Below are 72,089 nucleotides of genomic sequence, written 5' to 3'. Positions count from 1 at the left end.
GCAATAAACGTTATGTTGAGCCAGTGCATAAACGCACAGAAAAGAAAAAGGGTTTCAGCTTAGAATGTTTTATATTAGTTCAATTCATTTTTTTTAATTGAAAACGCACCCCACAGGCTCACAAAACTACAAGACTGCTATTATGTGTTAATTTGTTCGGAGGAACAGTAGTTGAAAATCTATTTATTTAAGAGGCTTGCTGCCACACTGATGAAATTGATACGGTTTTGATGCCTTCCTATTGTATAATCAGTTGGTGTTACAAAGGCTTAGCTTTTTAATTAGATTCAGATTTCTGTCATTTAATCTGCTTAGGGTGAGCATTAAAGAGATTAAGCAGAAAATGTGCCTTTGGTCTTTAAATCTTAAAAGTATAATATTTATAAGGCAATGCATTAAAACATTCAAGAGTGTATTGATGGACTGGAGTTTTATCAGTATTCCATAATGTGGAGTTAATGCATAGTGCTTATGGAAATCCTTAGATTAACAATGATTAATGTAATGCTGCAGAATGACGCCCTTTTTTTAGATTACACTTTTTTGCATACATGTAAATGTGGAAAAAAAAAATCTGAATCATTTTAAGCACAGGATTTTTTTAAAGTATTAAATTGTAGCTTCTAAGTGTGTCAGGAATATATTGAAAAGCAGGGAAATTGCAGTCAGAAATTGTTAACTCTTCCTCAAAAAGAGGCATTGACTTTCTCTCATTTTTAAACACAAGTTCTTTATTTACATGCAGGCAGGCTGAAGGACAAATTATTATACACCTCTTTATTTTCTTTGGAAACAACATCTCTTGGGATTTAAATCTTGGTAACTGTGTTATTATATAAAATAAAGCAAGTATTATTTTATGTGTAAACTACATTAGACAAGGAATTAAAATGTAATGGTCATTTGCCTACTCAGATATTTGTCCATACGCTGTAAGAATGATTTTCCTAGTGGGCACCATCTCAGCCTAATTTCTTATGTAATGTAAAGTGCATTTAACCACCCACAGTTTCTTATTTTGACTTGTTTATTGCTTATGCCACACATAATAATAAACATGTACATCTATTATTCTTTTATAAGCAAATTGCAGAAATTCTTTTTGGTATTAGATATTCATTGTAATATATCCTTGAAGGTAAGGAGTTCAGATCGCACTATTGACACACATTGTGCAGTCACTTCAACTGCCAGTGTTCCAGCTGGTGAGATATTTATTTAGTTGTCGTGTGGTGATGTTCAACTTAAATAAATTATAGAAATTTGAGGGGTTATTGTTAGGTCAGGTCAGGTCTGGTTGGGGAGCAAGCATTGGTGTAGCACATTGCTACACCCACCACATGATGAAGCAGCTCGGGATCATGGAGCTTGTTTGCCACCAGTGCCACTCGGGACTTGGAAGTGGACATTGAAAGGTACACCTCTTCTGTCCTAGATTACATCCATACAAACATTAATGAAATTACAACGCACACACAGACTAAGACCTTCCCAAACCAGAAGCCTTGGATGAATTGAGAGGTTAGACTCCAGCTGAAAACTCACAATGCCGCTTTCAGATCTGGTAACACTGAGAGCTACAGCACATCCAGGGCCAGCCTGAAAAGAGCATGAGGAGAGGCAAATAGAAATACAAGCAATGAATTGAGGGTCATTTCAAGAACCCCAGACATATATATCATATGAAAAAGTTTGGGAACCCTTCTCAGCCTGCATAATAATTTACTCTACTTTCAACAAAAAAGATAACAGTGGTATGTCTTTCATTTCCTAGGAACATCTGAGCACTGGGGTGTTTTCCGAACAAAGATTTTTAGTGAAGCAGTATTTAGTTGTATGATAATTAAATCTAATGTGAAAAACTGGCTGTGCAAAAATTTGGATACCCTGGTAATTTTGCTGATTTGAATGCATGTAACTGCTCAATACTGATTACTTGCAACACCAAATTGGTTGGATTAGCTCATTAAGCCTTGCACTTCACAGACAGGTGTGTCCAATCATGAGAAAAGGTATTTAAGGTGGTCAACTGCAAGATGTGCTTCCCTTTGACTCTCCTCTGAAGAGTGACAGCATGGGATCCTCAAAGCAACTCTTAAAAGATCTGAAAACAAAGATTGTTCAGTCTCATGGTTTAGGGGAAGGATACAAAAAGATATCTCAGAGGTTTAAACTGTCAGTTTCAACTGTAAGGAATGTAATCAGGAAATGGAAGGCCACAGGCACAGTTGCTGTCAAGACCAGGTCTGGCAGGCCAAGAAAAATACAGGAGCGGCATATGGGCAGGATTGTGAGAATGGTTACACAATTCAGTTACAATTCAGTGCAATTTGCACAAAGAACATCTGTATGGCAGGGTGATGAGAAAGAAGCCCTTTCTGCACTCCGCCACAAACAGAGTCGCTTGTTGTATGCAAATGTTCATTTAGACAAGTCAGATTCAATTTGGAACAAAGTGCTTTGGGCTGATGAGACAAAAATTGAGTTATTTGATCATAACAAAAAGCACTTTGCATGGCGGGAGAAGAACACTACATTCCAAGAAAAACACCTGCTACCTACTGTCAAATTTGGTAGAGGTTCCATCATGCTGTGGGGCTGTGTGGCTAGTTCAGGGACTGGGGCCCTTGTTAAAGTCGAGGGTCGGATGAATTCAACCCAATATCAACAAATTCTTCAAGCATCAGTCACAAAGTTGATGTTACGCAGGGGTTGGATATTCCAACAAGACAATGACCCAAAACACAGTTCGAAATCTACAAAGGCATTCATGCAGAGGAGAAGTACAATGTTCTGGAATGGCTGTCACAGTCCCCTGACTTGAATATCATTGAAAATCTATGGGATGATTTAAAGCAGGCTGTCCATGCTCGGCAGCAGAATGGTCAACAATACCTCCATCCAGAATCCAGACACTCATCAAAGGTTATAGATAGATAGATAGATAGATAGATAGATAGATAGATAGATAGATAGATAGATAGATAGATAGATAGATAGATAGATAGATAGATAGATAGATACTTTATTAATCCCAATGGGAAATTCACAATAGGAGGTGTCTAGAGATTGTTATATTTACAAAAGGAGGCTCAACTAAGTATTGATGTAATATCTCTGTTGGGGTGCCCAAATTTATGCACCTGTCTAATTTTGTTATGATGCATATTGCATATTTTCTGTTAATCCAATAAACTTAATGTCACTCTTGAAATACTACAGTTTCCATAAGGCATGTCATATATTAAAAGGAAGTTGCTACTTTGAAAGCTCAGCCAATGATAAACAAAACTCCAAAGAATTAAGATGGGTTCCCAAACTTTTTCATAAGACTGTATGGCAAGGCACCCAGACCATAACACAATACACAAAGCTAAATACAACTCCAACATCAAGTAATGTCTCCCTTCCTGATGAGCTAAACAACTTTTTTGCTTGTTTTGATTGGGACAATAAAACACATGTAACTAAAACTGTCCCTCTCATGGGTGACCTGCCCCTCAGTCTTAATACCTCTGCTGTGCAATCTGAACTGAGCAAAGGAAAGAGTTTAAATGAACCCTGTTCAATACTTTAATTGCAGAAGCGGCTGCTAAAAGCTGTGGTCTTAAGGCAGTTTAGGCATCTCATAGTGGCAACTCTAGGACTCAATGATGGACACCAGTGGTGAATAAGCTGATAGACTGAAGAAGGTGGCCTTCAGAGAAATGCTGTCTGTGGGATCTACTGACTAGACTGAGAGGTACTGATAAGCTAAGAGAGCTACTGCAAAAGTGGTTGTGGAAACAACAACTCGAGCATGGGAGGAATTTGGAAAAGCCATGGAGGAAGACTATTGGATGGCCTCAAGGCTTTTCTGGCAAACTGTTCAACACCTTAGATGGGGAAGGCATGACCTTGCCTAGACTGTATTAAGCAGGGATGGAGAGGTGCTGACCTCTCCTGGGGAAGTTGTCGAATGGTGGAAAGAACACTTTGAACAACTCTTCAACCCAGTGAACATACCCTCCTATCCATCCATCCATTCATTCATTATCCAACCCGCTATATCCTAACTACAGGGTCACGGGGGTCTGCTGGAGCCAATCCCAGCCAACACAGGGCACAAAGCAGGAAGCAAACCCCAGGCAGGGTGCCAGCCCATTGCAGTACCCTCCTATCAGATGGGGCAATATCCCAGTTGCTGAAGTCACTGTGGTGGTCTGAGGACGCCATGGTAGTCAAGCTGCTGGGGTGAATGAGATTGAAACGGAGATATTGAAAGCACTGGACATTATTTGGATAGTGTTGTTAAAGTGTCTATTCAGTGTCACATGGAAGGCGAGTAAAGTACCCTTAGACTAACACACTGGCACAGTGGTCTGGATATTTAAGAAAGGTTACCAGAGGGTGTGTTCCAGCTACAGAGGAATGACACTCCTCAGCCATCCAGTTAAGGCCTATGCCAGAGTGCTAGAGAAGAGATTCCATCCAATAGCTGAGCCTAAAATACAAAAGGAAAAATGTGGATTATCTCCTGGTCATGGAACAGTACAGTAGATCAGCTAGTCTCCATGCTGTAGCTGCTGGAGGGTGTGTGGGAATATGATAACCTATTCTACATGTCTTTTGTAGACTTGGAAAAAGCATATGACACAGGAATGCAAATGTAGTGGTACAATGACATTCAATCAGGCATGGGTTGTGCTCCTTGCATGAAAGTTATAAAGAAGCATAAGTACAGCATAATAATTACTCATCAGTACACTAAGAAACATTGCCGGTGTACTCTAGGTTTGAAATTGAAGGAGCACTGCTCAGAAATTTAACACAGGGAGAACATGCAGCAGACATCCCCCAGGTTTGGTAATTGAACCCATGACACTTGATGTGTAAAACTGCATACAGTAACGTTTCAAAGACATACTATGCTATACCAAGCCATTCTTATGAATCACATATTCAATTATCCAGCAAGCTAAACATCTTCATGCAATTACTCTCTGAACCACGATGTGATGTTGAGATCGTTTAATCACATGAAATGGCTGAAATTGTAAATACAAATGCATACAAACACTAATAAGTACTTATATAAACATTAGGTAAGTAAAGTAGCATTTTAAGCACAACATGCTTCTATGACTAAGCGATCAACAAACTTACACATTATAAATGTAAAATTAGCTTTAACATTTCCCTTACTAAAGGTTACTCAAACAAGAAAATATAATAACTTACCTTGCCTTCACAGGGGCTAACTAAGAACGATGGTGAAGGATAGTTTGAGGGAACAAACACACCACGCTGTCTGCTGCTGCACTCACCTCCTACTCTCCCTACTTCCTCTTACATGCAGCAGCAGCAGCATTCACTCTTTGTGTACAAGCACAAGAGCCCAACAAACAACTAGAATATACAGTAACTGATGGTTCCAAAATATGTAGTCTCGAGTTATTCAGCAAACATGATGAAGAATTTTCAAAGAAGACACCTTTGTTTAATTTAAAATACCATTATTGCTTTTTAGTGACTTATAGGTTTATGGCAATGTGCACAAACAGCTTTGAAACATGATGGTGTCCCACCAACAGGACATCTCATGCATAAGAGGTTAATACGGCGATGATCAGCAGCCTGTACAATAGTTAAAGAAGCCTGCTGCCAATTCATTTTCACATTTATTACAATGTACTGAAAAATACATTTTTTCCATTGGCCAATGGATGGGGATAAAAGCTTTTTAGCATCAGTAATACATATTATGCATACTTTATGTTAAAGTGTTAAAACTATTATAGATGATAAGCTTGTGACAAGAATTACAAGACTCTAAGTGCTTTATCTTTTTAGTTTTTTTTTTTTACTTCACCTTTTGATCTCTGTAATAGCAGCTTGCTTAAAACACACAAAATAGTAAATGTTAGAAGACAGGCTGGCAAAGAAGAGATCATTTGCTGTTTAAGGACAGATTAGCATATATTAGGTATATTTTAAGAATGGTCAGCTTTTAAGCTTGGTAAAAATGGTAACTTTTTAGACTTTCCACTTGCGTGAAAAGCTAGGCTCTTAACATCATTGGATACCTTTACATGTAAGGATATGGTCTGCCAAAGTGACATTGGACAGCAAAGAGTTTGGGGACTTTCACTTCAGCTTTAAAAAGTTAGCAGCTTTAAGTGAAAGAAGGAAGTTGGAAGAACGAGGAGCAGAAGATCCATGCCATGAACCAAATACAGCAGAAACTCAAAGAAAGAGCCACACTGAAGGCTGTCACACATTGCTAAAACATCCATCCATCCATCCATTTCCCAACCCGCTGAATCCGAACACAAGGTCACGGGGGTCTGCTGGAGCCAATCCCAGCCAACACAGGGCACAAGGCAGGAAACAATCCCGGGCAGGGTGCCAACCCACCGCAGGACACACACAAACACACCCACACACCAAACACACACTAGGGCCAATTTAGAATCGCCAATCCACCTAACCTGCATGTCTTTGGACTGTGGGAGGAAACCGGAGCGCCCGGAGGAAACCCACGCAGACACGGGGAGAACATACAAACTCCACGCAGGGAGGACCCGGGAATCGAACCCAGGTCCCCAGATCTCCCAACTGCGAGGCAGCAGCGCTACCCACTGCGCCACCGTGCCGCCCTAAAACATCCATGTTGTACAAAAAAAAAAAGACAAACAAGAGCAGACCATTCAATCCCGTAAGCTTGTTTGTTTAGCTAATAGCTATGCCATCCCAATGTCTCAGCCAGATACTTTGTAAACAGTGTCAAGGTTTCTGCTTCAACCACATGACTCAGTAGTTTGTTCCAGATTTCCACAACTCTTTGTGTAAAGAAGAGCTTTCATGGATTCAGTCCTAAATGCACTTCCCCATAATTTCCATCGGTGTCCTCGAGTATGTGATTCACTATTTTCACAATCAACCCACAGAAGTAGATGCCCTGCTAGTACTAGGGACCGACTGGGACTGAGGGTGTTGAAGAGAGGCAATAAAGAAAGAATTCTGCTGGATCTGCTTATCATTGCATTTGAGGATTTTGAAGACCTGAATTTTACAAGTTTACTAAATATACCAAAATTTGTGTAACTAATATAATATACTAATACTATAGTATACTAATATAAATTAGAAAAAGGAACAGTCTATGGACAGACCCTCGAGAGACTCCTCTGATGACCTCACCCTTCATGGAGCATTCTCATTGTATCTGTACTCTTTGTCTCCTGTCAATTCTCCAACTTGAGATCCAGTTTCGTAGGTTACCTCTTAAGCTAACAGCTTCTAGTTTTAGAATTAATCTTTGGGGTGGGACTGTATCAAAGGCTTTTTGAAAGTCTAAGTAAATTATGTCATATGCTTTGCTTTGGTCACCTATTCCATAATCTTTCTCAAAAATAAATCTAAGGGACTGGTTTGGCAGTATCTTTCTCTCATAAATCCATGCTGGGTTTTATTTAGCATGTTATTTGCAAACAAGTGCTTTTCTAGTTAATTTGTTTTTATGGTTTGAATAATTTTGCATGTTATAGAAGTTGGTCTGTAATTACCAGGGCACGTTTTATCTCCTTTCTTTTAGATTGGAGTCACGTTTCCAATTTTCCAGTTCTTGGTACTTCTCTCTGAAGTAATTATTTTAATATGTCTAATAAGGATCTATAAATGACACCTTTCATTTATTTCAGTACAACAAATAAAATCCCAACAGGCAGAGGAGTTTCATTAGTGTTCAACTTATTGAGGGCTTGAAGCACAGCACATCTGACTCTTTTAATTTAAAATCTATGAACTCAGAGGTTCTTTTTACTCCTAAATGGAGAATTCCATTTGTTTTGTCTTTTACAAATAATTGAGTAAAATAATTATTTAATTCATTTACTATTTCCTTCTTATTTTCAATGATTTCTCCTTGTGTATCTCTGAGATTTCCTAAATTCACATATACTGTCTTTTTAAGTGAGTGGTACTCAAAAAATTGCTTTCCAGTTGTTTTTGCATCACTAGCAGTCTCTCTTTAGTGCTTTTAAATGCTTTTTTTTATCCCTTATCCAGTATTCTTCTAAGTCATAATTAGGTGGAATTATGTTGTATGGTATGATTTATCATATTCATTAACTTTTACTTCTGCTTTTGGCCTATTAAAAATGTTAAATCTGTAATAAGGGAATACAAATTGAAATGTTCCTCTTCTGCCTGCCGCATTTGTTCTCTCTTGTCTCCTGGGGTATAGAGAATAAGAGGAGATGTTCTACAATAAGAAGAAGTGAAGGACAGTAGCAGTTAACTCTGGTTAAGTTGGATCACAGTCCCAAGTGTAAGTGGATTGAGTCTGCATGGGAGTGCAAGGATAAGAAGACAAGCGTTGGGGTCGAGGTCATGCTATATGTGTGGGTCTAGATAAGAAAGAATCTGGGCATGGAAATAAATGAATTGATGTTTTTCATTCCAAAACTCTTCCACGATAAAACCCCATTATATTATACTGTAAGTTTTAATGTGGGTGTAAAATGCCCTACATTAGCAAGTCTCCACTATAACACACGACTGCCTGTAATTAAGTTATCTGTTGTTTACTCTACACATATAAGGATTATTTTAAAGAATACACCACCCCAGCATGAGTAGCACTAAATGTTTAGTATTTTATGACTAAACATTTGTTATGGAAACAATATTTACTTTTGCCAATGTTTCAAAGATAATGTCAATCAATGACATTTGACTGGTTTCTTTGTAAAAAAGCAAAAGCATTTTTTGTTGGCTGCCGTACTCTGTATAGTGGCTTTCCATTTTCTTAAAAGAGAGAAAGTCATTGATGCAGACTTTTGTTTGCCTCCTTCAAATGATGCATGGATAAATGACAGCTTGAATCTCAATCCACTAAAGTGCTGACAAATCAGAAAGTAATTATTCACTCAGTGCAGACTAGTTAACACCTACATGAATTGTAATGAGTAAGTAAGGGATTTGATCTGCATGAGTGCTTTACCCATCTGTAACCGTTATTGATCCGATATTTTTTCCCTGTGCCTGTAATTTAGAAGGAAGTTGTGTCATTCCAATAAGGTTCACCTGGCAAAATCAATGCCTAACTGAATACAAAATCACTAAAGAATAATGATCAAATTAATGTCTAAAACATTGGTATGCTGATTATAATTTCTTCATTTTTGACTAGCTGTGTAATACCATTCTTGCTGTGTATACCATTGTATAACTTCTTTAAGAGTTAAGGTGCCTCTTATGTTGTGAACGTTTAGTAATGAATGTTGGTAAGCTATCATATTCCACCATACACTCATCCAGGGCCGAGTTACCATATTAGACTCAGGATCTCATTCAGACAATCATTGGATTAATGAATATTCAGATTTCATTGTTTCTGACAACGTAGGGAAGTTATGCTACTTTGGTGACATGCTGGATGGTGTATGTAAATAAATCTGAAGGAAAAAAATGCAAAAATAATGATGATTCCAGAGTTTGACTGAAGAGAAAATTGACAATCGAAAAGAAAGTTTGATGTAGATTGCGGAATTGCGTTATGATGGATTAACATGTGAAGAACAGCTGAGTAAACAGATAGATGCACTGTGATGGAAACAAGGGGAGAGAATGAATATTAGGATTTGCCCTCAGAATCCCCGATATCTTCCTCAATTATCCACGCCCATCATCTGCTGTTTTTTCTAACCACTAATCCCATCTGACAAGTACAAATACCTTGAGGTCACCAGAAGCTATTCAGCTCATTTATACTGACAAATTTAAAACGGCTCATCACCTAACCTTACTGATCAATCATTAAGACCCCCTAGGCCCTAATGATAATCTAAAACGTCAATCCCCAGACACCACTGACACATTTAACTACCGCACCTAGTGAATCATTCAAGGGACCAAGTGCAATGATGATTCTCGCTGAGGTACACAAGCTCCCTAAGGGCCAACAGCTGAATGTATGCATAGGGCAACTGAGTCTGGTCTCTTCCCACACTTCATCCTCTAATACATCTACACACACACACCCACGTCTAAATCTAACCTCACTGCACCTCAGGTAGAAGACCCCCAGGCCCTAATGTTAATCAAAACCTTACTCCTAAACTTAAAAAACCTACTTCCCTCAGCAACACCCCCTAACAATAACCTTACTGATCAATCATGAAGTGTGTTTTGACCTTACTTCAGTGTGTTCCTTTTGTTTTTGAATCCTTATCTGTGATCAATAGCTTTGCTTTTTGAATTTTGAGCTGTATGTCTCAATCACTTTAAGTCCTGTAACCCATTTTCACTGTGCCTTCTTATGCACTTACTGCCACTGTTATCAATAAGGCACCATTATACAGCATTGCCTCCAGCAGCTCTAATCCACCCACTTCAAACTTAGTCCTCTATTCTCCTGTAGTAAGAGTAGTTAATCCAAGAGTACAGAAGCCTGATTATGCAGTTATGTTGTATTTAAATACATAAATGGAGAGAAATGCATGGGGTTCAACTCCAGTGATGTCCAAAGACATAGCAAGTGTCAAGAAATATGTTCTGAGGCAAACATCAAATCAGGGTAGGCCCATATAACGGCAGTTAAACAGGTTTGTTATTAATTGGTGTTCCAAACAGACCCTAACTTGACTAATAACTTGCCCTAAAAGTAAATAACCCATTTTAAAAATGGTCTGATAATAAGTAGGTAGTACTTGTCATTTTTTATTTGCTATGTCCATTACATTTACAAAGAATTTGCTTTGATGTATGCATTGGAACTAAAAGTATACAGATAAGCACACATAAAAGAAAAAAATGGTATTACTTTATATTCATAATGGTAGCACCATTGTTTTTTTATCATTTTAAGAGTTTTAAATTATGCGGCATTTATTTTTGTTTTGTTTAACTATATATGCATTTTGGACATATCATAATTGTTTATTTTTTGCTTTTGTTGTGCCACTGTTTTGATTATCATGGGCATCTTGTTTTGACCATATAAATAGAATTCAGACATGTAGATTATGAAGCACGGGTTACATGAGAAAAAAGACTATTTTCCATGGACTTTTTCATTTGCTGTTGTCTAGAACTGGTCACTGCCGGGCGCCATTGAGTTTAAATATTCAAGATATACTTTCTCTACAAAAACATAAGGTTTAAACGAGTCAACGGTAAGGTATATCAAGAAAAAAAAGAGCAGGAAATCCATAAAGCTGGTGTGAAGACCGTATTATGTTACTGTTACAGTACAATACAGTCTTTGGTACAATAATTACATATTGTTTTACTATTTTTTGGTATTATATATGAAACTGTATTGCATTGTCTATAATTTGTTAAATAATTGACTTTATGTTACTGGTAAGGCTTGTGGTGAATTGTACGGTATTAGGAAGTGAGGTGGGATTCCCAAAACTTATTTGTGGATTTTCACATTCACAGGGGACCTGCATCTCTAACCCCTGTGAATAACAAGGGATAACTGTAATTTGTTCTGTTTCTGCTGTACCTAAGGGAACAAGGCATCGTGATGCTGTGGGGTCTGTTCTGCTGTTAGTGGAAAGAGGCAGATTTGAAATAAATAAAGGACCACGTGATGAATTGTGGTTGAAAGGAATTAACAAAATTTGTAATCAGGAGTTCTAATAGTCAACTGTCTACACCAAAACACTAAACACAATAGTAGTCAAGAACTGTCAGTAAAAATCTAAGGCCAGAACAAAATTTTTGTTTTGAATCCATAATCTTGGACAACCATGAAGCTGCTGATCCTTTATAGTTGCATCAACGCCATTACATGTTGTACACTTCTGGGTGTCATGCATGGCAGCAAGTTAGAAACAGTAAACAAACTGTGGTCAAAATGGTGGCACCCATGCCATTGAATATTTTCAAAAGCAAGAAAATAAACAATAAATGAAAGAAATGAATTCTCTATAATAAACAAGCCAAAGAGCGATATAAATTATGTTTCCAAAAACAAAGTGTTTTGTAAAAAACATTTTAAATACAAGCATGTCATATGATACATTATACATATATAATTTACAATATATTATAAACCTGCAGCAGTCTTAGTGCTAGCGTTGAGACATTGAGTGTCACTCTAGTTTGCTCATCTCTAGGTCTTCTGTATTTTTAAAGTTTAATTTATGTAAGCACTCTCTTTTGCTTTTCTGTTTTGGTCTTCAAATATTAAGAGAACCTTGCGTTTGTCATTTGGGCAGGCATATTTATGGTTCCCTTCCCTTCTTGGCTTCTTAGTTCAAGAATTCAGTAACAATAGACACAATGAAAAGACTGAATAAGAACAGAGGGTAACAAATACAAACCCGGTGTAGCACAACAAAATATGACACAGTTCATTTTAAAGAACTACTTCCTAAAGAACAATTTTGAAAGAATTTAATAATAAAGAGGGTCTTTAGTCTTGAGTTAACTGTTGCATAACATGAAATCTCGTTGACCGCCACAGTGAAAAGAGGTCAATTTGTTCCTGAAGCCAATGTAAAACCAATTTGCAAATTTAATATACTAATTAAATGCATTTAGTCATTGAACAAAACTTATAATTAAAATTTATTTTCTCTAAATAATTCTGTTTGAAAATTGTTTGTGTACATTAGCTGTACAATAACTCATCTGAGTCTAACAAGTTAGATCTTACACAATTCATTGCAATTAAATGTTGCAGTTTCCATTTGAACTTTGTAGTGTTGAGACGCCAATCGTTCTTAGATATTCAGATGGTTGTGGTTCCACATATGAAAATTATTTTGGTGAAAAATAAATGTTTTCCAAAATATGTCTAATAAGATAAAAACTAACTGAAAGTGAAGTATTTTGTTCTGTGACACCCTTCTGATTTTTAATTCTTATTTCAGATGCCCACCACCCTCTTTTTACATGGGTTATCCACAAATATGCTCATATATGATGCTATAGCTCTGAAAAAGGCTTCTGAGATAATTCATAAGTGACATCCATCCATCCAGATCACCTATTACATGTTAACTTGTATTTATCAGTCAACATGTTCAGTTATATATGGTTTAAACACATCTTTATATAATCAGATGTATTTGCATATGCATGTAAATGATTAAAAGATACAGTACATAATTATAGTCCTTTGTAACTCAATTAAAGCTTTATTACAGTTATTTTGTCTAGTTTAAAGATCTTGTTAAATTATTTACAGATATCTCTGATAATTTGGGTTACTGTGCTTCATTTTCATAATAAAGCAAAATGAATGGACTGTAAAGTAAATGGAACTAGCAATAAATTCAAACACAACAGGATAAAGAATAAATGTAATTTTAGGTATAAACAGTATCCATTTTGTAGAATTCAGAGCTTATAAATAATTTCAACAGCTTTCCCTTTTTTATATGGCATAAAGTACTGTAAATAAGCAAACAGGTTTACAGTTACATCTACTTCTCCTTTCCACTTGTTTCTTTCGTTATACTGTATATCAATAAATTTTGGCTGTGTGATACAATAATATTCTCTTACATCATATTGCATCAGATAGAAGTCAGGACTTTACCATTTTTCTGAAGCCTTTTTAATATGTATTTAGTGCAAAAAGCAGAAATGTGGTTGTTGTACATTTTTCGGATTATATTTTAATTGGAGTATAAGAAAAAAATGTCAAAAAAAACCCTAAGCCCCCTACATCCACCCATCCTCAAAAACAGTTTGCCCTAAGAATATTTACAGTACAACACAGACTCCACATGCCTTAATGGACCATTGTCCCCACAACTGAAGAGCATGGATGGGTTACGAGAGTGAAGTATGGCCAGGATCCCCCACCATTCAGCCCCTTAAGAGCTCAACATAATAATAGCACTTTTGAATGTAGGATCCAGATGACCCTTTGAACATCACCACAGAGAGTTCAAAAAAGAGAAGACTGAAAAAAGGACATTTCCAGACAGGAGAGGAAAGTGGGCCATCAGAACTCCAGCTTTCTTTGTAGCAATTGTTCCCAATGTGAGGGGCCTCTCTGGGGGATGCTATGCTTCAGCCAGGGTTTATTCTTTTTATTGATGTGTTTGATGTTTTTGAGTTATCATTTTTCATGTCTTTATGTAGTTTTTTATTAGGTTTGCTTATTATTTGTTATTTGTGTACTAAGTCTATAAATGTTCTGCTGTTCTTTGTTATTTGACCCACTGTTACTGGGTCCTCCCTCTACCTTTATATTGCAGTTAGTAAGAGAGTGCCAGCAGTGGGTCACTAAGAGTTCTTCATAGTTTATAGTATTTTTTCCTTTTGATTTTCTATTGTTTTGTTTGTGGAATACTGAGTTTCAGAACTCGTACTGAAACTTGTTCACATTGTAATGACTATTCAGGCAAGTTATTTTTTGTGCGTATTTCTGCTTTTTTTCCTATTTTTTGTTCCATTTTGTTGAATACGAAATACATTATTTTAATTTATAAAAATTAATTGTTTGAATCTGTCTCATCTGGCCAGCAGCTTTATGGTTCCTCTCCAGAGAGAGGCATTTTGTACAGTTTGGGACATTTAAGATATTTGGTGAACCAATGAAGCCAGTTGCTCATTTTGGGCCCATGTAGGCTGAAGCTTGCAGGTAGTAGGTAGGGACTGGCAGCCTGTAAAAAGGTCATGTCTGGGCAGGCTAGAGAATGTCCTGACCTGCTTTGTAGGAGGTATCACACCCCTGTTGCCATGTTTGTGACACCTTATCACAACAGAGGGATGAAAGAGAGAATAGTGGTCCAAGAGAAGAAAGATTTGAGAGGAAAAGGAATTCTAACAGATAAAATGGAGGACAAAAAGGCAGCTATAGAGAGCCACAAGGTATATACTAGTGGACAATCCCAGAACATATATAGAAAGGCACCTGGGGTCTTGAACAGACAGAGATGACAATTAGAATCATTAGCAAAGCCCATGGCAAAGTGTTTTTTGGGGGTAATATACAAATGATGTGCACACTTGAAAGGTTGACGTGTACCTGATAAAACATTAATATTGTTTCAGAACACTTTCACACTTGGTTGGTTTGCTTAAATCTGAGTTCCAGTTCATTTCCCCTTTAATAATGTTAAATATACTGGGTATTTTCTCTGTTTCTTTCCACAAGATTTCAAGATACAGGTGCACAGAAGAAACAGGAGTAAAGAGTACATCATGTTAGCTGATTTGTATTTCCTATTAAATAAAATTAAACAAGAATATACATTGTTAGACATGCAAGTAAGAATTTCACTATGCCCTGAGCACCTGACAATATGACTACTACAACTACTTCAACTACTACTAATGATTGTCCATCAAAATATTTGTAAGCAATAGAACTGTCAACCAAAATATACATAATTAGCAGCAGGTATACCCAGGTATGAAGAACAGCTTTCTTAACATTCGAACAAACTGAACTTTAACGTCAATTGATCCAGGCGTGGACCAGAACCCGAGTGTGAGTTCAGCTTCAGTTGCAGATGTACTGAGAATTAGAAAAACTGGGGTGTTGACTCAGAGCTCAAAAGATAACAGTTTTCTCTGAACTTCTTAAATATTTATTTCAACCTTACTAAAGAACTTCTGAGCACATGAGAGTGACTAAAGACTTGTCACCATAGCTAGAGCTGTCATAGTAGTTGGCTTACACACACAGCAGCACCACACTGCTGGCAGTCTTGAAGTCTGCGGGTACACCTTATACGTGTGCAGCACACAATGTGAAGGAGTTTTGGGTCAAAAAGGTCAAGTGTCAGTCTACAACCCTTTCAGAACAGGGAGGTTATACTTACAGTTATAAGAACATTTGAATTTAGTCTGAAATCTCAAAACATGGCAGCTTTAGTACAGTTAGATGTAACTTAGTTTAATGGGATGCAAGTATCAGACTTTACGGCACAGCAGAAGTGTTCTGCTGAGCCGGTGGTGAACTATGGCAGACCAGCGTGTGTTTAAGTGAAAACCAAAATCGCATAACTAATGAGAAGCCATAGATAAGCCTCAACAGGACTGAAATCAACTCTGGATGAGATGTCAGTGTATCTGCAGCTCATTGATGCCAGACAAATTTAAAGTAGATAATTAACATAATAGGAGTAGAACAGTAGCACAGTAGTAGCACTGCTGCCTCGCAGCAAGGAGAATGGGTCCTCCCTGCGTGGAGTTTGCATGTTCTCCTCATATCTGCATGGGTTTCCTCCAGGTGCTGGGTTTCTTCCCATAGTCCAAAGTTATGCAGGTTTGGTGGATTGGCGACACTGTATTGGCCCTTGTGTACAGTTGGTGAGTGTGTGTAGGTGTGTGTGTTTGCACTGTGATGGACGGGCATCCTGTCCAGGGTTTGTTCCTACCCTTTGCCCTGTGCTGGGTGGGTTAGGCTCCAGCACCCACAGTGCCCCTGTTTAGAGCAAAGTGTCTTAGAAAATGATCAAGTGATTGAATTAACATAGCAGACATTTCTCTAGATTATGGAGTAACCATACAGTTCAAATGAGCTTAAAAACCTGACTGTTTTCTAACCGTTTTTTACTGGTGCTGATGCTACTCCAGAAATTTTAATTCATTTAATCTTTCTTTCATTTCCTGAAATCGTTTATTCCAAAACAGGAAAGCAGAGGGCTATTTTTACAGTTAAATCAATGTACAAACATACTACACTTAGTGAGTTTGCAAGATAATGTGCCTGGTTTTATAAAACAGCTTTGGTGAAATATGCACAAGTGATTAATAACTCTTTAAAACAGTAGTAGCATAAAATGCAAATCTCCTTGTAGATGTCTGCACTTCAGCAAATATTAAATCTCTTGTGACATTTTCCCATTCCACCGACCTATGTCTGTTTTATCACTGATGCATGCTGATAAAATTAATGCATAAATCATATGTATTATTAACTAGATAATAGATCTATTGTAAACATCACCCTAATAGAATAGCCACTGATACAAAGTACCAGACTGAAATACAGTTAATATGCATCTAAAAGCTTCTTTAGTATTTAAGAGATTATGGCCAAAGAATTCAATTTATTTAAACAGGAAATCAAATGACTTTACAGCAATGCTTATGCATCCCATTTCTAAACGAGAACAATTTACATCTTATTAAAAAGGACTATGTGGCATCTGTAAGCAGCTCTTACAAATTCCACTCATTTGTTTACACTAATTAAATCTAGTCATGCATTTCTCCTTAGTTGCTTGTGGTCTAAATAATGATGACTGCATAAACAAATCAAAAGCTCGAAATGAGTAGATATAAACAAAACCTCAAAACAAGAAATAATGATCCTGGGAAGAATTTCATAAAAAAGTAATTTTCTATCTTAGGTACTTTTCAATAGTTTGAACAATTAGGGAAAGCTACATTTTAGCTGGGTGATGGCTTTTTTAGTGATCCTGTCTCCTGGGTCCAGCTTTCTGGGTTTGAATCCTGTGCTTGATTGTTATCTGCATTGAATTTTTATTTTCTCCCTTTGTCTAAGTGACTTTTCCTCTTACTAGTTTGGATTTCCTTTCATGTCCCTGGTTAATCTAACAGGCCATTCCAAAGTGGCCTCGTGTGAATGTGTGCATGAGTGGGGGTCCAGAGAACTGATACCCTGTCTAGAACTGGCTAATTCTTCACGAGTGCTGCTGCCAGAATGAGCTCTGGTCCCTCTCTACCCTGAACTGGATTAAGGCAAGGACGAAGCCAACTGAGGACCAGTAAGGCATCTGTTTCTCAAAACACAGACTCATATTGTCCTTATCCTGGACCTTCCTTGGCTGGCTTTAATGGACTGACCATTTGTCCAACTCCTAAAAATCATGATGCACTCATCTTCTCGTCTCCTGTGGGTCTGGCTCTGTCTTTCTGTCTGTCTATCTTTCTCTGTATAGAGCCTAGTTTCTGCCATCCGACTTCTACTGCAGGATCCCTGGTTAGATGTCACTTTTAACAATTAATGCCAGATCAGATCTAGGTCAAGCATTGGAATGACTTGTGAATTCAGGGTGACCCTTTCTGGCTACAGGACCTCTCCGCATGACCTCCTTCCAGTGGCTGCTGATGTCCATGCAACCCTGGCCCTGAATTGCTCTTCAGGTGATGATCAGGCACCCTCAGGCATAAACTGTGCTCCCTGTTTTCTGCCGTCAGCTTTCTTAAGTCAGTCTATGCCCTGCCTATCTTGGGGAATCCTTTCAGTTCCTTAGGATTGTGCAGAGACGTCTTTCTCACCCTGGGCAATTCTCAGGTTTTATTTTCAAGATGCCATTCACACCCCATAACCAGCATCCTAGACTCTCCACACCACCATGCTCACTGGTGAACCGTGTATATCGCATTAACTCCCTGGGAGGTTCATGTTGGAAGTGTCTACTGTGCTATTCCACCTTTGTGTCATGATTGCTCTGGCAACTTCTTATAGCGTCTAATTGGATCTGAATGAAATACTTTTTCTGTTCTGTTCAATATTTCTTTTACCATAACAGATTTTTAATTGACTAAATATCACCTCCAGATGTAAACTGTCAATTTAATTTACTATCGTAGTATCTGTCAGTGGACTGTTTCATCCACAATTTCCCTTTACATGCATCAAATGCCACAGATGGTGCCGCATCATATTCAAAGCACTACAAATTGATAGCTTTTTTCATCAATCTGGCGGTCACCAACAGATCACTTAAAATAATATATCATACATCTAGACAATGAGGATGACAATGTCTTTTCAGATTAAATTTTTGGTGTGCCAGGTGGTGGAGGTAATGAGTGATTTTCCATTGAATGATTCTTCCTGCTTGTTTTCAAAGAGGAGCAAAATGTAAAATGAGAAGAAACAGAAATGCCATTTTGCTTTAAACATAATGTGAATCATATGAGATAATTTTAATGGGCGGAAGAAATAACCATTCATTATCTTAATTATTTTGCCTGATGGAACTTAAGTTGAGCTTATTAATAGTGTCCATTTTTTGCAAACTTTTTTGGCCTAGAGTCTATGCCAGTAGGATTGGGTGCATGGGATGAACAAACCCAAGATGGGATGCAAAATGATCAAGGGGCAGATTTATGCACAAACTTGCAATTGGACAACTTATAATACTGTATATGGAGTGGCATGTATGAGGAAAACTTTGAGTATCTTGAGAAAATCCCCCAAAGAAATGGAGAGAACAGACAGTCTTCATAGAGTCAAAAACCTAAAATTAGAATCCATGTCACCCCAGGTGTGAATAGCACTGTACCAAAACCATTAAAATGATTTAAATACAGTCATGTGAAAATGTCAGAACACACGTTTCTTTTAAACATAAGTGAACATATCAAAATTTATCTTCATTTAAATAAATATAGATATTACCTCTTATATATAAACGACTGTGCATGGAAGTGTGTGTGTCTATCTGTCCAGCCTGGAAGTGCGAAGCTACAGCATGAAGCTCAAAGAGCCGGCAAGGAAGTCCAAAGTTAACGAGTCGGAAGAAGAAAGAAGTGCGAGGCTATGGCATGAAGCTGAAACTCTTGAGAGTCTGTCGCTAAAGTGAAACTGTCGAGGAAAGACAAACTCATTTAGCCACTAATACACAAGTGAGGCGAGCACATTGGCAAAACGAAACCTCTGAGGACAGAGAAACTTGCTTAGCCACGGATAGACAAGGGGGGGCGAGCATGTCCACAAAATGTACCCGCCGACTCTGCATTTCGGCTTTTTACTGATTATTTCAATAGTTTCTAGGAGCACACAGCTTACACAGCTAGTGTAATATAATGTACGTCATGCCACATTTACATTTTCCATGTATATACATACACTAGTATAGTATAGTATATGTAGTCCATTGTATAATTTAAATAAACATAAATGCAAATTTGGCATATGGAAAAAATAAGTGCACCCCTACATTTATCCATCCATCCATCCATTTTCCAACCCACTGAATCCAAACACAGGGTCACGGGGGTCTGCTGGAGCTAATCCCAGCCAACACAGGGCACAAGGCAGGAACCAATCCTGGGCAGGGTGCCAACCCACCGCAGGACACACACCCACACACCAAGCACACCCACACTAGGGCCAATTTTAGAATCGCCAATCCACCTAACCTGCATGTCTTTGGACTGTGGGAGGAAACCCACGTAGACACAGGGAGAACATGCAAACTCCACGCAGGGAGGACCCGGGAAGTGAACCCAGGTCCCCAGGTCTCCCAACTGTGAGGCAGCAGCGCTACCCACTGCGCCACTGTGCCGCCCCCTATTTTTATCACTACTTCAAATACCTAAAATTATAATCAAGTGCAAATGATTAGAACATCATTGGAGAGGATCTTGTCCGAGCCTGTCGTATTTAAACCTCAGACATTTACTTTGCTTTGCTTTTTGTTGCTAAAGTGTCTGTTATCACTATACCTAAATCAAAAAGCTTTCAGAAAGAAGGTTATACCTGCTCATGGGTCTGGGAAGGGATTTTGGATGGGGGTTTGTGGTATAGCTCATGTCAAAAGGGCCAGTTTTAAATAAATAATTGCCACACTCGTGGCTTAGAGAGCGGGTGTGGTAAGTGTGGCGAATCGGGGTGATTCGTTGATGCGGGCGATTCCCACTTAAGTGCACAGGTGAGGAGTCATCCACATCCGTAATTGTTCCTGGGAGCTGTTGATTGCCACAGCTGATCCACGTCCCCGAAATATATAGTAGCGCGAGGCGGCTAGCGGGGGAGAATGACAAAAAGTAAAAGAAAAGGAGGTTGCAGGAGGTGAGAAAGCAGGAAGCAGTGGGGAGAGAAAGCCGGTGTGTGTGAGAGAGCGAGCGAGAGAGAGAGAGAGCGAGCACAGGCTTGCAGGCAGCTGGACAGTTGAGCCCTAGGATGATGTTTGGCCAACACCGAGGGCAGTTGGTAGTGGTCGCCCCCGCTGAGCATTGTGAATAGTGGGAGTGACCAGCGAGAAGGATGCGTGCAAGACAGCAGGAGTCGTGAGGCTTGGGTGATGGATTCCCCAACGTGAGCGTCCTGGTCGTTGGGGAAAAACCTAAGTCTCGGTCTGGAGAGTGCTAAACCAAAGCCAGAGATTGGGAAGCCTCCAAACCAGAGGAGCGGAGAGAAGGTCAGCTGCAGGAAGGGCGACTTCCCAGTTGAGAAGCCTGATGGGAGAAGCAGGGGAGCTGCCAGGTAAAAGAAGACACTAGGCTTTGTGTTTTTAAAGGACTGCTTCCAGAATTGGTTTAACCTCATTTTAAAGGATTTATTTATTGTTTTAACCTCCACTTCACAAATGTTTTATTGGACTATTTATTTATTGAAGAGTTAAGAATTTGATAGACACTGCACTTATTTATTTGGCCACTTTGTTTTGTTGTTGTTTTTAATAAAAGCACTTGGCACTTTTTTTTTACACCATCCCCTTGCTCCATTTGTTGTGCCTGTCTGCCAAGCTCATCGGTGACATTACTGACGGTGTCAGGTTCAAGGGCTACCAAAAACAAGATGGGAGCATGGAGTAGAACCCACATTGTCACAGGATTGAATTTAGTTTAGTTAAGCTTGACTTGATTGTATGGAATGTTACTTACTTTTAATAAAATCATTAACAAAATCTCCATACCACTGGATCCACAGTTCGGACGATCTTCTATAAGTGGAGAAGATTTCAAAACTTGTCTAGGCCAAACCTCCCCAGCATGTTCAGCCCTGAGAACAGAATGCAAGATACTGAAGGAAGTCTCTAAGAACCCCATAATGTTTTCACAGGACCTACACTTAGCTCTTGTCGTTGTCAAAGTGCTTGAGTCTACAATTAGAATGAGGCTACATAAATTAGACCTACATTGGAAATGTGCCAGGAGGAACCTTTTAGTGTCCAGAAAGAACATCAGAACAAAACTAATGTTTTCCATGAACACCTAGGCAAAGACTAGTGCTCTGTACAGATGAGACAAAAATGGAGTTATTTGGCCACCATACCAGAAGACATGTTTGGTGAAAACCAAAGACAGCATTTGACCCGAGGAACCTGATATCAAGTGTAAAGTATGGTCGTGGAAATGTCTGGGGCTGCTTCACTGAAAATCAGGGCCTGTGTAGCTCACCATCATAGAATCTACTGGGAATTTTTCATTGTACCACAGGATGCTTGAGGATAATGTGAGACCATCTGTCACAAGATTAAAGCAGAACAGAAAGTGGACCTTGCAACTTAACGATGACCCTAAACATAAACCAACCAAGGAATCACAAGAAAGTAAGAAAGAAAGAAATGAAGTGATCTGGAAAGGTCAAGTCAAAGCCCAGATCTGAATCCCATCAAGATGCCTTGGGGTTGAAACAGACTGCGCACACAAGACACCCCTTAAACACCTTACAGCTCAAAGAATTCTACATGGAGGAATGGGAAAAGCGTTCTCCTAGTTGATGACAGTTACAGGAAATGCCTTCTTGAGTGGGCAATGCCAGCTATTAGAGCCAAGGGTGGACTTAATTTTTCCACAGGCAGAAATCTTGACATGTCTACTGTCACACACGTGCGAGTAGGAGGCAGCTAAAGGGCCGGAGTAATTGTAATAAAACTTCCGACCAGGTGGTGGCGGAATGCGCTGTCTTTCTCAGTTCCCTACAGACCTTTCCCGGGAAATCCTTCAAGGTTCCGGCGCCTCAGAAGACATCACTTCCGGTGCCGACCCCTTTGTTGAAGTCACTTCTGGTCCAGACGAAATCACTTCCGATTCGGGTCCCTTTGATGATGTCACTTTTTATACGGACCTTTAAAGCCTCCATCTTTGTCTCTTGTAATCAGTTCTGTTTTGGACTCAGTCTTGTGAACAACTCTGTGAAAATTTACTACATTTTCGGCCAGGATATATTATATGGATGGCTGCCCCAAACCTTTATGATGTCTGGTGTGATTTTTTGTGACACTACATATGTTAAAAAAGATAAAACATTTTATGGGTTGTACTTACTCTTTTCTATATACAGTATTTGCCTTTATTTAAAGAATATTTTCAGTCTTACATCTTTATCTGGTTATGTTGCTTTGATCGATTCTGAAACATTTAATATCATTAAGATCATTGGAGATATAAACTTACTCTTGATCGGTTCATTGACTGTTCATGTTTTGTTAGTTACTGATTGCTTTGAAATACATCAGGACTCCCCGTAAAAAACAGTACACAAAATAAAGATCCTTTGATTGACGTTAATGTAAGGAGCGACTTGCAATTATATGTTTATCGCAAGGAGGCTTGTCATTTGATGGAATTAAGCCAGGAACAGCTCTGGGATCAGCATACACTGTGAGGCAATCATTTCACTCGAGTGTTTTTCAGTCTGTCCCAACCCCCCAGGGTACAAAAAACTAATCAGTACTTTCATTAAATAATCAAAATGTAATAACTAAAGCATGAAGCAAGTCGATGGGGGTGGAATGGGCATGGTGATTAGTATTTATGCCACATGTGCCTGGGATCCTGAGTGGGAAACATGGCAAGGCTACATGGTGTGTGCTTTTTCTCCCCATTTTTGCAATGAATCATACATATTTCATACATTAAACATACCAAAAAGTGCAGTGGGGTCTGCATTTTATTTTCCTAGAATATCACTATTAAGACTTTGTTCCTGACAAACTGTAAACTTCCTTAGAAGAAAGTGCCTGCAGAAGCTGCCTTGTCTAGAGTGCCACTTCGTCTTTGTGTAAAATGTGCTTTTGTGGGAAGATGGCAAGAAGATGGCTAGAGTAAATTACTGAGCTGTGTAGTTGAAGCAGAAACTTTGACAACCTTTAAGAAGTGTCTGGATGAGATACTGGGACACTATTAGCTGAATAAACAAGATGATGGGCTGAATATTCTCTTGTTTGTCAAATTTCTTACATTCTTATTTCTTATGGCTACCTAAACACCATATGGAGTTGTTCCTGAAACTCAGGGCACCGTTTCTTTCTGCTATAGAGGTGTTTACTTAAAAACATGCCAGGTATTACTGTCAACTGTAAGATGGATGTAATGAGAGCAGAAAGAAGGACTTTTTGTCTTATGGTAGAATGAAAAAGTTCAGAAAGGGATTGGTAGCTGCTAATAATGACATTCACAAGCAGCTTCATTTAAGCTGGTGGCACAATACATGACTTTTCCGACTTGAAGACCGCAGTTGCTGATCTCATTGCCTGAGTATGTTAGGTTACATGACAAGGCATGACAAGCTACAGTACATTTCACATTTCCAAAGAATTGCAAACTCATCCCTTTTTTACAACAGCCAATAATGTGCCACACAACAGAGCCGGTGCTGCATGAATACTTTACAGGTATGGTGAGTTATGGTGAGTCTCTGCCTTCTTTTTGTTTTTTCCATTAGTTCAAGGTGTGTAAAACACAAGACGTCAGACAGACAGACTTCTTTTCAGTTTGTAAGGTTCAGAACACTTGTGTTCCTTATTCTTATTACCTGCATTATATGTATTCTACTTCCTGCTGAGCACTCATTGGTTCTAAGCTCTTGCACACACAAAGCCCACTCGTGTGATTTTTGTTAGTTGCAGATTGGTTGGTCTGAGTTGCTATATTAGACTACAGATGGTCATGGGAGCATGTTGTCATGTCCCCAATCGCTAGAAAGGTCGTATAATGTGACAGGGCCTTAAGTAAGAAACAATCAACACTTTATGTTGGCAACTGAAATGGTGAAAGATGAGTTATAAAACTCATCCACTTTGAGCATTAGATGTGAACATACCAAATGCAGTGCTCCTTATTGATAATTCTGTGATTAATATTAGTGCTTGGAAGTGTAAAACAGCATACTTTAAATTTCCATTTGGGCACAAACTCTGGCCCAGTCCTTGTATTTGTTGTTTTTGCATGTTCTCCTTGCATCTGCAGGGGATTTCTCTTAAGACTTGAGTTGTCCCACCTTCTTTGAAACATGTGTCGGCTATCTGGTTAGCAACTATGAGTTAATGTTAGTATGTGTAGTAACTCCATATCCTGGACCTGTTTGTGCTATGTGTGACCATTGATGGGGACTCCAACACTTGGGTTTTATTGATTTATATTGATGAGTATTTTAATGCTTTAAATATGTAGGTATTGTGAATAAGTTCTGCAATATGTTACAATGTTTCATTTCCTTCTTATATTAATAAAATTAAAAATTGCAATCTTAAGCCTAGAGGCAAAAATTAGCCTTAATAAGTAAAGTAATTCATTATTTAATTAAATCTTATTTTAATTATGGAAATGGGTTTCAAAAATCTCATCAATCTCTACAGGAAGACTGGGAATAGTCAATTATGATATGTAACACCCAAATTGATTTTAACTTTCAGCCAGGGTTATTGCTTGGCCTTAAATTTATTTCTTGTTTATTTAACATTTTTGATTAAAAATAAGTTTTCATTTTTGTTATTATAGAAATTCTGTGTTTTGGTTTTATTATATTATATTATTTGTAGGAGTGGGACTCGATTAAAAAAATTAATCTAATTAATTAGAGGCTTTGTAATTAATTAATCTTGATTAATCGCATGTAATCGCACAAGAAAATTTGCCCCAAAGCACAAATGTTTTTTTAATTTAAAAGGGTTTTAGTGGGCGACAGAATCAAATAATAGACATGGACATGAATATTGTAAACTCAAGCTCTTTTAATTGCTGAAAAAAAATGCATTTAAACTGCATTTCAATTCAAAACAGAAACAAAAATAATATCCGTGGCTAAAATTGGGCAGACTTAAAAATAAAGAGCTATTTTAAGTACTTTAAGTACATTTTCAGAATGGTATTGTCTTTAAATAATAATAATAATAAAAATTTCAACATAAAGTGCAGTTTTTCTTCTTAAAAAAATAAGGCAGAAACATAAAAGGTAATTTGACCAGCTTCACCTTTAAACTCTGAGTAACCTTAGCCAAAATTATTTTGTACATTAGGCTAAAACAGTGTGATCATTGAACATTTTAGTGCAAAAAATAACAAACCCATTGGACTCACAATACCTCCATGCTTATTTATTGTACGTCTCTTTCAGCCAGTTACTTAGACAAACTAGCCTGTTCACATTTTCAGAGCTCAAGGCAGCTCTCTTTTTTGTTACTATGTGACCTGCAAGTGAGAACAGTCTCTCACATGGGACAGAAGTGGCAGGACTAATCAGATACTTGCGGGCCAGGACAGACAGCAGTGGGTAGGTCCCTGCTCGACTGGACCACCACTGCAGCGGGCAGTCTGTCTCGCTGATGGTGGATTCTGTTCTGTACAAACTCAGGGCCCTGTTACACAGGGCTTCCTCATCTGAATCAGAGTCTGAAGACAATGAAGAGAGAAGGAGGTTCTTTTTCTTTGCTGGCTCCTTTGTGGTGGCATTTTTACACTGTTCCTGCGCCAGGGCCTCAAGGCTGGTCCAAACCTCTTCTCGCTCTCCCCTTGCAAGACACTTTAAATCCTTAAAGTGTGGGTCGAGCACAGTAGCTATCTTGAGCCACTGATGGTTGAGTGTAGCTACACGTTGGGATAGGTCCTTTGTGAAGGCAGTCTTAAATTTCACCATGTAGTGTGAGTCATCATCGGAGACCTCCATGGTGCGATGCAGGTGGCAGAAAGCAAGTTAAACCACTGAACATGAGACATATGTCTCACCTCCAAGAATCTCAGTCACAAACCTGTAGTAGACAGTTCAAGAAAGTAATTATTAATCTACACAATAACTGTCAACTATAGAGCTTTTTGAAGGAAACAGTAACAATAAGTTAAAAAAGTTTTATTTACCTGCATGGCTCAAGAACAGGCACCAGCTTTTGGAGTTTTACCAGCTCTGATGGAGTTAAAATGACTAGCTTGTGCTTTTGCTTGTCTAAAGCAGCAAAAACAGCCTCTTTATTCTTTAGTAGACGAGAAACCATGTCCAGTGTTGAATTCCACCGTGTGGAAACATCCTGTATGAGTGGCTCTTTCTGTTGCCCCAGTCTTGTTTGCTCCTGGTGTAGTTCCTCCGTATTAGCAGGGCTGTGTTTAAAGTGACCCACTATCTTGTGACATTTTGCTAATGCATCACTTGTGATATGTGGCCGGCCGTTCATCCCGGCCAATACCCCCAGGCCGCCAGGTGGAGCCCTCCCTGCAGCATGGAGGTGCCCCGAATACCAGCAGGGAATTCTGGACAATGCAGTTTTTATCCCCAACCCTGCTGGATGCTGTGGGGGCCACTAGGGGACGCTGCAGGGAGGAACAAGGATTATTTGCCCTACACCCTGGAAGTTGGAATGAAAGTTAAGTGAGATAATGACAGAGAGGCAAGATCAGGCAGTGTGGTTTAGTCTGGAGGTTAGTGGTCAGGAAGGAGAACCCAGAGGGAGGAATGTTTGGCCAGGGGCTCATAACAGGGCTGAAGAGGGTACTTGAGGTGCTCAGCAGGATACACAGCTCATGTGTTCCCTCATGTAAGCCTGAGGAATGGCAGCGAGGGACATGAGCCAAATTAACCTCCATAGCGTTAGACCCGAGCATCACTCGGGCAACTGTATAGACATGTCTTGTGTAAGACCCGAGGTTTATTCAGGCTGTAAAGAGTGCCAACAGCGGTAGTGCAGAGCATTACTCTGGCAGCGGTATAGGCATGTCTTGCGTAAGCATTAGACCCAAGTGTTACCTGGGCCACAGTGTAGAGGCATCTTCTCTTAGCCTTATAATGGCGACTCATAAGAAATGCCTCTCATCAACAGTGATGACGAAATGCATCTGTCTTCAGGCAGTGAAATTGAAATGGTCAGTGAAGTCGAAAGTGATTCTGGGAATCTGAAAGTGACACTTGTATCACTCACACTAGTGCAGTGTGCTGTTCATATTATTATTATTATTATTATTATTCATTATTATTATTATTTGTATCATTATTATACTTTATATACTTCTGACTTTGTACTTTTAGTGTTTTCCACATTTTATAGTAGAAAGATGAGATTTAATAAAAATGTAATTTTTCAAGTCAAGAAATGCAACGCTTTTTACATGTTTTTTGGAGAAAAAATATGATGCTAAGGAATCTACAGGACTGACTGCACCTGTTGGTGGAGGTTTCCTCCTGGTGCAAGACCCTTATGGGATAAGTGGAGGAGACATCAGTTTTAGAGTATTGCAGCATTGCTCATGATTGCTTTAAAAGAAGAAGATTGCCAGTGATTTTAGCATTGTTTTTATGGATTATTTACAGGTATTTGTATTTTTACCTCCACATCTGAGCTTTTTTTTTTAATGAACTATCACTTTATTTATCTATTAATTTTATTTGGAACACTGTACTTTATTGTTTGGTATAAAAGCAGTAACACCTTTTCACCAACTCTTGAATTTGTGTGCCCTCATTAGCCTGTCTTATCCTCAGATATGTTAGTTTTAGGTTTTGGGTTTGAGAGCTGCGAGGGAGAGTGGCACCAAACCAGACTGTCACAGAATGACACCATGATTTTACATTACCCCTTGCTGGAAATTGACAATTATGATAACACAAGGGGGCTCCGCCCCCTGCTCGCTTCGCTCGCCTACCCCCGGCGTTGGATATCCTGAAATACATTAGTCGAGCTCGTTCGTTTTTGGAGCCGTGCCCGCTTTGCCCGCAGCATTTCAGATGTGTGTTGTAGGCACCTGTGTTCATTGATTTTATCCAGGCGGGCTCGTGTTTGTATATCCGTCAGTCGAGGTCGTTTGTTTTGAACCTGTGCCTGCTTTACTTCCGCAGTGTCAGACGCGCGTTGTAGGCGCCTGCGTTCATTGATCTTATCCAGGCGGGCTCGTGTTTGTATCGTTGAGCTGTATTGTGTTTGACTTTGGTGTAAAGCGTTCAGCGGTTTGTACAATCCCAAGCAGCACATTATTCCTAAATTCACTCCGCAGTAGTGCCACTCACAATATGGCGGTGACGCCTGCGCCTTCACTCCGCAGTAGTGCCACTCACATTATGGTGGTGATGCCTGCGCCTTCCGTTGTATCTTTGTGGACCTGTGGAGCCTCCGTAGCCTGTCACGGTTGACTCTGGGGTGCAGCGCAGAATCCTCTTTTGTGTGTGGCTGTTTTGTTAGTCGTTAGCTATGGGCGCGTTGTTGCTTCATTTCTCATTCACGTTAGTTGAGCTCTTTTGTTCTTGGGACGTGACTCCTTCGTTCGCGGTGGATAAGACTTCGCTTGCGGTGTATGAGACGCGCGCCTGCGCAGTACGTCTCATGGTCCCATCGCCGTGTCCCTGCGTCCATATCCGGTGTATTCTCGGTTAGTAATATATATATTAGCCTTCCCCCGCGGCTTCGCCCACATATTAGTGAAACAGGACAGTTAGGAGGGCTCCGCCCAGCTCTCTACTCCTAACGTCACTCTTCCCCCTCCCCTCAGCCCGCAGCCTCTGTCTCGGATTAGTGCGAATATATCAATCCTGCAAGCGAACTATGATTGTTAGCGCACTGAGAGAAGACACAAAATCAACCAGAATGTTCAAGCAAATATAGAAAAAACAGATCTAAATCCATTCTACCTAAGCGGAGTTAAGGTTACTCCCCGAGGCAGACACGTGAGTGAGGAGGACCCTGCCCATTCCCCGCAGCCCAATGTCTCTCTTGGATTCTTGCTAATAAATTGGTACCGCAAGCGAACTATGATACTTAGCACAATGAGAAAGTCGCAAAATCAATGGAATGTTCTAGCAAATTATAGAAAAAAACCCGATCTAAATCCATTAAGTAGTTCTCTTGTGGAAAGCGGACAGACATACAAACGGGTCTAAACAACAATAAGAAATTTTGTGCTTGGACAACAAAATTTTTAAAACCGTTTCTTAGCAAGCACCTGTGGGCCAAAGGTAACCTACATTCCAAATTTCAAGTCCCAAGTCCTCATGGTTCGGGAGATTTCGTGATGAGTGAGTCAGTGGTATTTGGCTTTTATATATATGTACACCCTATAAATGCAATGTCTACTGTGACCCAGACTCAGCTTAGTAGAAGGGCTGAGGGATTTGAAGCCAGGGTTTGATTCCAGCTTGAAGATGAGCAAAGGCAAGTTCTAAGAACTCCATTTATCTTGGTTATAGTATTACATATTGTAATAGGCACATACCCGCCTTTTACTTATATTTATATATTGCATGGCTTGAATGGTAATTCTTAAACATGTCACCTTTGCCAGTTGTTCCCATATGAGATCATTCTTCCTTACCAGTGCCCTGGTCTAGTGGTTTGGTATTAGCATGAGAATTACAAGGTAACTGTTTTCATTGCAGAGTCTCCTACAGTAGTAGATGAAATTGTGTTGTAGTGTCATATATAAAAGAAGGAAAAGGAAATTAATTCTACATATTTCATGCACATCACACAACTATAAAAATATGTTTATAGAAACAACTAAATAAAAATATATTAGGGTTTTTAGTATATAGGATAAAATGACAACTTTAGGTGGGACCAGAAAACAACAAAAGGTACCAAAAAAGATAACTTTATAAGCCTAACTGTAACTAAATGATAAATTTGAAAGCAATCACTTCAGTGGCTTAAACAGAATTAACATTTAAAAAAGACAGAGTGAAAAATTTTTTGAAAAATATAGATTGTTACCTGACTAAGTGGTTGCCTTCATATTAAACATATGACATGGCCCCCAGTGATACCAATAATAAGGACACAGTGGCTAGTACTGCTGCAGTCAGGGTTCAAAACTCCAACTCTGTGGAGTTTGCTTGTTTTCCTGGTATCTAGGTGGATTTTCTTCCATCTACTCCAGTTTTATCTCCACATTCCCAAAGATGTCCGGCTTCCAAATTGACCCTGTGTGGGTGTGTGCATGAGTGGACACTGTAATAGAGTTGTACCGACCTGGGGCTACTTCCCAGACTCTGCTCTCCATGACTTTGAATTGGATTTGTAGTTTTGACAATGTTAAGTAAATTAATAATTTTACTAATAAGGGAATGCGAAAAATATTACTGGTCTTTTCTCCTCAATTTAAGCTTAGCGTTTCCAAAGCAGATCATGTTTGGTATTTTTTAATTTCACATGAGTTTGGGAGAAGAGGATTTTTTACATTAGGGCTTTTATGTTTAAAGGAAAAAAACCTAAATTTGAATTTATAATGATTTTTGTTTTAATTTCTTATGTTAAAAATAGTATACTTTACACAAAGGGCTTTATTTATTTGAATGTATTGAAGTATATTTTTATTACATAAGATCAGTGAGTACAGTATAAAACATTCTAGTTAGGAATTGAAATTAATATCATAAGGCTGATCGATTATTTTACCAATGAGTAAAGCTATTTCTTTTCTGATATATGAAGCACACTGCATATCAAATGAGAGGTCAACATTCCGCATTCTTTATTTTGATGTTCTGTAGGTGAAAACACAATTGAAGAAGCCAATTAAATGCGTTGTCAGCATCTGCACCCGACATTACTGATTTACTGCAGTTGATGACATATTGTCAGAGCGCACAACTTCTGATTAATATCTTGTTTTCCCTTGCAATACCCAAGTCCCCCAGTCTCCACGAGCAGCTTGGCAGATGTCATTGAATAAGGTTTGAATGATTAATCTGCCTTTCATTTGCAACTATGGTTGATTTGTCCAAACAATTTCCACATTTCTTTCTTAGCTTGCAGCAATTTTTGGTGTTAATAGTTCTTAAAGAATCATATATTTTGCATCCCTTCATTTTTTTTATTAACACTTTATTCAGATAAAAAATGTGCTTTGTTAAATTTAATTCTCGTGTGGTGTCTGAGAGAAAAACAGAAAAAGTTACAGTACAGTATGTCACTACAGCATCTAAAACGTTAGCATGTCCAAATTGACAAGGTGCAGAGCGACAAAAAGATCTTAGCAATTGGCAGCAGTAAGCCCATTAGCAAAGAAAGTTCTGATATTATGTGTGATTCGGTGTATTTGTAAGAGAATCAGCAAACAACAATAACCAGAATGACAAAGAAAGAAGCAATACGGTATGAAAAAAGAAACAAATCCATCCTGTTCTAAGAATCACTAAGTCGGCTCTTGTCAAAATGGGTAATGGCAGATTGAAGTGTTCTGCACTCCATACAAGTTTTATCCACATGTGAACCATGAAGAAAGAATCATTTCTGGTATATCAGCACTCTTATGTTGACGCTCCAAGCATTTCATCTGTAAATGAAGATATCAGAGTCCCATGAATCAAATACATTATTATTATTATTATTATTATTATTATTATGTTTTACACAGACAATTAATTCTATGTGTGTGATGACCTTTTTTCTTAATCACTTGTCTAGTCTGGGGAGTTGCGCAGTTGGAGCAGATTGAGGGAAACGCACACTCTAGCCGTGGATGGGTGATCGATACATCACAAGACACAAAGATGAACACACTCACACTCATCCACCTATTTAATCTAATACAGACAAATATGTGGGAAGAAAACTGAAGTACAAAGTCGATAAGGAAACAAATCACTCCACTCTTCACTCTTGATATGACCTTGTTAGAGTGAGCATTTTATCACACTTCAGTATGAAGCAGGTCAATATTTTTGCTCCAAGGTTTCAACCAAAGGATGAACACAAAAAAGGTGTTATAACATTTAGTTAAGAACTCCATCAATTAATACATTTAAAAAGTAAATGAAAGAATACAATGCATAAGCAACAACCATCCGTTTATTTTCTTCATTTTCATTTCTTTACTTGTGTCCAAATGCAATGAATGCTTTGCTATTGACAGTGTTTTTTTAAGCCAAAGAAGAATGGATACTGTAAACATGTCTTTAGCAATGGTTTGTATGTTACTATTAATAGACGATCCAGTCTTTGTCTCCAGTTTTTATAAGGATAAACACAGTTACTTGCAGTATTCATATGGCAGGTTCTTCCATTTCACTGTTTTAATGGTGAAGATCAGTGAAAATAATTCATCTTGATGAGAAGTAATACAGTTATAGCGCTTGGCTCAGTGGGCTGGTTAACTTTTATTTTGGGAAGACCAGTAAGGAAAGATTGTCAGTAATTAGTGATAAGCAAATCCTTTGGACTTCATTAAACAGTGAGTCTGGAGAAATCATGGAAATGTTTGTGAACTTCACCAGACTCTGTGAAATGTGTTGAACTCAATGGGGAAGGAGAAACTGAACTAGTTTTGAGTTAATTATAATGTTGCAGTGGCCTTTTAGGTGAGGGCTAGGGGGCATCTGCCAATTATATGGGGCTGATTGTGGCCAAAAGTATGATCTGAGTTGTGAGGCAGCAGTGCTAACCAGGTTTCCTCTGTGCCTCAAACAACAAAAGACATATCCTGTAAATGGAATGATAACCACAAACACAATACATCAAACAGCAACAAAGTAGCAATAAATTATGATAAATATATATATATATACAGTATATATATATATATATATATATATATATATATATATATATATATATATATATATATATATATATATATACAGTATATCAATTCTCTGACAGAGTAGGGGAACACATTAGGTATACAACAAAATAGAGGCTAATTCCATTGTTTGAAGTCCCGACACCGGGTGTCACTCGAGTATCTTTTTTGTTTCTCCATGCAAATGCTTTGCACCTTTTTCTTCCATGAAGAAGATAGAAAAACCTTATAAATAGTAATAAATCTTTTGTTATTATTATTATTATTATTATTACTTCATGAGGTCACAGGTATTTTCTTTCTGATTGGGAGAGGTCTTTAAAACTTGTTTTGAGATTGTAGCTGGGTACATAGCTAATTATGCATGTAAATTAGCCATGTGGCGCTGTGCACAGGGATCAGAGTTATATGTCCATTTGCAGTACTCACAATATTTTCATTATGGTCAGCTAATGTTCTCCATTAAATGAAAATATTAAAAGTTTTTTTTTTAAAATGTGTGCAGTGTGGAAGGCTGGAGTAGTTATCGGGGCATGACATAATACATGGCCGAAGAAGCGCCACAACGATCTTATGCATGCATGAATGTTCTACACATGGCTGTTACTAGGCTCTGTGATGTTACACTGGCTTCATAAAGCATCATGGGTTGCTGGGGAAAAAATGGTTCACCTGAGTCGGTTGCAGGGCCTATTTTCATTTCATGGTTGTCATGAAACAAGATGCAAAATTAAAGATTTAATTTGGGCTGATGACTAAGAAAACTATATTCCAAAGCGGAAGATTTGTAGCAGATTAGCTTAAAGACAACACGAGGGCCTTCTTAACTGTTGGTTAAGCCAACAGCCATAGCACCAACACTTTAAAACATGTAATCTACTTGAAACTAAGCATGTTTGGGCCCGGCAAATACTTGGATGGAAGACCATCTAGTAAGAGCTTTGGTTGTGGTGGAAGAGATGTTGGTGAGGCAACCAGGAGGCACTTACCCTTGGTCTGTCTGTAGATCCCAATTCCCCAGGGTCACTGTGCTGTAAAAATTGTTACTGTCCTTCGAATAAGACATAAAGCAGAGGTCCTAAATTTCTGTGGTTTGAAAAGAACAGGGTGAACTCTGATGCCCTGATTAAATTATTCACCTTAGCCTAGCTATTCCGACCCTCAATCATCCATTGTCTCTAATTTGCTAACTATTTCTCACCCTTTCACCACCTAATAGCTAATGTGATGTGAGCATACTGATCCAAGAATGGCTGCTGGCGCATCATCCAGATGATGATTGAAGTGGCTCCCCACTGTCTATGTAAAGTGCTTTGAGTAGGTTAGAAAAGTCAAGTCATACCATCCATACACAACATTGCAGTATACAGTGAAAAAAAATAACGTTCTCCAGGACAGTGGTGCAGCATACACATAAACACAGGACACGTGTGAGACAGGTAAAGAACAATTATTATATTGTAAACAGATAAATAACAGGTAAGTGAATAGGCAGTAATAATTTGAAATCGACAGTAATAAATAAATAAATAATAAAAAATCTAATAATAAAAAAGCACTATATAAATGTAATGAATTATTATTATTAACTATAGACTCTACAAAGATGTCAAGCACATTTGTGAGGTATTTTTTGCACAATGCTTCCAAATTGTACCCTTAGAACTTCAAAAACTGCCAAAAAATGGACATGTTTGCAAACAGAAATTCTTTTTCTAACATTAATGGATGGATTTCTAACTGACTGCCTTTATAATTAAAAAGCAGATTACTGTCACGGCAAATGACCTTTCCTTTGGCAGATCCAATCTGAAATACCTGTTTTCAGGGTGAGCTGTCACACGGTTTCAGTGGGTTAATTTTTCTATGCACTGAGTACTTCCCCAGTTTGTCTCTTGTGTGTTTATGTCAAATTCAGTGCCTCCCGCAGCTCCGGTATGTTTCTTAAGCAGTGTTGCATTTGACAACATTTGATTTTTTTTCCATTTAAGCAGGCGTCCTGTGTTAGTGCACTTAGCACACAATCTGGCTCTGTGACCACAACCATTAACTCTCTGGATGAGATGCAGGTTCATTATAAAAGAGACACATTTGTCAGTGCTGTCTGCAGGATATCCTCTTGTGGTGACTTACTACATTATATAACAACATTTGCTTTCTGTCTAACATCAGGTACAATAACAACTAATTATTTTACTTTGGATCTCCTTTATTACAATGTCATTACATAGTAATTAGCATAGTCTACCTGTCCATTGCTAAAATGCACAAAAACAAGAAAACAGAGAGCCAAGGTTCAAAATATCAGAAGATTTTTTATTAACAAAAATACACAAAGATGAATAATCTCATGGAGAAGTAAAATGGAAAGCCAACTGTGGCTGCCCACTGGGCCTGCTTTATAGGATGCCATCCCTGTCTGACTGCTGATTTGGCTCACCCATTGCCCAAATGCGTTTTTCACTCATCTACTATGAGCTTTCACTCTCTCTCTTGACAGTAGTAATACCATGTACCACCTGCTTTGCACACCTGGATCTTGGCAGTTTCTCTTATTCTTTCTGGCAGATATTCTCACGCAGCTTTAGACTGGATGGAGAGTGTCTGTAAATTGCCATGGACCACCTCAGTCCGTGAGTCCAAACTCAGCAGACTAGTAGCATGGCTCTGCTGTAAACTCCACTTAGGGGCTGCTTTCAGATTAACAATAGACGCTCTTCAAAAGTCATGGGTCCATCCCGCTAGAGCACTCTCTATGTTAACAAACCAATTATTCCTGTGTTTTTGACCTCCATTTTAAAATAAGGTCTAGGCACTATTGTTGGTAGTGTTCTGCCCCAGTTTCATTTTCAAGAACAATATTTGCCCTGTTTCTAGAACAGACCTAAAAACAGAGCATCCTTCTTGCTTTGTATCAGAATGGAAATATAGACATCTTCCAGAGTTTTTTTTTTTAATGTTGTATTTAAAACATATCTTTACAATATTGTATTTCACTTTCGTGTTGTAGATTTAATTTAAATGGACAAATTTGCCATTTTGGCTCATCAATCCAATAACCCATGTTCTGTGGAGTTTAAATCTGGACTTTGGCTTGGCCACTGAAGGACAGTCAGAGAATGGTCCTGAGGCCACTCCAGCATTGTCATTGCTAAAAACTTCAGGTCATTGTCATGTTGCATGGTAAACCATTGCCCCAGTCCAAGGTTGTATACACTTTGGAGCTGGTTTTCTTCAAGGGCCTTTCTGCATTCATCCCTCCCACAATTCTGATCAGTCTCCCTGTCCATTACACTCCGATGCACCCAAGAGCATGATGCTGCTACCATCATTCTACACTGCATAGATAGCATTAGGTAGGTGATGAGCAGTGCCTGGTCATTACCAGACAAAGGTCTTGGAGTTGTACCCATAGAGTTCAAATTTTGTCTCATCAGACGAGATAATCTTTTTCTTCGTGCTCTTGGAGTCATTTAAATGCTGTTTGGTAAACTGGAAGGAGGCTGTCATATACCTCTTACTGAAGAGTGGCTTCCATCTAGCCACTTTAAAATAAATGCCTGAGTGGTAGAGTGCTTTTGAGATGTTTGTCCTTCTGAAAGGTTCTCACATCTCATCCAAGGACTTTTAAAGCTCACTTAGACTGACCACTCTGACCAAGGCTCTTCTTGACCAGTTAATCAGTTTAGAAAGACAGCCAACTCTAGTAAGAGTCCCAGTGGTTCCAAACTTGTTCCATGTTAGAATTGTTGAGGCCACCGTGCTCCTGGGAACACTCAGAGTTTTATAAATGGTTTCATTTATAACTATTTGTGGTGTTCAATACCTCACCACAATTTTAATTACAGAGTTTGGCAGAGAATTCCTTGGAATTCATGGCTTGGTTTTTGTCCTGACCTTACTGTATATACACAGCTGTGTGCCTTTCTGACTACTTATGAAATTGAGTGTGTGCAATATAGGAGACTCAGGTGATTAATGATAACCTCTTTTATTACACTTTATTTTACTTAAGTGCAACATTAATTTCACTGCATACAGATCTATTTATGGGGTTTATTGATATACAGAATCATTTGGCATTAATAAATTTGCTCCATGTGCATTAGTGTAATATTTAAAATATTATTATGTCTTAAATGATGCCATGGACAACACCATTTCATACCATTGCTTTAAGGTTGCTGTGTTCGGATTGTTGGAAGTGCTCAGAGTGTGACTTCAGAGGTACGATGCTTTAAATAGTCAGTGTCATGACCCCCAAAAACAGGCAAGATTGTGGACAATATAAACAAAACTCTCTTTGTTGGTGTGTGAATTCTTCATCGATTATTTGGTTTCCACTCAGAGCTAGTATTTTTTGACTTGGAAAACTTGGTTAGCATTTTTAACTAAATTGAACGTAGGACTGACTTTCTTGTATTGACCCTTTGCTTTGACTTACATCCATCACCTGGTTGCTAAAAAAATGATTGCTTACCTGCCTCCTTGTGGTGACACAACACGTGACTGTCAGAAGGTATTATAGAAATCAGTGAATTGCAGGACTTTAAAAATCAAAAACTGTATTTAAAATTAAATCACACATCACCTTAGATTACTAATACAATGCAAATAGTAATGCTCCAAGTCAAGCCACGTTTATTGTCATGTGCAGTCTGTACAATGAAATTTTTACTTGCATGTCCTTTTGCAATTGCCAATAAAACAATAGCAATGCTCGGAGCACATGCTGTAGTATTGCAATAGTTACAAAACAACCTACACTATAATGGACTGGTGTGAGTATGAACACAAATGTGCTCAGCATTCAGGTCCGGTTCTTAGGTCTTCGACTAAACATAACATTTCCCCACCATTTGATGGTACAAATGAATAGTAAACATCTTGCAAAAAATGTTCATTTTAAATATAATGCATTTTTATTATTATAAAATTTGAATATCCACCCATCTATCCATTCTTCCATCCACCCTTTTATTTTCTGAAACCCTGACAGCAGCATATGCAAGTCATGATCCAACCTAAAGCTGTGTTAATCCAATAACAATTAAAATAAAATCCTTTTCCATATTTTGGAAATAAATAAATACTTTCCAAGGGAAAAAGCAAATAAATCTCATTAAGAACCAATCTTCCCTATATAAAGAAACACCAGCGACGTTATTGCAATTCATCATCATCAGTAAACACACAGACCAAGTTTGCACTTCCTGTCTCATATTCCTGCATTGTAAGATTTTCATCCTGACTTTGATCAGATCTTTTTTGTGGGTTAAAGTAGCAGATAGAAGTGAATCTGAGGGATAAAGAAACCAAGTGTTTGTATTTCTTTTATTGTTTTAGTGTGCAAAGCATTCAAAATAGCACTGTTTTGGTGTGAAAAAGTTATTGCACCCTACTGAACTGAAACAACTAAAGAAACCATTAAGGATAATAGTAGAATACTTTGTTAAACTAATCAAGGCCAGCCAATTAGAAATCTGACTTACTTTCCCCTATTTCATCAGAATGAAGTTGTGAATACACAGGTTTTAAAGACAGAATATGATATAATGAAACACAAATTTTTAAAACTTCACGAAAATATTATTAATGTCTGTCACCCTGCAAAGAATTACAAAGCCATTTTTATGGCTCAAAAGTCCCATAGAGCTGAACACAGAGCCATGTTGGATAATGGAGGACATCTCAAAGTTTAACCAAGGCGACTGCAATGAAATGACAAGGAATTCTAGAACTACATCCAAAGCTCTATATGCTTCTCCTGCTTTGGCTGAGATCACTGTCCAAAATTCGACTATTAGAAAAATAATGAGGAAAAGGTAGATTTAAGTCAGACATACTACATACTAGTATGTACCTGAGTGAGAGTTTTTGATCCTGATGACCTAAGGAACAATATTCTATGGACAGGTCAGTCAAAGGTGAAATGTTTTGGCCAACATGCCAAATTATTCTGGAAAATCTATCTATCTATCTATCTATCTATCTATCTATCTATCTATCTATCTATCTATCTATCTATCTATCTATCTATCTATCTATCTATCTATCTATCTATCTATCTATCTATCTATCTATCTATCTATCTATCTATCTATCTATCTATCTATCTATCGTTAATACTGAATTCCACAGGAAGAACATCATATCAATAATCAAAAACCGGGCCATGGATTGCAGATGTATTTCTGTATCTAATTGTGTCTAAGTGATTATTAATTGTACAGTGGAACCTCGGTTTGCGAGTAACTTGGTTTACGAGTGTTTTACAAGATGAGCTAAAATTTTTAATAAATTTTGACTTGATAAACTTGCAATACGAGTAGTATGTATACGCTTTGTCTGCTGTGCATCATGTGATCACAACTGAGCTGATGGTTCTACTCTCTCTTTCTCTCGCTGCAGGATTGTGGGCAATCATCTCCTATTCTCCGTCTGAGTCGGCGTGCCTCACTCATATAGTCAACATCCATACGAGCGTATACTGTTTAGTACAGCATTTTGACTGTGTGTGTGTGCGTGCGTGTGTGCTGTGACGTGCAAGTCCCCGTCTTGCACCCAAAAACACGAAGCTGAGTCTCAGTACTTTAGCAACACCAGCTTTATTCAGCTTGAAACAGCAACAGCGCAGTTATTTATTGTAGTGAGATCTGCCACTCTCCTATACACAGACACAGCAGTCAGGCAGGGTCGTGGCCAAGTAATACTGAGCCCTGTGCATTTACAATGTTCCTTGTTCCTTGTATCACCCATCGAAGGCAGGTGCTTATAGCATGTCCGCAATCTTTTCGGATTTGCTTTTACGGCGAACTGCTACAGCGCTGGGAGACTGCAATTTCTTTGGGACGCTCTTCGGCATGTCGTCCCGTTGGGTGGAATCCCACAAGAGTTTAGAAACTCACTCACACCAGCCATGATTCTTTTCAAAGGTAAAGTGCAGGTTAATTTGTTTTATGTATTTTTACTTTATTAATCATTTTTATATGAATAGTTTTGGGTTGTGGAACGAATCATCTGAGTTTCCATTATTTCTTTTGGGGAAATTCACTTTGATATATGAGTGCTTTGGACTGCGAGCACGTTTCTGGAACCAAATTATGCTCGCAAACCGAGGTTCCACTGTACTTTGCACCATATGACTCTTCTGGAGAATGTCAGTCCATTAGGTAAAGCTAAAATAAAATTGCAGCAAAATACTAATGTTAAACAAGTTTTAATCATAATGATTGGAGTAAAAGAATTACCGAATGTTGTAATGACTTGCTGGAGTCCTATATAGACTTAACCTAATGTTACATCACAAAAGGCTGATTAACAGCTACAGGAAAGGACCAGCTGCAGTTTATTGCTGCTAAATGTGTTGTACATAATTAGTTATTGAGTCCTAGGGGGGTATTACTATTTCTTCTGTTTGATTTCTTTGGGTAGTTTTCATTAATAAAAAAATGACAAAAACTTAAAAATTTGGGTCAGTTATTCATTCAGGGTCTCTTTTATTTAATATTAGTTTTTAGTCAAATATTTCATAAGATTGACATGGAAAAATATTCAGTATTTGCAGTATTCAGTAATATTTATATGGTAAGGGAAGAAAGTACACACTCCATATGGACAATGGGATTTGAACTCAGATCACTGGATTCATGAGCCAGTAGTAGTGCCCACTGTGCTGCATGATTATTTATTATTATAAAGGTGTATACTGTACATTGTTAAATGGTATATATTTTTTAACTCAGCAGTACCAGGAGTAGCCCATCCATACAGGTGAACCTCAGCATGGGTGGGAAATGTGAAGAAAGTGGCAACATACTGAGTGCGGACTCCCTTTTCATAGCTGGAGCATCAAGTAATCAATTGTGAAAGCAATGTCGATTTTGATGACATTGGTTGAAACTGATGATTAGGCTTGAGGCGCCAGTTCTTTAAGAACTGGTGCCAGTTGATGCCGTTCTGCTGAAACTGGCAAAATGCCTCTGCAGAAGATGCATTGGCTCCTGTTGCAGAATAACATGTAAAATTAATGTCCATTTACATTTGTTTCCAAACAAATTATCTTTAGCAAATCAGTTATAATACTGCAACTTTGTAACTACTGATGTTCATGGGAATCATTTTTTTTGGATAAGTATGTTTGGCATTATCATCGTATTTTACTATTTGCCTGTATTACAGACTGACAAGATGGACAATTTGACTTTACAAGGGACATTGGACCCCATACAGTTCATTTTATGCAAAATTAATAGGCCTTAGAAACTTTTAAGCATTTTTTTTTAAATTACAGTCAAACTAAGGGCAACAGTGGCACAGGTTAGGAGGAAACTGAGATGGAATCCAAGCCTCGTCTCTCTCTCTGTACTAAATTTAGAAGTCCTTGCTGTGTCTGTGATTTTTCCAAAAGTACTCCTACTTTCATCCCATATCCGAATGATTTTCAGGTTAGGTCGACTGGCATGAGTTAACTGGGAACATGTAAATGAATATGCCAGAGTAGAAACCTGTGCTTTATTTGTTCAGTGCTGCTGGAATATACTTCAAGAGGCCTAGGAAAATGAGCAGTCAGGTTTAAATTTCTAACTGACAAACAGTGAATCTGTCTTCTGAGAAAGGTGGTGTCTTGACAATGGGTCAAATTGAACTCATCTACTATTTTAATACCAACCTGAGTCCAGCTGCTTGTGGTTGAGGACCTTAAATTAACCATTGGTAAATACTTTAAAAAAAGTTAGGAACATACCTAGTTTAACATATTTTGCATTAATATAGTAGTGGAGGTACTGCCAAAAATTCATGTCACAGTATAATTAGAAATTTTGAGAGTTTCAGTAGCATAATGTTGTTACAGACAATAAAGTGTAAATAAAGAATAGTTGTGAGCCATAAATCGAAAGAAGGACGCCATTATTTCCACCAGATTGATGGAGCTGCCATGTGCTCTTGTTTAGTACAACATGAAAGACTGATTAACAGAAGAGTGGCTTTTCAAAGTTAGGTTCATTTACATATCATAGCTAGAAAGCATTTTAATGACACCAATCAGAGAACAGATAAATAGTATGGTCTTTTAAAAACCCTTATTATCTGAAAGTCCTAAAATAGTAAACTAATTAGAAGTCTTGGGTAAATTTCTGGCTCATAGAATATGACTTCTTATGTCTAAATTACTTTCAGAGAACAATGAAAGTGAAATGCCATATTATCTCATCTCCATAATGATGCAGTTGTTGCAGAATATCTCAGTTGAAAACTCAGGCACTTTACAAATTCATACATTACGTTTTTCTTTTAAAAATGCATTTGTATGCAGTATATGTTTCGGACAGAAACATACTTTTTGAATCAAATAAAAATGTATTAATGATTAATTGTGCTCACAGGTATGCCTCTTGTCCATTGAATCCTTGTTAACACTCTACTACTCCATGATGGCAGGCATTCATCTCTCCAGCTTGATGTGGTGACCACATCAAGTGAAGCTTCTTACTCAATTATTCACTTACACCACTGCCAAACAAGCTCAGGGCAGTACATGGCTTTTTTCTAACCTCTTTTCAGGGCCGTCTTAACGCATGGGCACACTGGGCAGTTGCCCAGGGGCTCCTCAAGCATAGGGGCCCCATGCTGTATGGTTTACCAATTGAGTATCATTTATATGTTGAAAGGCTCATGTTCTATTGTTCAAATGTTTGTGTTGATTAATCCTTTCTGTTATGCATGTTTTTTAATGTTTAAACACTGATTTTCTTGGAAGTATCAACCATTTACATTTTTATTCCTGTGAGTGGTTGTGTGGGTAGGGGCTCCAGTGCACTGCTTTGCCCAGGTGCCTATAATGCTGTTAAGATGGCCCTGCCCCCCTTTCTCAGTTTTAGATCACCAGCTTTAACCATACTGCTTAATCAAACCTGCTTTTAATCAAAAGCAGTTGTGAGGGACCAGAGTCACCATCAACTCAACAATCACATTAAAGTGTACATCACTCTGGGCAACATTCTGAAAGGAAAGGCTCACTTATTACACACAATTCACATACAAAGACATTACCTTTGAAATATTAATATACTGATATCAAATTATTTTCCTTTGAATATCGCTAAATGCAGTTCATCAATATGTACGTGTCATGTGTCTTATGTACACTGTAATGAATTGAATTCAGTGATATACTGTTAAATTAGGCAGCGGCTCATGATCAGTTTTAATGTAGGTTTTATTTGGAAAAAATCGCACTTCCCATTTCATTTTGTCTTCACATTTTGTTATAAGACGTGTTTTACGTGTAAATGTCATGTCATTGTTTTCCACAAACTTTTAGCATTTATTTTCTAAATTCGTATCTCATGAAGAATTTCATCTGGTATACCAGATCAACCAGTTTTTTAGCAACTCCTATGCTAAAATATTGTTTCAGCCTGAATATTGCTTCATGACAAAAAACAAAAATTTATAATACAATGACCAAACATATACCAGGGACGTTCAAAAAGTTTCTGCACTTTTATATTTTCGTTGAAAATGGTGAAGACAGAAGGAGTAGTAATTGGGCATTAAAAAGTTGGTACAACGCTGGGAAAATTGCATCACAAATGAAGGTGACTATGTAGAAAAGTGATGTTATTTGTTTTTGAAATTCTTAATAAATAGAGTTAAAAAAGTGCAGGAACTTTTTGAACATCCCTCGTAGTTATTGATAAACTACCCCTAAAATGAGACGTGTATTTAAAAGATGGCTATGTAGAGTAAAGAAATGTATTTTATTATATGATGATGCACATAAGAAATTTCCCCAAAAACGCATACTACAGATTAATGAAATAAAATGCATTTCATTGGCTGGGGAATTTTCAACTAAAGCTGATCATCGTTATCTATTATATATATTTACACCCTGAAATCAGGAGAGTATTACTGTAGTATATCATTTACTACAACATGTCCACACAAACGCATGCACACATGTTATGGTTGTATGTTTCTGCCTCAAGTACAATAGTTGTGTAGTTTTCATTTTGCCTGGTTTGGTTAAATAATTGTGCTTATACAATTTTTGGCTTCAGCCAACTTGGAATGATCCTGGATTATAATTTACTGTATGTGATAATAACAATAAAGTGTATGTTTTAAAAAGATACATTTGATTACAAAGCAACTTGGTACATGTTCTGTAAACTTCATTAATCTTATATTGCAAGGAAAGATAAGAAAGAAAAACTATATTAGTATGAAGAGAATGTCCTGGGAATACCAAAAACAATTACAGAACACCTAAAAATCTAACAGATCTTCAAAGCCATCATTTTTATAGACCTTTACAGGAAAATGTGTTGGCTGTATAGGTTGGAAAAAAATGAAGAGGGGGAAAGATGTTTTATTTTTTAGATCTCCAGCTCCTCATCTTATTTCCTTTTACGAAAATTGCTAGTTTAAGATCTCCAAACACCCCAATACAAAATGACACCTGCGAGACCATATGAACAATCACCGACGCGGAGCGCAACTGCCTGAGGGGAAATTCTGTGACAGTCTATTATGTGCTAATACATCTGTGGTCATTTCAGAGCAGAAACATTTTGGAAAACATTTGTGAAAAATGAAGTTTATAGCCAATACAGGTGAATACTGCCGTACAACCCATTCTAGTGAGAGCAAACACAGTATCAACAAGGCAATTTCTAAACTTAGATTTCCCGATGCAGTGTCATAGGCAGTTGAAGCCAGACCCTCTAATGACAATATGATGAACAAGGTAAGAACCATCCCGGATGTGAGACACCTGTCAATGGAGGGTGCGCTCATTCAGCCAAGAAGTCATTTGAATTAATCATTACTTGACAGAGCTCTTAACAGAGCACTCCATCACAAGCTACTTTAGAAAGCAGACCAAAGTACAGTTCAAAGTAAAATCAAGAAATATGACATTTTTTGATATTCTACAAGTAAAGAAACTACATAGAATTTTTTTTGGATAACATGCTTCTCTCAACATAATGCTTTAATAAAAAAATGAGTGAGCAATCTGCAAAAAGAGTAGGTGATTGGGCAGGAAATTGAACCCAGGTTTCTGGACTCTATGGAGCTGACAGATCCCTTCATTACAAGGTCTCTTACAAAGTTCAGATAAAAATGACATCAGAACAGATGTTCTTTTGGATAGTCAACAATTTCAATGACTTACATCCATGGTTTTTACCATTGACCATTTCTCCTTTGGTAATTTAAGTAAGAGTTATATTTGTTGTACCCAAAGGGGAATTGTGGTTGTTCCCATCAGGAGTTTCTCTGGAAATGCAAATGTTATAAGGGACATAGAGTCTTGTTCCATAACTTATCTGTCCTCTGTATTAAAAAATAAAAAATGCAAAGCAGACATTAGGCAGCTTAATTGCAGTTAATGAAATTAAGAAATGAAATCCACATCCAGTTGGTCCTTCCTTTCCACCCTAACAGTATATCTCCCCTAATGGTTCATTAAAGAAATTTTGCAGACTGATCCACCTATAGGAGCCTTTAGTCCTTACCCTCCCAGTTGGCCGCCTAACATACGCAAACTTCTTGTCTGCAGCTCACTTCACTATGCCACGTACTATGCAAATACTTTCAGTTGTAACAGAAACTGCTGTGTTACTTGCAAATGTGACGTCAACAGTCCCCTTTGAAACACAATATTTAACTATGGGCCTCATATCAGTCTAAAAATCTTATTTACTGCATTTGAGCCACATTCATTGTGAATCTGAAATCTCAAGATGGAAGCTGTCCTCCAGCCTGTGATGCGTGGAGCTGGTTTCTGAGAATTCCTCCATAACATCTTTTAAAACAAATTAATACTAATGGATGTCCTGGAAGGTATGAGGTCATCTTGTTAAACAAACGCAGTACTGACTTAAAGATCTTTGGAAGGAACATTTGTTTTTTTAAGTAATCATCATTAGTGTTGGTAAAAATGAAAGAAGTAAAAAACTTGCAAACAAACAGCTTTTAGTTTAGCTTGGGCCTCAAAAGCAGGTATTGTCATCCATTTGCATAGTTTGTGGAGTGGCTTGAGGGATTCACAGCCTTTCAGATGACATGTCTACCTATATCACTTACTGTACTGTCTGAGGAGGACACTGCAATTTTCTTCATTGAACTACTGAATCTGATCAATTTTCCTACCTACATGTCATTTCTTTCCCTTCAGTTTTGTGCTTAAGTATAACCTTACAGGAGTAGGCAGGTGATCTTTAGTTTCAATTGAAGAAATGTTTAATCTAATTCAACCTTGCAAACAGATCTAGGGAGAAAGTTCCAAAAACTAATGACCAAACAAACACAATTTATGTGTAAGAAGGTTGGTGTCAGAAGATCTTTGTTACCTTGTAGATTTTATATAATGTAAGCAGACAAGTATTCTGAATTTCTGGGGTCAACAGCTACAGGAAGTAATGATGACTTTGCATCCAATATGTATTTATGTCAGTTAAAGACAGTCAAGCACAGCAGAGTGCAGTAGAGTCCGCTAGGCCCTAAGAGGGGATGCCTTACTGTCTCTTGGAGAATGCAGACAGTCCTCCCAGGAGGCCCCAAATATCTCCCCATCTTTATAATGATTCCCCCACATATAAGGACTACCATCAAATGGCAAGAGAGTGCACAGGCTCTTTATTTGGGTGGTCTTCCCTTGCTAGACTGTTTTGTCACCTCCTTTCTCTCCCATAGTGAGACTCATTCTCATTTTGCTCATCCATGCACTTTATGCAGGGAATTCTGATGAAGGAAACACTGTTATTATTATAAATTGATATACAGCAAAACCTCGGCTATTCATCACTCGATTAACTGTCTGTCTCCGAGCCAAAAAAATTGCGCACACATGCACCTACCTGTTATTGTAGTACTACTGCCCTGTGGTACGCTGTGAGCTCTGCACATTGGAACAACTCTTCCTTATGCTATTGCGTAGTGTTCTTCCCCAGCATCACGCATCATGACGCATTTTGAAATCACAGTGTCAGTTACGTACCTTCAGTTTTAATAGCATTTCATAGCTTTTCTCTTTTTTTTATAATTAATCTACTATACCTTGTTATGGCCGATAAATGTATGTGTATGGTGTTGGAATTGTCACACAAAACTGAAAAAACATTTCTGAAGCTGCAAAAGTGCTACAAGTATTGCTTCAATTTATGGAGTAGGAAGAACAACAGTGAATGAAGCGTGATGCCAACAAAATTGAAAAAACATGTCGAAAACGGAAACCACTGAAGGCAACGTTATTCTTTATTAATGGTAATGTTCCTCTGTTTTGTAATTATCTTTTTATATTCTGTTATTATGTTTTGTTAATATATTGTGGCGAGCAGTTAGCTTGTGGGAGCAGAAATTGTGTAATGAATGCTATAAGTAATGGGACTGGGTGAGAAGTTTCTGTTCTGTAAGGGGCAGACATGTCTGTTAGGAGAGGAGTAACAGGAGAAGTTAGGAGAAAAAGGAAGGTGCAGCATAAGGAAGTTTTAAGTAAGGAGTCAGGAGAATAAGCAGAAGTGTTTGCGGTGTAGAGAAAAAAGGAATGCGAGTGGCAGGAGATAAACTGAATGGTAGGGAAAACTTTCTTTCTGTATAATTTTTTGTGAGTCAGGCAAGAATTTATTAATGATATTGTAAAATGAGTTTGCTCATTTTGATCCCGTTGTTTTAATCAATATGGGAAACTATAATGTAATGGGCTTTTCTTTACTAATTAGCTATTTGCAATGGGTGATGGAGGATTTCTTTAGTGTTGTTTACGAATAACAATTTTTTACTGTCTGTTTAATTTTTTTGGATTGATTGTACTCTTGATTGGATTTTTCACCTTTTGTTTACAGCAATGAATGTATTATTGTTGTATTATACCTCTTCCATTGTAATGTGAAATAACATTTCATTAAAAAAATAATACTAATCTAATAGTAACCTCAAAGATGTACATTACATTTGCATACTTCACTTCATGCTGAGTGGCCATCCTACTTGTTAAGATTATATTTATTTATTTACTTATCGATTGATTGATTGATTAGCTGTATTATCTGTCCTGTGAGTCTGTATTTTTATGTTTCTGCTGCTGAATGCATCTGAATTTCCCAATGGGATTAATAAAGTTTTAATCTAATCCGAACATACAATAATTAAAGGCAGACTAATCAATAACAGATTTAAGCATAAGGCCATTTAATGTGATTTGAGTTTTTTAAACTTAAAACCTTAAAATAATTCAAAAGACACAAATACAGTACTGTCACTGAACTTGATTATTTGGGATAAAATTCCTAAACTTGTACCCTTTGATAGTAGAGATAACTCCATTTGTATGTTTCACACGCACAGCTTTAAATGGCTGGTAAAAGGAGGGCCTAAAAATATAATCCTTATGACAATTATGACTTATTACTTTATCAGTAAAAAAAATCCTAGACAGCATTTTTCTACTTTATCATTAGCTTTGATGATACATGATTAAAAACAGGTTTTTCAAGTTGTAGGTTTCTGAAGCTGTGGATTTGCTTCTGCAGATCTGTTTATACTTAGGCAAAGATAAACAGGATTTTAAAAAACTTAAATGTGTTCTTTCAGAATAGATATAAAAAATCTCTGTTGCCAGAGGTGCACCAAAGGACAGTATTTCCTACACTTTACAAACTTTACCACTCTAGGCAACCTCCTTGTTCACATAAATTGTAGAACTGGTCCTGAGTGTTAGTGTGAGTTTGGCCTGTGATGGACCGATGCCTTGTTCACTGAGGTTCCTGCCTTACTGAGGTGCTGACACTGCCAAGATAGGATCTGGTTCCTGGAAAGCCTGAAATACAATAACCAAATTTTGAAAGTGAAACCTGGTTAGTCCTGAACAGGGTCGTGGGGGTGCTGGAGCCTTTCCCAGCCAGCACAGGACACAAGGCAGGAACAAACCCTGCATTGCAGAGTAAACACACACACACACACTAACTACACACACGCATACACACAGTAACCACACACTAGGGCCAATTTAGCATCGCCACTCCACCTAACCCGCATATCTTTGAACTGTGGGAGGAAACCAGAGCATCCAGAGGAAACCCACCAGGATAGAGGGAGAACATGCAAATTCCTTGCGGGGAAGACCCGAGATGCAAACCCTGGTCTCCTTACAGCCACTGTGCTGTGCCCAAATTTACAAAGTGAAAAAAGAATACAGTAAGAAAAGAGCACCATGAACTGGTCAGATGCCTACAAAGCCATATAGGACAGTTTTAATTCAAAATTCATACCATTGTAGATCAGGTATATTCTGAAAAAGATCATTCTACTATCAAATAATGACATTTTCATTTGGTTAGGAAATGTCTGAAGACAAGTCCAGTATATGATGACAGATTCACTCCAAGGAGGACCAAGTGCCACCACAGACAACAGGACAAGAAAGGAAATGGAAAAAACATAATAATGACAAAGGAAAAACAATGATGAAAATCACAATGCTAACCGAGAGCAATATAACACAATGTCAGCAGAAACTCTAACACAAACATGCTATTCTAAAATAATAATAAAACAAAATAAATAATTGTGAATTTTAAAAATAGCTGTGACTGATTTGGTATGTGGGTTATTCCAGGGTTTTGGTGTTCTGTCACTAATGTTTTTACCTCCTGCACTTATTTTATTTATCTTTCGGAATTTCAAGATGGCTTGTATGCTGAGATTTCATTATATAGGAACTCCTTTGAAGTAAAGCACTACAGAGCTCTGTAAAATGGCATTTATGGTTTTATATGTGAGAAGGAGGACTTTAAAATTATTTTTAATCTCAAATTGAAGATGGTAAAATGATTTAAGGACTGGACTTATATGCTCATATTTTTTAGAATTAGTTTTGATTTTCAAGCTTCTTCAAAGTACTTAACTTTGCAATATTTCTTAGCAGGAGAAAACAGGTTTTAGAAAGTACAGAAATGTGCCAAGTGATAAGAACACACCTTCATTTTGGACGGAATCAGATAAAGTAAAAGTATATTTAGTATTGCCATAATGTTTGCAGATTTATTGTTCTGTCTTATTAAAAAAATGGGAAGACAAAAAAAGAGAATGTGCTCAATCAGTCAAAAGTCAAAAAAACAGAAGTCAAAACACCAGAAAGTCAAGACATAGCCCATTACAAAAACCCAAGAATCTTTGTTGAAAAAAGAATGCATAAAAGTCTTGACTCTACAGGAAAATGTAGAGATGTACAGTATTAGTTGTGAAATTCCAAAATTTCAGACATATAATCATTTCAACATAAGCTAGAATACGTTTACGGTAATGATGGAAGTCATGAGATTGCAATGGGAGTATGTGAGGCTTTGGTGCGTTGTCACTCCTATTCTCCTGTGTTCTGATGGTGGCCCAATAGAAGTCATCTCTGTCTTACTCCAGTTTGAATGTAGATTTGCCTTGAGTGACAGTAAATCCTGTTTACAGCTAATGCATATCAGGTAAATACTTTTGTCATAATATTTTCTGGCTGTCTTAAGTCGTTCATTTATCTTTTTATTTTTGTAAACCTGCATAAGATAGGAACAAATCTGGATAGGACATCAGTCCATTCAAAGGCACATGCACACACAGCCATACTTAAGATGTACATGTTTGGGTTGTGGAAGAAATCTGGAGGATCTGGTAAAGCTTATGTGTACACAAGCAGAATGTGCAGACACCCATAGACTGAGCCGAAGATGAGCGTTTGAATTGTAGTCCATAGAGCCAGTTTCACCCCTGTCACTCTGCAGCCATTAAATAGAAACAAATGATCTCTAATGTAAAAAAGATACATTCATTAAGAACCCATGTCCATGGTGACAAAACTGGCAAAGACAAATACACTCTGGGCTTTACAACAATATATCACAGCAACAACACATACTGCGTGTTGTTACTTGGGACATTACAGCTTTTCTTGGTTACTTGCTTTCCATTGTAAGTTAAGAAATATTCTTCTGCTGCTGTGCTTTTTGATATCATGTTGTGATCTCTATTTGGACCTTACCTTTGCTTGCACCCATTTAGTCATTTATGACCATGTCCAGCTTCCTTGGATCTTCTAGGATTTTAATTCATGTGATGCCGTGTTGGATTCCTTTTAAGCATTCCTTTTAGATAGACACCCACCTGACTATGCTCATTTAGACCCTAATTAGTCTCAATAACGGTCACTTTAAACACAGTAACAAGCCATCTATTCACCATTAATCTTTGTTAAAATTACCTCTATAATCAGCACAAATCCGAAAATAGCCTTGAGCCATTCACTTTCCTAACTGTATAAAGGACTCAACAATGTACTCCAAAACAACAGATAATGCTTTTTTTCATTTTTTTCCTTCAGATTTCTGTTTTTGTTTTATAAACAAATATTGTGAATCTATTTCTGTGCTAACTTAATGGAATTACAGGAAATGTAAAAATACATTTACTGTAAATGCTTAGAGAAATATGTTGCTAAGCAGCGAGAACATTTTATTTTCAATTTGTCTTTGGTTTCCCATTTATTCATACAACCTCAGCTACCCTCAGACTGAAGCTTTTAAAATCCTTTATCTCAGTAAATCAAGTACATGCATAACATGGCACAAAGCAATAAATAATAAAGATGAAGTTGTGGTTCATGAAAAATTAATACTTAAAAATAGCTGCTGACTGAATTGAACTGAACATCTTCTTATCCAATACAACTAAATTCAAACAAAAATATACTGAGCACTTTTCCAAATATCCCCTACATAAAACAAAATAAATGCTAATAAATTATGTGTTGCATTCTATATTTGAAAAGACAGTTTTAAATAAAACTGAATTTTTTCAGTCTACTGTTGTTTTCCATTTTGCTCATCACAAGTAGACAATTTACAAGCTCAATTGTAAAGATGTGCTCAGTGTGAGCCTTTTGGATTGCGTGTCTGGGCTCAGCAGGAGACACCTGCATGGAGTGAAGTAACATCACAAGCCTGCTGTCAAAAGTACAAATATTCTCCTCAGCTGCAGGAATGTTTCTTGAGCTCAAGAGAATAGCTGTTTGCTTGTAGGCCTCAATGAAAAAGAGCTAAAGCTACTGTCCAACCCAAACTAGCAAATAAGGATGTAAACTCAAGTGAAGTGAAGTCATTTTTATCCTTTGAGATTTGTGTTTCCATTTTCATTTAAGTATTTAGAATGTGAGGAAGATGTACCATACATTCTGTATGTATGTATCTACAGTATGTACTGTATCTCACAGTAGAATCACAACAAAGTTCTGTAAGTTACTTATCTTTATACTACCTTTATCTTTATTGGTCAATTTCCACCACCTTAGCAAACAAATTAATGCAATTTATTTAATCTCATAAATCTACAATTTAATCTTCTGTACTGTATCTTGATTCTGTAAGATGCCAATAAATTCCTGCATTCATTATTTGAGTCCGGCTTCAACAGTGTAGGCTTGGTAATAATAAACTTAAGCAGACATACTTGTGTAGTTTCAATCTATTCTTTCATCCAAAAAATGATTTTGTTACAATGTTTATGTTAAAATATTTACTGAATCCAAATTCAAATGATACACAAACGATAAATTAAGCCTATTGTTTAAAACTATATTTACAGGATTTGGCTGGAGACTGTAAAGCTGGAAGTGGTGTTTAATTATCTGAATGCTTTTAGCAGTGTAGGGTTGGTGCATGCAAAAGCCAAACCCACATGCTGCATCTTGTCCTTTGAAAGTGAGATTACTCACCACAAAGAGTGGAATAGGCAAAATATCTCATTCTGCAAAAACTGGCTTTGAATCAATGAGTATGAGGAGAATCTCAGATTAATTCAGAACCTTGATGAAGTTGAATCGAAAGCGTCATTAATTATACACTGACAGACAGAGCTTTGAATTACAAAATGAGTAAATATTCTTAACAGAGAATCCAGAAGAATATGAAGTTACAGCATCAAATAGAATGTGTGACTAGGTAGCCATCCTGCAAAGTAAAATGCTTCTCCAAGGGGCAGGTAAGACACAAATGTGAATTATGCACACACAAGAAGGGTTATAACACCAACAAAAACAAATACAGACTGAGCTGAAAATGTTGTGGAAAAAACTTTCCTCTATCTTCAAAAAAGGCAGTCACAGAACCCAGATGAGAATGGAGAACATTTCTTTAATTGCACAGAGTTAAGCATAAATATCTCGGTCCATGGAGTGAGCAATCAATTAAACAATTTATTTTTATACTTTTTTCTGATTACACCACCTCATTTAATACATTATGTCATCTGACTCTTAATATGCAGAGCTTTATTACCTCCTCCAATCAACTAACACCACCAGTAGTTTCTGACTCTTTTTGATTCTCCCATTATTCTGAACACTGTTTCGTTAAGAGGGGTGTTTTGCCAATTGTCCTACTGATCTTATCACCACTTTATAGGAGAGGTGTATGGGCTTTCCCATCAGTTTATCCACACTTGTTATTCATTTACCTCATTCTGACCTTGGAAAATTATGCTCATGCCTCCTCCAGACCACGAGGGGGCGACCGCACTGGTTATTTTGGGGGCCACGGGTACAGGGCTTGGAAGCTCAACCCTGTAGGGGCCTGTGGTCACCACCAGGGGGAGTCCCCATGCCTGGAGGACCCTGGACCCCAGCACTTCCGCCACACCAGGAAGTGCTGGGGGGAAGAAGAGAGGGGACGCCGGAGTGCTTCCGGGGAGACAGCTGGCACTTCCGCCACACTGGGGCGTGTCCATGGGAGATTGCCGGTGCACACCTGGAGCACATCTGGGTGGAGATAAAAGGGGCCGCCTCCCTTCATTCGGGGCTGGAGTCGGGTGGAAGAGGACAAGGTCTGAGAGAAGAGAGAAGAAGGCGGTCTGAAGGCATACTGTGGCTTTGGCCAGAACTGTTGGGGTGATTGGTGCTGAAATGCAGAGTCGATGGTTTTATTTTGCAGACGTGCTCACCCCTCTTGTCTATCAGCTGCTAAGCGAGTTTCTCTCTCCTTGAAGGTTTTGTTTTGCCGATGTGCTCGTCTTGCTTGTCTATTAGTGACTAAGCAAGTTTGTCTTTTTTCGACGGTTTCACTTTGGCGACAGAGTCGCTTTCTTTCAGCTTCATGCTGTAGCCTCGCACTTCTTTCTTCTTCCGACTCCTTAACTTGGGGCAACCTTGCCAGCTCTTTGAGCGTCATACTGTAGTCTTGCACTATCGGGCCACCTCACAATTCCGGGCCGGACAGATAGACTCACACACATTTCCACACGTATACGTTTATATATATATATATATATATATATATATATATATATATATATATATATATATATATATATATATATATATATATACGTCCGAGGTTCGATTCCCGAGAGGGAGTGCAGTGGAGTGTGTACGCCTGATGAGCTCAGAATGAGGGCGAAACACGTGTCGCGTACTCTTTGCATTTATTTGACAGTAAACTATTTCAACCATTCTATGATCTGCTCCTCACAAACTGAGGGCACCATGGCGGATGTTAGCAGATTGCTGGCCAACCACAAGCGTTACCTGGTAGGTAACCACCCATACAATCAGATTGTGACACAGACTACGAATGCCGTGAATATATATATATATATATATATATATATATGCACAATAAATGCTTGTAATACAATGTAAAAGCTTCTTATATACATTAACTAAAAATTTTATAACAATAACTGTAACTGTAGCAGTTTGGGAAATTGCAATGTTGGCTGACTCCTTTCTCATGTGTATGTGCAAAGTGATTACTCACACTATTAAACAGAATTCCAGAAATACTGTATCACTGCCATTGAAAAGAAGCACCCTGTTTGTTTTAGTTTTTTTAAAGAGTCAAAATCTTTATGTCTATTGAAACTGTAACTATTATTACAGTTACTATTATTCCTGTAACTGATTTACAGGAATCTTTAAGAACTTCTCCTGAAGTAAGACATTTTTTATTTTTCCGTGGTGAGTCTGTTTCTTCTACGTCTGTTTAAGCTGATTGAGTGTGGACTTAGTGATCTCCTGGAACTCAGTTCCTTAGGCTTTTCCTAGGGGTGTACCTGGCCTGTGATTCTCTGAAGAGAAAGAAAGAGATACACACGTGGTGGCATAACTAGTCCTCTTCCATTGGTACTCTTAATGCTTTTGCCATTTCTCAATGAAGGTAGGTGTAGTGAGCTTCTACTGTTTTTTGCATTTCATGCTGCAGCAAATTGTCAGGAATTAAAACTAATATTTTAAATGGGCACTTTTCAGGTTCCTGAAACGCCACAAGGCACAAAGATTAAAATGTTCACATGATTGTTTTTCATGGTAAACTATGTTTTCATTATTTAAAACTTCAGTATTGATTGTCTAAATAGAAATACAATTAACTATGATTATGGTTAATAGTTGCACATTCAGTTTGTTTAAATACTGTATTAGCTTCACAAAATGCTTTTCATAACAATTGTGTTCCTGATTTTTTGCCTGTGCAGAGCCTGTGAAACAATTAGTAGACTGTCAATGAAGCTACAGTAATTATTACTGTGTTTACTTATGGAAAATGAAAGTGTTGCAAGAAAGTTTCTCAGCGCCAGTTCTTTGATAATGCAGCAAGTGCTTGGCAGACAGATGGCTTGAGTGCAATGCCCTGGTGCTGCTGGGTCAGGAGCTGGCATCGAGCACACCCCAACCTTTAAGAAGACACTTAATGCTTTGGAAACACTTTAGTTTAGGTACTGCAAAAATGCATCTATTTCTCATTTACTCTTATGTGAGAAGACCTGAACAAAGACTTCTTAAGGTTATCATAACATAAGGTATCAGTAAAGTGTTTCTTCATCTCTGCAATGTGACCCACTAACAAAATTTCATTTAAGAGTGGTCTTAGGTGGCTTAGCTGAGACACATTTCTCTTGATATTATACATTTTGTATAACACATATGAAGCCTTCATATTAACAACGCATATTACCATCATGTCAATATGCCACACAGCACAGAGACGAATAACCAATCTACTGATGTTTTATAAGTGTTAGGAAGACCAAAATAAGCCTTCGTTAAGGTCTTGCTACATAAGAGTAAATGAGTAATAGATGCATTTTGTTGTATCTAAACTAAAGTGTTACCGTTTTAAAAAAGTAATAATAATTTGTCACATAATGCATAAATTTGTACATCAGTTATTTTGATGTTACTAATGTGAAGCATTGTTTTCATTTTGACTATAGTTTGTTCTACTAATTCCTTTATATGTTTTCATTTAAGATAGCAAATTATACAATTGAAGGAATTTAGAAAGTTTCCAGACACTTTCTTTACTTGAAACTAGTGGTAATTGTAAATGGACACTTCTCTTTGTGTCTCGGTGGGCTTTCTTTTATTTTGTTATTTGTGGTATCAGCTCAGACAAAAACATAAATTGGCCAGTTACGGCATGAATTGCTTTGTTCATTATTTAGACAAGCCTAAGTTCATTCAGGCACAAAGTATAGCCAGGAAAAAAGAAAACACTTTTCCAACATAAATTAACAAACTAAAACTGTTCATGCGAAAATCTGATCAGCTCACATCAATGCTACAAAGACATGTCTGCTTCACATATTCCATGTGTGTGTGGTACTTCAGTGGACAGTAATGAGACAAGGCAGCCCAAATCTTTTATTCCAGGCAATCAGTTCAATACTTCAGCCCTTTCTCTTTTTTGTTCTCTAATTTGATATGATTTTACCACATTATTTTACAATGAGATCAGTATTCTTTTTTGCATTGTATCACATCCCTTTCAAGTTTCTCCCATTGTCACTTTTTCCTTTCTGCCTGTAACTGAAATCACTGACATCCTTCTAATTCCAGATACATTACTTTAATTCTCTACCGGCCTACAATATGTCTTTTTGCTCTTCTGATGTACATTACATATTTCGTTAAGAGGTTCTTTCCATCAGTTTAGCTTCCTTCTTTTCTGATGAATGCAAAAGTGTTACAGAAGACTTTACGTGACCTATCTGTTTCATAGATTATCACCTCTTATTTCCAACTGATAAATTTGGTTTTAGTCAATCCCTGAACAGTTATTTTTATAAAATTGCACAGCATTTTTGTTTTACTGTTCATTATTGAGCTATTTGTGTCCCATTGTGCACGGTAAATGGCATTAAAGACTCTGTGGTCAAAGGACAGGTTATGGTCATTTCACCGTCATGATATCCTGTCATTTGTCTCAGAAACTTGGCCTTGTTAAGTGAAGCATATATTTGGTCATTTCATTAATAAAAGCCAAACACATCTACTCAGGTGTTATAGTTGGACTGCAGCAGATAGGTTACTGTGAATGTTCGTTCCTGTGTACTGATTTATATTTTGATGATTACAACTTTTAAGATACATTTTAAACCTTATCTGTTTATTCCCCAAAGATATCTATATATATATATAAAATCCAACCTCTGTCTGTCTGTCTGTATGTCTGTTCGCTTTTCACGAGAGAACTACTTAATGGATTTAGATTGGGTTTTTTTCTATAATTTGCTTGAACATTCCGGTTAATTTTGCGACTTCTCTCATTGAGCTAAGAATCATAGTTCGTTTGCAGGATCGATATATTCTCGCTAATCTGAGACAGAGGGTGTGGGCCAAGGACAGGGGGAAGAGTGACGTCAGGAGTGGGGAGCCGGGCAGGGCCCTCCTCACTGTTCTTTTTCACTAATACGCGGGTGGAGCCACGGGGCATGGCTATTATAAGATATTTGCTTGAGATTTTGTTTAATTTGCACAGCATATTTACAAATAGCTACATTCCTGACAGCTGACGTTTCCATCTTGCATTAATGGTAGTTCTTAATTGAGTTATTTTAGACATTAAGACAATTTTATGCCCAGAGGGGACTGGGCGGTCTCGTGGCCTGGAACCCCTGCAGATTTTATTTTTTTCTCCAGCCGTCTGGAGTTTTTTTTTTTGTTTTTTCTGTCCCCCCTGGCCATCGGACCTTACTCTTTTCTATGTTTATTAATGTTGTCTTATTTTAATTTCTTATTTTGTCTTTTATTTTTCTTTTCTTCATTATGTAAAGAACTTTGAGCTACTTTTTGCATGAAAACGTGCTATATAAATAAATGTTGTCGTTGTTGTTAAAGATGTTTTTGATTAATGCTATTATTAATTGTAAAAGTGACCCTGACAAAAACTTATTGCTTTTACTAATTTGACTGAAAATGCACTGTAAAGGAATCACTGCAATAGAATGCAAACAAAAAATGAGGAGAAAAGGTTAACTGGAGAGACAGACAGGGCACGGCCTGTACCTGCTGTGTCATTTAACTTGACTATTAACACACATGTCAGAAGACTACGCTGCAGGTGGATGGATTTGCTACAGTTGCAGTTTGAGGACTTAAACTTGGCCTACCTTCAGACTGCTTTTTCCCGAAGTGCTATAGTTTATGTTACTGATAACCCACTAGCCATTATTAAGGGTGTAGTTCTGAACTGTTTTGAAAAAATAAATTGGAAGGAGGCTGGAGAGGCCAAGTAGACATTCTTCATTATTGATCAACAGTAACTGCAGAGAGAATGCCTGGCTAGTTATGTGTTACATGTGGCCTGACAGATGGATATTCTGGAATACAGTGCCAATAAAAGTATTCACCCACTTGGAAGAGGTAACCTTTTATTCTGATATAGCATTAAGTCACAGTGGATTTGATTTGCCGTTTTTGACACTCTTCAACAGAAAAAGATTCTTTAATGTCAAAGTAAAAACAGATCTCTGCAAAATGGTCAAAATTATTTCTACATATGAAATACAAAATAATTAATCAGGTGTGTATTCATTCCCATCATGTCAATATTTAATAGATGCACCTTTGGAAGCCATGACAGCCTTTAGTCGATGTGCACAGGTCTCTATCAGCTTTGCATGTCTGGACAATGCCATTCTTTACAAAACTGCTCAGGTTGTGCTGAAGGTTGCATGGAGATTGTGGCTGAGCACAAATTCTCAATTGGATTGAGGCTTTCCAGTCTCAGGGGCTGTAGATTGTAACACATACAGGGTTACCATTGGTCTCTTGTTGGCCTTCCTCACTAGTTTTCTTCTGTCCGTGTTGTGGACTGCCCTCTCTAGACAGATTTAGAGCTGTGCTCTGCTCTTTTCATTTTTTAATGATTGATTTAACCAGACTCTAAGGGATATTCAGTGAATTTGATATTTTCTTGTCTCCATCTTTTGACTTTTGCTTTTCAATCACCATTTCACCTAGTGGCTTGGAGTGCTCTTTTGTTTATTGTGTAACTCTGGTACACCTCACTTTGGACCTTCCAAATAAAACCCAAGACAGTTGATTGCCATTGAACTAATTATGTGACTTCTAAATCCAATGGGCTATACCAATAATAATATAGGTTTGTCATATTAAAAGGGTTAAATACAAAATAATGCGGTCGATTGCTTTGTGTTTTGTATTTATAATTAATTTAGACCACTTTGCAGAGATCTGTTGACACCGTATGTTGTTATACTTCTGTATACTGATTTTGAATACTGTCTATTCCAGTTTAAAGCTTTAATCTTCTTGGCCTTAGCCCCAAGTGTAACTCATGCTCAGAATTCTATGTAATTACAGTTATCCATGAGCCAGACCTGGGGTGACGTGTAATGATCCGATCAACATTTTTAAGCCCGAATAAAGGTCTGGACAGTATTTGCTGTAATCTAGTGGATGAAATAACATCATACTGCAAAAAAATCCTGAACACTTCTCTACGTTTTCCCACACTTGGGTAACTCATCAATATTTGTGAATGGGATGGAGCCTCCAACTAAAAACACAATGACAAATGAAAATCCTTAAAGACCATTGCTCAAATCGAGTGATAGTGATGATGATGTGAATTGTTCATCAGAGGTTCACATGGAAAGTGAAAATGATGCATGTCATTGCACTATACATGAAATGTGCAAAACAAAAATGCTTCCCCTGTCCCAATTACAACATTGGGCAAGGTTGGTAACTGTTCTAAAACATGTTACATAAAGGATGTGTACTAATTCTGCATCAGTACAGCAGTGGACACTTTTCTAATGAATTTTTGATGATGTTTTGGTATTAACATGTTTCTGTTACATGTAATAACATTGTTGCTTTTTACAAACATGTGTTTGGCTTGTTTTTCTTGGAGTAAGCATAATGCTGAGAAGATTGAAGTGCAGGGATTATGTGTGCTTGGTGTGTTTGTGTGTGTCCTGCGGTGGGTTGGCACCCTGCCCGGGATTGGTTCCCTGCCTTGTGCTCTGTGTTGGCTGGGATTGGCTCCAGCAGACCCCCGTGACCCTGTGTTCGGCTTCAGCGGGTTGGAAAATGGATGGATGGATTATTGAAAGATTCACTGCAAACAGCAGGCACGCATTTGTTACCATTTTGTTCTTATATCCCGAGTATTCTCAATGACACACCATGTTACTGTTTGTGCTGAATGACTAATGACTAATGTTATGTTACTGGTCTTTTTCTACAACAGGGTATTTCTAACCTGCTCTGCAATGTCCTTCATATGATTGTTTTTTTATGTGAAAACCCCAACCATGTTAATTGTTATGAACAGAGGAGACAACCATTATTCAAGCCAACAATCCGCCAATAAATTAGTTATTTTCAATGTTATTTTACTATCATATATATATACTTTCAAAAAGCAAAAGCCATTTTGAACAACAGGACACTGGAGCTCTGAAGTGTATGTATTTATTTGGTAAATGTATTGGAATTATTGGCCCTAATGACCACAATATAACCACTTCAGTTAAAAGAACATATGACAGGGTAAATAAATGTGAAAAAAATCTAAGATTGGAAAAATTGAATATATCCTTTAATGTTTCTGCCTCCCAGTGTAAACATGTGCTTGTTAGGACACATGGTAACTGTAATTGATCTCTGTGTGGTATACACATAAATATACCGTGCAGTTAAAGGGCATCCCATGTAGGGTTAGCGCTGGCTGGAATTGCATCTGTCACCATCAGTAATAAGCAACACAATTCACAGGAAAAATTGAATTTGCAGCTAAGCTCAGTGTTTTACTTTGCAAAAAAAAAAAAATTCTGAAATAAATTACATTTCACTTCTAGTGAAGTTCATGTCAATCACACAAGAATAAAGGCATTTAGTTTCTGTCCAGGCCCAGATAACATTTATTCTGGAGTGTTTAAGGAGTTTAGTAAGTGCACATATAAACCTTTGATATGTAGCTTTCAAAAATCTCTACACACTTGGAAACTTCCTGAGAATGGCAAGCCAGAAACTTTTATCCTGTTATTTAAAAAGGGTGATTGGGCAGATTTATGAAACTATAGGCCAGTATGCTTAGCATGTGTCATGAGTAAAATAGTGGAAAGAATTATTAAGGAAAGACTGAGAAGCACATGGCTAGAACTTGTGTATTACAGAACAGTCAACACGGGTTCAGACAGGGGAGGCTGAGTTTTACTAATGTGCTTGAATTTTATGAGGAAACAACAAAAATATATGATGAGATGCAGTATATGATATTATTTATCTTGATTTTCAAAAAGCTTTTGATAAGGTACAACATGATAGACTAGGCACCAAACCGAAAGAGGTGGGATTTCATGGTGAAGTGTGTGGACAAAATTAGGTAAAAGACAGGAAGCAAAATGTTATGGTGCAAGGAACCTTATCAGAACAAGACAATGTTAAGTAATGTCCTTTAAGGATCTATGTTGGGACCGCTTCTGTTTTTAATATACATTAGTGATCTGGACAAGAATGTAATCAGTAAAATGGTTAAAATTAGAAAGAGCAGATAAGGTAGAATCAGCTAAATTGTTACAGAGGGACTTGGACAACATACAGGCTTGGGCAGATTTTATGATAGATAAAATTAAATGTAAGGCACTGCAAACAGAAAGTAGAAATGTTAGATTTGGACAAACAGTGGGATTCCTTAAATTTGAAATTTTTGTACACATGAGAAGGATTCTAGGAGTCATAGTGGACTCTTCCCAACCTTATCCAAAAGTGTACAGAAGCCATTAAGACGTTTCACAGAATTGTATATCTTTGGATGTGTCAAGGGAGGTCATTCTTAAGATATACAGCACACTACTGAGGCCCCACCTGGAGTACTGTGTACAGGTTTGGTCTCCATTTTACAAAAAAATACATTGCAGTGCTATAGAAACTTCAGAAAAGAGCAACAAGGATGATTTTGGGACTGCAAGTTATGAACAATGAAGAAAGATTGAAGAAGTTGAACCCTTTCAGTTGGTAAAAACAGATATTAATAGGTGACTGGATCCAAGTTTCTTAAATTTATGAAAGAAATTAGTACAGCAGATTTCTGATTTTACTTTAAAATGAAGTTATTCAAGTAGAACAGGGACACACAGATGGAAACTTGTTAAAGGTAATTTACTCCCAAATGTTAGGAATTGGTTCCTCACATGAAGAACCATAGACATGTGGAATAAATTACCAAGTTATTTATTAGAACTGCAGGATCCTTTTGAACTTGTTTTTATTTTTGAGAAATCAGATGCAAGGATTAGCCAGCTTTATTGGGCTGAATGGCCTGTTCTGCTCAAAATTCTAATATACCAATTTCTTGAAAATGTGGAACATGTGAATTCAAACCAGTTTTAAATTTACTATTTCAATTCTCAAAACGATTCAGATAATATTGGGGCCACAGCAGTTACTTCAGCCTCCTGAGTTTAAATCCTATGCCTGCTCATTGTCATCTCCAAAAACTTGCAAGATGGGGTGACTGTTGATTCCAATTTGTACTCTTCCATGTGTGTTTCTATGTCTGAGTGTGCTGTAATGGACTATAACTTGTTGGGGGGTTAGTTCTTACCTTGTGCCCATTGTTACCAGAACAGCATTTAGCCCCTTAAATCCCTGAATTTGATTGGGCTGCTTGGAGATCATTATAGTAAATATCTATCTATCTATCTATCTATCTATCTATCTATCTATCTATCTATCTATCTATCTATCTATCTATCTATCTATCTATCTATCTATCTATCTATCTATCTATCTATCTATCTATCTATCTATCTATCTATCTATCTATCTATCTATCTATCTATCTATCTACAGTATATATGAGATCTTCAACTAGAAAATCTTTTATTTAATCCTCTAGCATACAGTAGGCTTTGCACTGATTGCCAGGGAAGTGAGTGATTTGATTGGTGGGAGGAGATGAAAATGAGCTGTGCTGACAGAGCACAAAAAATATGTGATTTAAAAGAATGGAGGAGGTAGAAATAAGAGTTCCTTTTACATTTTTTTTCTTTTTTTTTTGCACAAGTCCAAGCAGGATTGAGAGCAAGCTGTTTTGTAGAGATTATACTTGGGGGATTCAATTGGCACCGTAACAGAGACAATGTTTAGTAAATCAGGACACAATAGATTGTCAATGTAGGCTTAAATTCGGCAAACTGGAGGCTTGAAAAACAGACTGCCTGGAGCTCCTCATGCATTTAATATGGAGAATCTCAGCAAAATTAAGGTAACTGCTAAAGAGCTGAACAAGTCATAGGTTCACTGCAAAGGGACAGACACTTTTACGAATGTGGGAGGAAAGTTGAAAAAAAATTCATATTGACCTGTGAAAAATGTAAATTCCACATACTGTAGATATAGTTGGTCTATGATTTAGACTGACAACTGAGGGGCTGTCGGACGGCAGAACTAAACATTACCGTGCCACCCAAAAATACACTGCGTTTGATGTTGACACACTCTTTGCATGGCTTTAATTAACAGTAAATGCATATTGAGTATACATTATTGAGTATACATTAGTGTAGCCCTCACTCTGGCTATATAAGTGAGGTCTGAAGGTTCATGTGCAGGAGATCATTCTTTGGTGTTATTGTGTGTATTGCTTTTTCATTATTATTTATTGGCTGTGTTCTTTGATTATTCTTTTGGCTTTCATACTGGGATTTTTTGGAGATTTCCTGTTTAGGAAAGTCCTTTGTGTTGCTTTTTGCTCTGCTGAGCTTTTTCTAAAAGTTTACGTTAAATGCTTGATTTATAAAGATTCCTCTTTGCCTTTTTCTTTACATGTTGAGGGTTTATGGTTAACCCTCCTCTTGTGGGGCTTTACTAATATTATTGGGACATTTAAGTTTATTTTTGAGACTTCAATCACTATTTGGGTGTGTGTAGCATGAGGCAGGGTACTGAAGCTGGGATTTAAGCCCACTGGGGTGAGGCCTTTCCCAGGAAGGCAAAAGAGGTCTGCACAGTCCTATGAAGCCTTCTATGAAGTATTTGGAGACATCAAACCCTGTTTGCCTTGTTACAGATTACACTTCTATAACAGTTACATAGCAGCCAAACCCAAGTATCCATGCTCGGCTGTGTTTCAATCGCATTGCTCAGGGTGCTCCTCCTGCAGGAGTCTACTCTGTCCACACCATTTTAAAGTCTCGCACTGCCCATGTGCGGTCTGAGATGACTGTGCTATCTTGCTCCTCACTTCTTTAAGTTGATTCATGCCAGGAAACAGAGCATCTTAAAGAGTTGAGAGCCATCTTCCTCATCCTCCCATTGCCATGTCTTTCTCTCAGGTCCAGTTTGTCAATGTTACCATACTTGTAGTTTTGATAAATCTTTTGGTGTACCATCATTTTGAACAATTTTAGAAATTGTCAGACTTATGTAGAAGATGAACAAAAACATACTTCTGAATTTTTAATTAAGAGATCCCTTTCCCATCTTTCCCCAAGATCATGAAGAGATAAATGTTCCTTGAGATTTTTTGATATGCTCTGAAGATGCTGTCGCATCCAGCCTAACCAGTATCACCTCAGGGATAAATACAGGTGAAATATGAAGGAAGTTGGGCAGGTTCTTTTTTGTGAAGTTTCTAATTTGAATATTTAAGACAGGTTAAAGTTTTTTTTCCATGCTGAAAAGGAATAAAAAGATAAAGACACAGTGTTTTTAGTGTATAGTCTGTATTCAGGTGTGTGCTGGAACATTCAGTTTAGAGCATTATAGTTCAAAAATTGCAAATACATTATAATTACAGAAATCTCTAAATGTCACAGTCCCTAAAAATCTCCATAGACTGAATACTCCATATGATAAAGAAGGCTGAAATACCTTCTCTGCCTTAAAATGTCCCCTACATACTTTTCATAACTTTAGTAAATGGTGAACCACTGAGATTCTGGTAAATTGACAATAATTAGTGTTGACTGCAGCTCAGAGTAAAGCCTCCAAAGAATATTTAGAAAAAGATTTGCTTTTCATGGCTAAACAACCAGGTGTAATTTTATAGATGTAATTGCTATTTTCCAATATTTTCTTGCACAAATACTTAAAGCCCACTAATAGACCTGAGAGTTAGGTACTGCCATGCCTCCATTAGCTTTTCATCTCTGTAAGGTTAACTCTTTAATTTAGATTTTTTTTAATATGCTTTGTGAATCCCAGAAAGGAAATTGTCTTTCGATATAACCTTTTGGGGGTCAGAGTGCAGAGTTAGCCACTGTACAGTACCCCTGGAGTAATTTTTCAGGTTAAAGGCCTTGCGCAAGGGTCCAACAGAGTAAGATACCTTCTAGCAGATTTGATGGGATTGGAACTGGCAACCTTCAAGATGCAAGAGTAGATCCTCAGCCACAGAGACTCCACTCATAGCCTTTCAGAACTGCAGATAGATGTTACAAGTTAGTAATAGTTTGTTAATATATATACAGTATATATATATATATATATATATATATATATATATATATATATATATATATATATATATATATATATATATATAAATATAAATAAATGTGTGTGTGTGTGTGGATATCTATGATTTAGACTGACTGATAGGTTAGAGATCACATTCAAAGCGACTTAAATGAACTTTCTTCCCCCTTTTGATGCTCGGTTTGAACTTCAGCAGGTTGTCTTCACAATGTCCACCTGCATAAATGCATTGAGTTGCTGCCATGTGATTGGCTGATTAGATATTTGCATTAAAAAGTAGTTGAACAGGTGTATCTAGTAAAGTGGCTGGTGACTGTATACAGTATATACATATATATTTATATATAGATAGCCCTGGAAGAGATAGGGGAGCTTGAGTGAGTATTCATTTTCATAGAACTGATTCTCCTAGCTAAATTAAGGTGGATAGAGGACTATCTATTAATGTTGTGTTTGGTGTATTCCATTGTACTTCTGAAATTGTGTTTAAAAAGATCTTTCTGTTTAATTGTAATAATCATGCCCAGGAATTCAAACTGTTCTGATACAATCAGTGATTTAGCTTGGTTTGCCATAATTTTAGAAAAAAAAATTCCATTCAGAGTAGATTCCCGTCTTGAACAAGTAATTGAACAAAAATAATGATCCCACTGGAATGTATCGTAACTTACTGCATGGATCAACTTTAATATATTAATATACAGCTTTGATAATACGTCTGGTTCTGTTTTAGGTCACGGTTTGAGTACAGAAATATAACATCAAGAATTCAGATAATCAATGGAGTTAAATTACAAGGAACAATTAGCCTCTAATAAATGATTTGTTCAAAGGGCTGAATTCAGTATCCAAGAGCCAAACGTTCAGTACTTTGCATATTTTGAACTACTCTAGAAGCATCATGTTGAGGCTGCTTACTGAATAATTTATTTAATAACTAATCCATCCAGAACTTCTTTACATTGAATTTCCCTTTTCCATCTGTCTTCTAAACCCACTTTATACTGAGCAGGGTAGCAAGGAAGCTGGAGACTTTCTCAGCAAGCATAGGATGCAAGGCAGGAACAACAACTGGACAGGGTGCCAGTCCATTGCAGGATGAAGACACACACACTCACACCAAGGCCAATTTTGCATTGTCAATACACCTAACCTATTCTCTTTGGACTGTAGAAGGAAATTCATATTTAGAGAACATGCAAACTCCATGCAGGGAGGACCCAGGGCATGAACCTTGACCTCATTATTGTGAGGCAGCAGTGCTACCACAGCACTCCCATGCCACCCCTTCTTTTTTCATACAAATTAAATTTTGTTTTTGATATTTATAACCCTTTTATTCATTCATCCATTCATCTGACCATACATTTCCTACCTCGCCTATTCAGTTCTGGGTTAGGGTGAGTCAACACAGCACTGGATGGCCAACACAGGACACACTCACTCATGCTGTTCCAGTTCAGGGCTCTCCATTCACCTAACATACATATCTTTTATATTTTGCAGGAAAGTCCCACAGAGAAGGGAATAACATGCACACTTCACACTGACAGTGCCCCATTATATGAGAAAAGCAATAATCACTGCAAGTTCCATTAATGTTCTGTCCCATGATGGTTTAATTTTCAACCTTAAGTACTGCTTTGTACTGACCAATTGTGGGATTGTCTTTATTGTCCTAATTATGATTCTGCAAACAGTATAATAGATAGACTGATAAATGGAATTTTAATCATTGGGCAATAATGCAGGATGGCCTAGAGAAAAAAAATAGATGTGTCGGTTGCTAACAGCTAGACAGTAATGCATCAAGTCACTTTACTCTGCCCTCATGGGTTGAACTGGATTTATTTAGAAAAGACATTTCCAAAAATGGGCAGGAATGTAATACTTTAACATGCTGCATTAACTTGTCAGTAACAATGTGAGGTTAATGCCCTGATCTCGGTTCTGCTTGACCTCGGGGTATGGGTTCTGCCTGCTCCTCCAGGAGCAGTTGTCATGCTAAGTCTGATGTACTGGATGTAACTTGTACGGCAATTAAAAATATGTGGCACCAGCCGAGGAACTTTACTTCTGCCCAAGGGATCCATCGTTAGTGGGGGAACTATGACAAGACAAGGTAATAGATCAAAGATTCCCAAAGGAAAGCCCTGTGGCAAAAATGTGTACAAGAGAGCTTCGGCTTGTTAAAGGAATGCTGTATAACTTGCTGTGCCAACTCGTGGTATTCATGAGCTTTATAATGAAAACAAGATTAAAGAGACGCAACCTGCTGTTTCTAGCAGATCTCCGCACACATAAAAGGAAATGGCAATTATTAAATATCCTGACACAGTTCAATTAGTATTTATGATTATTATTATTGTGGTAATCACCATATTGATCATACCATGTAATTATAATGTTCTAGGACCATTAAATGTTCTACAAAGAAGACATTTTCACAGCTGTGTTGTAATGTGAAACAAACTGAAAAATATACATTGAGTTTCAGTTCCCAGTGGTGAGTCAATTATAATGTACTCCAAGATTTCAGAATTACTGAAAAACAGACACAGCGACACAAAATTGGTAAGATAAAACATTAAAAACCTTAGGAATGGTAAAGGACCATCTACATTCTTTGTCCATTTCACTAATAAAACTTTTGAACAGTTTTGAACTATTCAGAATGCTCTGTGAGCTGCAGCAGGTGTGGCATCCTAGAAATGACTATGCGACTCTGCTTCAGCTTCTCCTTAGTAATGTAAAAAATCCAGAAATTTAAAATAAGGAAGTAGAAAAGTCCACATAAATACCAAATATTAAAAAACCTATATATGATGTGCGCTATTCAAGCTGGGCAAACTAATGCAAATGGTAATAATATACATGTGTGTTCTGATGCAGTTTAATGACATCTGATGTAGTCTACAATAAACTTTTTCCTTACATCCTTTCTTGGACTTGCAAGAGCTGAATAATGAGTAACAAATTCATGCCAGGCAGTCTTTACCAAATGTATCACAAAACTAATGGGTCGTTTCTATAAATTAGACACAGGCTGCCAAAAGATAATCTTGTATTTTGAAGCTTAAGAAACCCATTAAGCAGACCCAGAGAAAACAAAACAACCATATCCTCTTACTGTGATGTTTGGTTCACAATGGATGAATCAGCAGCTCCCAAACTGACGTCATGACTTTCCATCCAAAAAGAGTAACTTACACTCAGTGCTGTGGAATTATACCAGATAGCCAAGATAAAGCCAATAGCTAAGTGTGACAGTCTGGGTTGGCTCCACTCTTCTTGATAGCTTCTGGGAGTCACCATTGATAACGTACCCAAGGATGAGCCAGGCAAATGAAGACACACACAGTCAGCAAGAGGTGGTGCAAGTGCTTAGTGCTTTTATTTACAAAAACAAACGATGTGTAAAGTACAGTGGTGCCCACATAATAAATAAATAAATAAATACTGCTTAAAAATGATGTGCATTTCGGAGGTTAAAAAGTTCAAATAAGTAACAATAAATATATCCATAAAAATAAGCTTAAAATCCAGAATCTGCTTCTTAAAACTTAAGCCTCAGTGTCTCTTTCTGAAATCTGGCATCTCCTCAACTTATCCCATCAGGACCTTGAAGCAAGAGGAGACATCCACTGACAGGTGTAATTATCCTTTTATCCCAGGTTCATGTTTTTACTAACAGTCCCTTGGCATCTGCAGGAGACCACCCTGAACCCCACTCATGCTTGCTTGCCCTGAGGCATACTGCCGACCTCCTACGTCCTTTCCTCATGGCATGGGCTCTCCCATTCCTGCCTCTTTCCTCTCCCTTAACCACCATTCCTGGTTTTCCTTTTTTTTTTTCTCCCTCCTCCCTCATGCTTTGGCCCCCTTTAAAAACCGTATGGGATGCAGATGCAGCAATCATGACTCTGGCGCTAACGAGGGAGCAGGTAACTCCTGGACGGGAATGTGGGATCACCTGCTCCCACATCTGCCTCTGAAACTGCTCAATCACACTACCTATGCCCCACCTGAAAGCCAAGTGTGTTATTTATTTATTTATCTAAAATGCACATGCCACAGGCCTTCTACGGTATATCACACTAAGTCATCAAACAAAGCTTTCATAGTATGCTCTTATTCTTACCCGTGTGGTTGAAAATGACTGATCGATCAACAGACTACACACAATTCGAACCTACTAGTGAGGCTATAAGTACAGATTATAAAATTTGATTGCTTCACAACAAACAGATCATAAGCAATAGCTGGGATTAAAATTACCCAGTAAATCTAAAATGAACAGTAGAATAAAGTCATGGGCACAGGTGGCTAAAATGAAGTTCCAGCATATGGCTGTTGGGCTGACTCTCTGTAACACAGTGAGTCGTTTAATATGCCTGGAAGTTCTGGAAGTAGAGCTTCTGCACCTCCAGGATTAAAAGAATCAGTTGAGGTATTTGTTCATCTTGTGAGGATGTCATTTGTGCACCTCTTTTGGGAGTTATATTATCAAGGGCCCTTTGGAATGAGATAGTGGTACAAACTCAGGATATGTTGGAAAAGATACAAGCCACAACTGGCTAAATAATATCTGGAAATTCACCACAAGGAACTGGTCATGTTTGACAGAAAGAGACTGTCTAGCCTGACCCGTTCAGCCTGTTACCACTGCAAGCCTTATGGTACTGCCTGCAATGGGTAGGAGCAGTTCAAGATTAAAAGGGAATCAAGCGAAGTACGAAATTGAAACTAATCAGCCAAAAATTGAAATTCTGAAGCCAAAATTTTAAAATAAAATCAAAACTTAAAATGGGAATCAAAGATCGAAGTTGGAATACAATATGTTGCCAAAAAGAGTCACATAAGCAGAGCCAAACTGAGCAGATGTTAAACAAAGGTAAGGAGCAGAAGAAGAATTTGTAACTTGAATAAACTAATAAGAATGATCACTAAACAATTTTTTTAGAAGGAATCTGAAATCTCAGATGGCCAGGAACTTTATTTAGTCACAATGATGACATTATGTTTCACATCTACCCAATTGTCTTGTCTGGTAACTGCATAAGAAATGTCAACAAAAAGAGTAGGGCCCATAAGGAAACAATATGCTGCTGCACAAGAACGTAATTCATTTTTAATATCATTAAAAACGCTCTGACCTAAAAAATAGCAGTATCACCAATGAATTCCTTCCCTTTGAAACTCTGAAAATAATACTTTAAAATAATCCAAAAGAACAAAAAATAGGCGTAAAAAATTCGAATCACCAACCTAATCATGAGACTTACCAGAAAATGCAAATTGAGAATGACATGACATGAAATGTTCGACAAAGAACATACTGGCTCAGGGATACAAAGCCACTAGTGGGGAGCCACCACTCTCCCTTCCATGGCATCTTTATGACCATGTAAGAAGTTATAACTGGGCACTCCCCAGTTCCAATCCTAACCTTGCTGCTCCCTAATAAAACTGGGCTTCTGGGACCCTGCAACCATAGCCTTCAACAACCTTTACATCCCACATCTAATGTACATTACACTTCCTGTCCTACATAATCAACTCTTTCTGACCTGACTGAAAACAACTTCAAACATACATGTGATTGCCATATAAACAAAAATATTTTATTGATTCTGAAAACAGAAATGAAATAACAACAATGAAATAACATCAATATTAAGAAAACTGAATAATTTCAGATAACACAAAAATGTAAATTATGCTAATAAATAGTACAAAATCTTAAGAATCATAATTAACATTTTGAGAGAATATAGTGAGTATTCTTCACAAATTAATTATTTTATTAAATCCCACTAATGACTCCTTGGCATTTCTAAAATTGTAAAGTTACAATCACAAATTCCTTTCATAAATGGGCTCCCTGTGTAGCTGTGTGTATGCCAGGATAGGCTCTGTTTCTTAATGA

Source organism: Erpetoichthys calabaricus, chromosome 4 (genome assembly GCF_900747795.2).
Source record: "Erpetoichthys calabaricus chromosome 4, fErpCal1.3, whole genome shotgun sequence".
NCBI classification, from domain to species: Eukaryota; Metazoa; Chordata; class Cladistia; order Polypteriformes; family Polypteridae; genus Erpetoichthys; species Erpetoichthys calabaricus.
Note: the sequence above shows the minus strand (reverse complement) of the source record.